General features: G+C 37.2%; 2 protein-coding genes and 1 long non-coding RNA gene across 4 annotated transcripts; 1 reads left to right on the plus strand and 2 right to left on the minus strand.

Moving 5' to 3' along the window:
- Window positions 1-9,322: 9,322 nt before the first annotated feature.
- Window positions 9,323-10,264, minus strand: LOC118810458. Its single transcript, XR_005007420.1, has 3 exons — window positions 10,185-10,264; window positions 9,572-9,633; window positions 9,323-9,435 (listed from the first exon to the last, which is right to left on the minus strand). It is a non-coding gene; the product is annotated as an uncharacterized LOC118810458 (long non-coding RNA).
- Window positions 10,265-19,384: 9,120 nt separating this feature from the next.
- zgc:113337 (uncharacterized protein LOC503741 homolog) lies at window positions 19,385-53,831 on the plus strand. 2 transcript variants are annotated; one of them, XM_036570801.1, is made up of 8 exons: window positions 19,385-19,494; window positions 20,993-21,056; window positions 22,660-22,738; window positions 23,360-23,680; window positions 27,596-27,925; window positions 34,791-35,075; window positions 39,348-39,449; window positions 48,730-53,831. In XM_036570801.1, exons 3-8 carry the CDS (start codon window positions 22,663-22,665, stop codon window positions 48,732-48,734), a joined length of 1,119 nt encoding a protein of 372 aa, XP_036426694.1. In that variant the 5' UTR covers window positions 19,385-19,494; window positions 20,993-21,056; window positions 22,660-22,662; the 3' UTR covers window positions 48,735-53,831. The 2 variants fall into 2 exon arrangements, with proteins under 2 accessions (XP_036426694.1, XP_036426703.1); XM_036570810.1 differs by having other exon boundaries at window positions 23,364-23,680.
- A 10,491-nt stretch (window positions 53,832-64,322) lies between these two features.
- si:ch211-214p13.8 (B- and T-lymphocyte attenuator) lies at window positions 64,323-70,087 on the minus strand. Its single transcript, XM_036570821.1, has 6 exons — window positions 69,777-70,087; window positions 66,302-66,640; window positions 66,169-66,195; window positions 65,453-65,590; window positions 65,278-65,309; window positions 64,323-64,651 (listed from the first exon to the last, which is right to left on the minus strand). Exons 1-6 carry the CDS (start codon window positions 69,862-69,864, stop codon window positions 64,361-64,363), a joined length of 915 nt encoding a protein of 304 aa, XP_036426714.1. The 5' UTR covers window positions 69,865-70,087; the 3' UTR covers window positions 64,323-64,360.
- Window positions 70,088-72,089: the final 2,002 nt, after the last annotated feature.

The following is a 72,089-nucleotide window of genomic DNA, read 5'->3' on the forward strand; positions in this document are numbered from 1 at the left end:
TAAAGAACCTCTTTTGGCACCTTTATTATTAAGAGTGACGTAAATAATTTACATATAAATTTAGATGTTGTAAGAAATTTGGGAAATTGCACAGTCATAATGTATCCTAATATGTAACTGATTTTGGTTACTTTGGCTCATGAATATTAATTAAAGTAAGAGTGTAGGATCTGTGATCTTAGAATTATTGACACTTTTAGTACAGATATGCAAAAATACTGAAAATTATTTTGCTATGAAAATGCAGTCAAATGCAAATGTTTGAACATCTCCAGTCATAGTCCATGTATTGTTGATTTGAAGTGAAAATAATTTCTACTTACAATTTGTATTCATAAGCAGCATTTAACATATTGAGACATAAATATTAAATGTGCCATAACTTTTGCACAGGCCACATTTTATGTTTGTTTTTTTCCTTTATTTCGTCTTGCTTGCTTGAGTCATCTTGACTCGTCTTTGTAAGAGGATCTGAGTCTGTATAGCTGTGATAGGTTGCAGCAGGGGGCGCTCCAACTGCATAAGGCTGAGAGAACAGTATAGAAGGTTTGGCTGATTTGGTCATGTCTGTGTCATCAGCCTGCCTGCTGACTACACCAAACATACGTTTGTAACCTTCTATGTTCATTTTCACTTGATGTTTTTAGTAATTATGATGGACACATATGTAAATCTTGTATCACATAAGTAGGGGGGAGTGCCCTGTTGTTGTTTATAACTTGTTTTATCCTGTTTTGATACAGGTAGGCTGGGTTAGTTGACTGTATTTTCTTCAGTGGTGTAACAACACACTCCCCTGGGCTCAAATGCATAGGTTTTGGGTCAGACCCCCCTTAATCTGAGACACAAATCAGCAGGCAAGTCCAACAAGACCTAATGTAATAGAGCAAAATCTTGACAGGCCAAGATTATGATGATATAATGGTAGAAAACCTAAAAGACGTATAAACCTGTCTTTGTATTTATATCAGTACTAGCGGAGAACTCTCACACCCAAAACAAACTCCTGGCACCTAACAAGCATTTATTTAAATGTATAAAGAAACAGATGTGATGAATTGGAAACTGGATGCAGCTACAAGCCATTTTGTAACATTTGGCATTTTGAGATATTTGGCGCTGAAATTAGCTATGACTACAGTGTAGATAGGAAGGTTTCGGTCTTAAAGAATTCCGGTTCAGTTTTTCGTGTTCAGTTGCTGTTCTCCTATTTGAAAACATTTTGCAGAAGGCTTGATTTTAACATTGTGATGCCACATTCGAAAGCAGGCGGCACCAAGGAGTCACAAACCACCAAGTTTGAGGTCAGCCTGGGTAGAGTTCAGCTCTGTACCAAATAGTGCACTTGTGGTCCTGCAGGCTATACACACATGAGGACTGCAAGGCTGCAGTATGTCACATTTCACATTTAGGCATTTAAAAGACTTTCACAAGTGCCCATCATGTGCCTCATTGAGGGCTTCGGCGACAACCTAATTGCTGCAGACTCAGCAGTGGCCTCTTAAACAAATGTCCTTAAGATATACAAAGACCAGTCAGAGTGGAGGGGCTTGTTTATAGTTCTCTGACCAACATGGAAGTGAAGAAATATTCACATGTGAGCTGAAATGCTTTAAAGTATTGATTTAACCTGCATTGTGGTTGTAATCTGAATTAAGCTGTTTTGGTTTTAAGCAGCCTTTGGTTTTAAGCAGGTTTTAAGCAGCAGGGTAAGCAGCTCAACTAAACACTGTGAAGTGTTACAGAAAAGTATTAAAACCCTAAACGTGTGGATTTACAGTGTAATTCAGTGAATAACTTCCCTGTTTTATCACAGCAATATAATAATTTCTAAATAGTTAAAAATCTTACAAGCATGTGTACCTTTAAAGCCTCTAACTGAATTTTAAACAGCCCCTTAGCCATTCATGCATCTGGCCAAGATTTTAGTTTTGACCACTAGAGGACAATGTTGCTCTTCAGTTTAAACCATAATTGACACCACAGTGATGATTCCAGAGATGCAACATCCAGATGGTCCCCAGAAATTCATTGGTGAGACAATAAAAGATCTTCTATGCTCACTGTATGAGATATTTTACCTGATACAGGGACATCGAAACCTCCAAAAAATGTTCTGAGGTGAAATGTAAACAGTTTTACATTAAAACTGGTCCTACAGATGCCTGGTGTCAAGTAAATGCATTTCAATTAGCTTTTATTATGATATCACATTTTACGTACAATGGCTTGTACAATATATATTATGCAATTTATTAGCATCACTGTAAATAAACAGGTGCCACAAAGAGTCATGCCGTAGAATAATCATTTCTGGTTCTGTCTGAAAATAAGATGCGTGTGCGTGAAAAGCTTCAGACTTCCTAGAACCTTTACATAATGGTATTTACAAAAACGGTTCTCCAAATAACATCCATTTTTTAACCATTTTATTTTTAAGGGAACCTGGTTTTTCTATGGCTTTATGTAAAGAACCTCTTTTGGCACCTTTATTATTAAGAGTGACGTAAATAATTTACATATAAATTTAGATGTTGTAAGAAATTTGGGAAATTGCACAGTCATAATGTATCCTAATATGTAACTGATTTTGGTTACTTTGGCTCATGAATATTAATTAAAGTAAGAGTGTAGGATCTGTGATCTTAGAATTATTGACACTTTTAGTACAGATATGCAAAAATACTGAAAATTATTTTGCTATGAAAATGCAGTCAAATGCAAATGTTTGAACACCTCCAGTCATAGTCCATGTATTGTTGATTTGAAGTGAAAATAATTTCTACTTACAATTTGTATTCATAAGCAGCATTTAACATATTGAGAAACATAAATATTAAATGTGCCATAACTTTTGCACAGGCCACATTTTATGTTTGTTTTTTTCCTTTATTTCGTCTTGCTTGCTTGAGTCATCTTGACTCGTCTTTGTAAGAGGATCTGAGTCTGTATAGCTGTGATAGGTTGCAGCAGGGGGCGCTCCAACTGCATAAGGCTGAGAGAACAGTATAGAAGGTTTGGCTGATTTGGTCATGTCTGTGTCATCAGCCTGCCTGCTGACTACACCAAACATACGTTTGTAACCTTCTATGTTCATTTTCACTTGATGTTTTTAGTAATTATGATGGACACATATGTAAATCTTGTATCACATAAGTAGGGGGAGTGCCCTGCTGTTGTTTATAACTTGTTTTATCCTGTTTTGATACAGGTAGGCTGGGTTAGTTGACTGTATTTTCTTCAGTGGTGTAACAACACACTCCCCTGGGCTCAAATGCATAGGTTTTGGGTCAGACCCCCCTTAATCTGAGACACAAATCAGCAGGCAAGTCCAACAAGACCTAATGTAATAGAGCAAAATCTTGACAGGCCAAGATTATGATGATATAATGGTAGAAAACCTAAAAGACGTATAAACCTGTCTTTGTATTTATATCAGTACTAGCGGAGAACTCTCACACCCAAAACAAACTCCTGACACCCAACAAGCATTTTTTAAACTGACTTCAACAACTACACATCAGATGAAAAGAGCAAAGCTGATGTCACTATTAAAAGCTCTCCAGGATAGCTGTGGCACCTATAAGAGGACTAAACAAAAAGGGTTCTTCTATTGTTATGATATCAAGCTTGTGATAATAGAACAACCCTTTCTGGTGCTATACAGAACCCTTTTCAAAAAGGTTCTATACAGAACCATCTACAGCTCCATCAATCTGAAGAACGCTTTCACATTACAAAGAGCCCTTTAATCATGCAAAGGGTTCTTTAAGTGTTCATGGTTCTATATAGAACCATTTTATTTACTGAAGAACCATCATATTTAAATGTGGTGTTGCCAGCCTATCAAAACTTCACCAAGAGTGTATTAACAATTCATCCAGGGGGTCACAAAGGAACCCAAACATCTAAAGAACTGTAGGCCTCACTTGCCTCGGTTAAGGTCAATGAACTCAATTCCACAATAAGTAAAACACTGGGCAAAAAAGGTAGCCATGGGAGAGTTACAAACTGCTGACCAAAAAGAACACAAAGGCTTGTCTTGTATTTGCCAAAAAATCTAGATGACCATCAAGACTTTTGGATTAATATTCTGTGGACTGATGAGTCAAAGGTGGAACTTTTTGACATGGGTCCCGTTACATCTGGTGTAAAGCTAACACTGCGTTCCACCATAAGAAGATCATACTAAGAGTTAAACATGGTAGTGTGATGGTCTAGGGCTGCTTTGCTCCATTACTGATGGAACCATGAATCCTGCTCTCTATCAGAAAATCCTCAAGGAGAATGTCGACCTGTCAGTTTGTGATCTAAAGCTGAAGTGCAATTGGGTTATGCAGCAGGACGATGAACTAAAGCACACAAGCAAGTCCACCCCTGAATGGCTCAAAGGAAACAGAATTAAGGTTCTGAAGCGGCTGAGACTCAACTTGTCCTGATTTGAATCCCATTGAGATGCTGTGGCAACACCTGAAACACTCAGTTCATGCTTGAAAACTCTTCAACTTACTCAAGGAGTGAGGACTGAAACCAAATAGCAGCAGTGTTTCATACAAGAACTGTAAATAATCTTGACCAGTGCAGTGACAATATACCTATAGACACTGTACGCTTTACAACATACTGTACAAATTTAATGTAGCACTTCTGTAATTAGACAGGGAGAAACAGGTGGGAACCGTACTGGAGAGGAAGAGTCAGGTGCTACCACTTCAGAGATGTATGTTGATGTCACATATCACATATAGGTACTTACATATATAAATATATAATACAAATGATATAAACTGTTGTTACACACAGACACTTCCATGTATCGTTTACCCAAAAAGCACCACTATTACAGTAAACACAATATTAATAATACAATAAACTGTACACATTTCCAAATCTGTCCTTGTGGCAGCCCCATATTATTTGTACATACGATCCAACACCTGTTGGGCTAATCAATCCTTCATTATATTAAATCAAATATGTTGCTGGTGGGATCTAATACATTTGTGTGATGGCTGGGGGCATCCAGGAGAAATCTGGGACTAACCTTTTTATTCAGATTAGCTGACAGAATGTAAACTAATTTTTTTAGGAAAAAAGATGTAATTGTTTCTTTATACTGTGTTTATATTTATTTGTATTTATTATAATGACATATAGTGTCTTTGCAAGCAGAAACACACAAGCATATTGCCAAGACAAAAGGTTAAATAATGTGTCTAGGTGCCTTTAGCACAGTACTGTATTAAAATTTTTCTCCTGTGTAATGCCTCTGTTTGTCCAGTTGGAGGCAGAATGAGAGCAATATCTTTTTAATATTTTCTGCATATTATCACACCAACAGTGTTGAGACACATAAAGAACCAGCAGAAAACAACTGCCCCACATTTTCACAGCAGTAGGAGGTTTTCCTTTTTTATGCCTCCACACTGACCATTTAAAGATTTTAGGTGGTGGAGGAGACGTGTGAGAAGAGGATGTGGTATCTAGAAGACGTATAGTCTAGAAACTGTGTCAGTGTCTGTGAAGAGACTGAGTGGTGTGGACGTTTGAATGGTGCATCCACTCAGAGATGAAGATTCATGAACACATAACCGTCTTCCTCACCCTTTTACTCACGATCAGAGGTAATCATAGGATAATTTTCTATTACATATATATTCGAAAGAATTAACAAAGGAGGTTGTTTGATTGAAAATATATCAGTGATAATTTTGACCGCATTTTGTGTTGAGGTAATGTCTGTACGGCTAGTGTGTATATATATATATATATATATATATATATATATATATATATATATATATATCACTGCAAAACCTTGTATCTCCAAAATGATAACTTTACAGGAGAAGGAAAAAACATACTTTTCTCTGAATGTAAGTCAATAGAACCATAATTTATTTCCAAAAAAAAAAACAACAAAAATGGAGATAAGGGGTTTTGTTCTGACAGCAGCGATATATATGTACATACATGTACATATATATATATATATATATATATATATATATATATATATATATATATATATATATATATATATATATACACACACACACACACACACACACACACATATAGTCAGTGATCAGAATAGTTCTTCCAACCTTTTTTATGATTGTGATTTTATGATTGCATTCCAGCACATTTCTATATGTGACAGTGAAATTCATTATAGATCTTTTTAATTTTTCCTTAACTGCCTCATGTGCTCAAAATTTGGGAGTACTTTTGTTTAACACATTGGCATATCATCCTCACTGTACAAATACAAAAGCTTTACTCTACTACTCTGACTGTTCCAACAATACAGTCAGCTTCAGAATTATTGCCACCCTTGGTAAAGACAGGAAAAGGCTTATAAACATATCTTAATTAGCTCAAACTGAAAAAAAATGACTTCATGTAGTAACAAGCAATTGAACTAGTTTTATTCAACATAAAAAAACTACATTGATTGAAAGAATCAATCATTCAAAGTAGTTGTTTAGGTCAAATAAAACTAGTTAATTTACTTGTTACCACATAATGTTTTTAGGTAGATCTGCCACTTTTTACAGAGTAGAATAGAGGGGTTAGAGATGTTTTAACAGGATGTGGTTAAGCTAACTTTAACACTGTTTTTGAATATGTGGGAGAGAGATTACATATTAATGACTTCTGCAAATATGGCATATGACGAATACAAGAAGTATAGTCATCACAGTGTTTTCTCCAGTGAGAGAAATAAAATCTCCACTAAACTGTGTACTGGTGAATTAGATGTACTGCAACTGAAAGGTGCACCCATCACTGTTCACAGGTGTTCAGCTGTGCCCACAAAGCTTGTATAATCTCCATACAAAAGTGTTTAGTAGTATGGAGACACTCTGGAGTATGGAATAGCCATGAGCCTAAAGTCAACATGCAAAGTGTCAGCTAGAGGGGTATAAAGCCCCCCAGCATTTGGCTGAGAAGCAAAAAGGGTTCTTCTATTGTTATGATGTCAAACTTGTAACAATAGAAAAACCCTTTTGGGTGCTATAAGAACCCTTTTCAAAAAGGTTCTTTATAGAACCGTCTACAGTACATTCATACACATTTTCCATCAATCTGAAGAACTCTTTTATGATGAAAAAAACCCTTTGGTCAGTTACTTAACCTTAACAAGCTTCAGTTAGTCCAGAACGCTGCAGCCAGAGTTCTCACCAAAACCAGGAAATTCGACCACATTAGCCCAATTTTGTGTACCTTACATTGGTTGCCAGTTAAATTCCGCATTGAGTACAAGATTCTTCTACTGACGTATAAAGCTTTGAATGGCCTTGCTCCTCAGTACCTCAGTGACCTTATTTCCTATTATCAACCGACACGCCCACTTAGATCACAAGGTGTGGGCTCATTATTAGTACCCAGAATAAATAAAGTTATGTCAGGGGGAAGAGCCTTTTCATACAACGCCCCCCAGCTTTGGAATAACCTACCAGTCTGTGTTCAGGACTCAGACACAGCCTCAATCTTTAAGTCTAGGCTAAAAACATACCTGTTTAGTCGAGCTTTTGGTTAATTTGTTTTTCTAACTATGTCCCTCTCATCCCCCCTCCCCCTCTCCCTCTCTCTCTCTTTCCCTGAGCTGAGCGGCTGCCTGTCCTAAGAGGGTCTGACCTGAGATGCGGCCGGTGCACTGCACAGTGGTGTTAAACTGTATCCACTTATACTGTTTTGTGTCTGTCCTCTTATCCGGTGTCGACCAGAGGAGGATGGGTTCCCCTTTTGAGTCTGGTTCCTCTCAAGGTTTCTTCCTCCTTTTGAGGGAGTTTTTCCTTGCCACTGTCGCCAAGGCTTGCTCACTGGGGGCGTGGACCCGGATTCTTTGTAAAGCTGCTTTGTGACAACATCTGTTGTAAAAGGCGCTATATAAATAAATTTGACTTGACTTGACTTGACTTTAATCATGCAAAGGGTTCTTTGAGTGTTCATGGTTCTATATAGAACTATTTTCTTTACCCTTTGTAACACTGAACAAGCACAGAAAGACGCTCACGGATCTTAAAAACAAAAGTTGGTTTAATGAGAGAACCAAGTCAGGGCAAATCCAAAAACAGTATCCAAAAACAGGCAAAAGTCAAAAACCAGAAAATACAAAAACACAGGCAACCAGAGCAATAAGGGCAAATCCAAAAGAGAAACAATCGAGAAACAGGCAATGGGTTCAGTACACAGGTCATGAAAATAGAAGATAAACACTCAGTAACCAGTAGTGTGGCAATACCTCACAAAGAGGAGAACAAACCAGGAACCTTTTAAGGTCTAAGGCAAACGGATACAGGTGTGTTGAATTAGTATTCATGTGACTGAGAACGAGGCAGAGGTCTGTGATTAGTGGAAGGGATGATGCCATGAGGATTGGGATTCTGGGAAATGGAGTCTTAGAGCATGTTAGGCAGGGGAGGAGGACCCGGAAGCGTGACAGCCTTGAAGAACCATCTGGTTTAAGAGTGGAGACACACCTTCAGAGATGGGAATTCAAAGCATTTTTCCTTACAAACTGCAGTTAGTATATCTACCTAAACATTTGCTCTGTAATATAGTGTTACTGCGCCACCTCTCGTATCTCTGTCTATCCTATAGAGCATGAAGTCATTTAAAGCCACATTGGCATCAGTTATGGAGTGTCTAAGCCAGGTTTCTGTATGTAAAATAATGTCTGGATCAGACTGTGTGATCAGGGCTTTCAGTTGATCCATTTTGTGCTTTTGGGTAAGCTTCTGATGTTTAGATGGATTATACCTAGGCCTTTTTTTTTTACTTACAGGATCTTTTATAGAGTTTATGCCATTGTTGAGTTATAAAGCCTGGTAGTGGGGAGGTGGCAGAAAAGGCTAAGATAAGATAAGATTATTTTTATTTATAAAACCACTGAAATTGCCTTTTTGCATAGCATTTCTCCTGTGTTTGGATGAACTAATTCATTTTGTTGACAACTATGAACTATGATTGTTCCTTTCAGTTCTGGTGTCTTCTCACTCAGCTCTTGCATCCAGCTGGAGAGCTGAGTGGTGGCATAGTAGTAAAAGGCTCAGAGGCTTTTAAAGCAAAACCAAAGGAATAAAAAGTTTATATGGATTAGACTGATCAGAGAAGTAGCTCGGTTCAATAAAATGACACTCAATACCAGGTATAATAAAGATAAGACAAGGCTGGAACAGCCCAAACAAGCTATGAGCTAGGCTAAAAACACCCATGCTGTCACTGCTTTGCTGATGCTGTTGAAGAGACACAGTCTGTGATTGTATAGCTGTACAATTACAGAGTGTGGCCCATTTACTTACATGCACTGTATATCAGCCCTCCTTTTCCACTCATCATTGGTCAAGACCACTGCTGGCCAGATATTGTTTGGGTGGTGGACCATCTTCAACAAAACAGTGACACTGAACCAGTAGTGCAGAAGCTCTTGATGTAGTACAGTAGAGAAACAACATTTAATATTTCAGTACATAGCATTCACTCACCAGTCCACACTAAATTCATAGGTTTTGTGATGTCATCAAAATTAATACATTTACATATACATATTACACATACTTACTTAGCCTACAGCAGTTTAGCCCCGCCCATTCTCTTTGAAGTTATGAGGAGCGTTTTCAACTGCTTTTTGGATGAGGAACAGTACAGGGCAGCCAATTAGAAGAGAATCCATTTACATATATCAGTCTTAAAGGCACAGTAACAAAAACAGCCTGTTTAATTCTAGGAGAGACTAGAAAATGGTTTTGGAAAAATGAATTCCTTTTTTGTTTTTTAACATAAAACCACAGAAGCATCATAAGTACAATTTTAACATATGGACCTATTAAAAATTAAGAATACTGACAATGTGGTACAGGTGTATTAAAAATTGGATTAGAGGACAAATAAGATCTGGGGCCTCCCAAGGACTGCACACTGGTGTTGCTGAAGTTTTTACAAATGTCAGTGTCACTGCTAGATTAAGAGTGGTGCAACACCCAAAAAATACAGCCACAAAGGACTCTGTGGTTAGTAACTGACCACTGAAGAAGGGCTAGAAGATAGATAACAGACAAGCTGTACACCAACAAGGAAAGGATTTCTAATAAATTAGCATTGTGTATGACTACATGAAAAATACTTGATACTCATTAATCCACCCTTGACTCTCTCCTTAAAGGTATGGCAGTTACCCATATTTCCTTGCCGGAGGGAGAGACGTTTAACTTTGATCTGCCGGATGGAGCACATGGATCCAAAATCACCTCAGACGAATGGAGACACAAAAGAGATTTGGCTATTATTAACCCACACAATAGTAATATTGAGAAATTTGCTCAGAGGAGTAGACTTGAATTCATGAAGAACGGATCAATCTACATCAGAGATGTCCAGCAAGAAGATGCTGGGAACTACACACGCAAGATATTTTTTGAAAGTCAAAGAGTTGAAAAGCACATGGTGTCTTTGACCCTGTGCTCAGGTAAATTTTACTGCCCTACCGTTTGCTTACTTTTAAATAAAATCCAAACAGATCTGCTCTGAAGTTTAAAGAAGGCACGCTGAGGTCCACGGCACAAATGATACATGTCTATGTGACTTCCTTAAACTATTTAAGCTAGCATTGATTTGAAAGAACACTTTTGGATATTCTAGATAAAACATGTAACCCAAACGAAAACTTTTGAAAGTTATATGATACTGTATTCAGCATTGTGAATGGCAAGGCAGTGTAACTGGAATGCAATTGGCTTTCAATTATTTTAGTTGTTGATCACATACATGTACTTTATATGGTTCACCATGTACATTTTCACCTCTTAAAACAAACTGTAGTACTTGAATGGCGATTAAAAAAATAATAATAGAACAAACTCAGCTGCAGCACAACCCAATGTAATGTGCAAAAATGTAGTGCACTGGGTTTAAGAAATAAATAAATAATTCAATAAATAAATGTTCTATTTTCCTTTAAAGAATAAACTTACTGTTGCAGAGCGTCCACTTCTGGGGAAGCCTGAGGTTGAACAGCGTCGCTGCCTTTGTCTGATTCTCTTCTCTTATAGCGCCATGGTGATGTTGAGCGCCACAGCAGAGCAGCACAACTACAGCCTAGTCTCATGTAAAAGTTACAGATTTCAGACATATTCCATCCAAAATACAGCTGGTGAAATGAATAAACATTCATGAGCAATTACTTTTAATCTTTCATTCAAAATATTAGCAAAAATCTAACCTTTATTTCTGGTATAATTGGATGATTGAAAGAAAAAACTAAATCTTGTCATGAAATAAATATTTTTTCTTAATGTATGTTTGCCACAATTGTTCACACCCCTAGAAATTCTTATGTGAAATGTAACTGACATATATTTCCATTTATAATTTATGTTTTTAAGTTATTAAGAACACTTAAATGGTTGGTCACAACTTCCTGTTTCACTGGGGAATATATATGAGATGAAACACAGACCAAATTCCCTCAGTCATCCACCACTATGAGAAAAATAGCAATGATGTGCAACAAAAGGTTTTTGAGCTGTACAAGTCAGGAAATGTCTACAAGAAAACAGCTAAACAGTTGAAAATGTCCATTTCCACTATCAGGGCATTAATTAAGAAGTTTAAAACAACTGTAGATGTTAAGATCTGCTGGAAAGAGGACGTATGTTTATACTGTACCCAGGCACAGCGAGGAGGCTGGTTTGAGTGGACAAAGCATCTATAAGGATCACAGACAGGGAACTGCAGAAATTAGTCAGGTCTTGGGGTCAGAAAGTCTCCCAAATCTCAAACACCACCTACATAACCACAAGTTGTTTGGGTGGGTTGCCAAAAAAAGCCTCTGTTGTCTTTGCGAAGGAAGGCTGCACAAAGTATTAAATGAAGTGGTGGCAACAATAAATAATGGTTACATTTTTGTTAACATTTTGAATTAAATATCAAAAGGATCAGCAATAAAGAATGTTTTTTACAGCCAGTTTGTTCATGACACTGGGACACTGCACCAGACAATGTGCTGTGAACCTGAGCTGGTAGTGAAACAAAGCCATAGAACACCATTTTATTCATTTAAGATCCATGTCTGAAAATGAGATGTGTGAGTGTGAAAAGCTTTTTCATATTCTCATGCCATGTACAAAAATAGTTCTCCAAATAACATCCATTTTAAATTTTTAGAGAAACTTAACTGGTTCTTCTATGGCTTTGCGTAAACAACCCTTTTTGGCATCTTTTTTAAAGCAAAACAAATAATTACATGAATTTAGATGTGTAAATTTGGTATACTGCACAGTCATGATGTATCCTAATGTGTTATGTAATTTTACCTCATGAATATTAATTAGGGTATGATTGTAGAATATGTGATCTCAGAATGATTGGCACCCCAGTCTTATTACTTTTTGATGACTTTTTAAGTGATAGTAACTTCAATTTACAATTTCTATTTATATGTAAAGTTAAACATATTGGAAAAAATATATTGTAATCAGGGATATTAAAATGAGCTGAAGTCTGTCCTCTGTAGAGGTTATGTTCACATATTTTCTCTTAGAAAATCAACAAAACATATAATTTGACCAGGGGTGCCAAAACTTTCTCATACAACTGTATGAGAAAAATCTAACTCCTCTGTGAAGTTAAATTACTCAGCCTCTTAAACTTTTTATATCCAAACGTTAAGTGATTACATGGAAAACAATGCTAACTGGTTGAGTTATGTTACCACCTTCAGGTTGTGTAGGTGTGGTTGTGTTTTCTTTCTTGTTGCTGTTTTGACTCATCTGTCTTTGTAAGAGGATCTGAGTCTGGAGAGCTGTGACTGGATGCAGCAGGGGGCGCTCCAACTACATAAAGGCTGAGAGAACAGCATTTTGTTTAAGAAAGTTTGGCTGATTTGGTCATATCTGTGTCACCAGCCTGCCTGCCAGACCAAACATACTTACACACTCTGTGTGTAACCTAATTTGCCCTTGATGTTACTTAGTTTAAGGACACATCTGTAAATCCCGTGTCACATAAGTAGGGGGTGAGTGTCCTGTTTTGGTTTATAACTTATTTTATCCTGTTCTGATGCAGGTAGACTGGGATAGTTAATTGTATTTTCTTCAGTGGTGTAACAACACTACACATCAGATGAAAAGAGCAAAGCTGGCATGTTGACCTAATAACATCCAAATTAGTTATGTTTATAATAAATTAAATTCATTTTAGTGTTACAAATAAAATGTCTGATTCAACAATGCAAGAACTGCGCCATGGATTGACTTGGCTGTTGTGCGTATGACCTTAAGAAAATATGATGCTTAATCTTCTAAGAAGAAAAAACAATTATGTATTGATAACCCAAATCATAGAGATGAGAGGCCTGTGTTTTTGATATGCCAGCACATACCCTGCCTACTCAGATGCTATGCCATTTCTTTTGATGTTAATTTAGTTTGTTTTATTTATAGCTTGTCTGGGTGTTAGTGCTTCCCTGAAGCCATAATCTTCTTTTATTATATTTCAATATACTGCATTTAAACAGATGGCTAACATAGAAGCCTTTTCTGCTATATCATGCTATATTCCATGTAAAAGATGTCTAACACAAGTAGCGTAAACTGAAAGAAATAAATAACATTTTACCATCTTATATGGGTGTTTTGATGTATTTGTCTAGCGGTTGGAGTTGGAGTCATGCATTAAAACAAGGATGACCTCTCCATACACCTAGAGGTTGTAACAGTTAATCTTAAATTTAGGAGTGAGGAATGCTAGTGTGGAATCACCAGCAGGTCCATGGAATCTGAGCTGATGAAGTCATATTTTAAAACTAACCCAATAAAAAAAAAACAAAATTTTTTTGTTTATATTTAGCAAGGGTGGCAAAAACTTTGTGAGGAATATAGACTAACTGCATCTGATTCTGGACCAGGCCTCCATATCTGAGATGTTTTGGGAATTACAACTCTGTCATTCAAACACTCAGTTCATAAAATGACCCATACTCAAAAGTATTGTTAAGTCAATGAAATAATGTGTCAAGCTAAAGTAAAAGTTAATTTTCTGAAAAAAAACAACTTGAGTATAATAATAATAATAATAATAATAATAATAATAATAATAATAATAAAAATAATAATAATAATAATAATAATAATAATAATAATAATTGCATCTCAATTAATAAAAAAACATTGAGAGCACAACAAAAATTAGTTACTAAATAGGGGTAAAACGTAAAAGTAGATTCCTTATTTATACAGTGGCCTAAAAGGTTTTGGTCATTTGTACCACACTTACAGATGTTTTAAAGGAGTAATATGTAAGATGACTCAACCTGTTGAATTCATACTCCACATAGTCACTCTTCTCCCTGTTTACTTGCTAGTCTAAAAGAAACGTTGCAATTTCAGCATCAAACTTCATCTCTTTACTCACCAAGAGCTCCAGCAGTGGACAGCCATGCCAATGTTAACACTTGTTTTGCTTCTATTTATGTCACTATTTTCCTTTGCTGAAGAATTTGGTTTCTTGCCAGGAGGGGGCAGTGCTACTTCTTCATCCTCTCATGCTGGACTGATGGCAGACTCGATAATACAGTGACTCACTTCTGCCTCTTGAGGGACAAAGTGGTATTACGAGACAGGATGAGCCTGGGCTAAATGGTTAGCATGCTAGATATCTCTGCAATATGATACATAGACATCTTTGATAGAATGTCAAAACTGTTATTTCTTCACATTCTATTGATTGTATTAATTAATTTTGTAATGTGTTAAACTAAATATCTTACAAATTACTTCTATAAAGTCATTGTGTTAGTAAATAAAATGTCAAACCAAGTTGCAGTTACTTTAAACACACCATTCCAAGACCTCCCAAAAGGCTGGTGAGAAGAACCAGGGTGCATTTGTATCAAGCATCTCTAATCTGAACCAAGATCAGTCCTCGTGCTGTTTGCTATGTAAGAGGCATAAAATGATCCCAGATCAATGATCTTACTCTCAGAAACGTGGTAAATGTTGTCCTAAACCTAAAAAATGTAGAAAGTAGATTACAACCACATGATTGCATTAAAACTAGATTAAATCACCTGGATAAATTTACTCACACTGACTGACTGATGTTTAAGAGCCTAGATAAGAATCTAGTCACACCAACACAGATCTGAAACAAGAGATAAAGCATGAATGTAGACAGAAACAGGAAGATAAGACTGAGATGATCACATAATGAACGATCACAGAAGTAATTTAAAACCTCTTAAATGTTCATGAGTGTCTGCTAATCTGACAGTGGCTCATTTTCTGTTTTTGAGCAGTTTCTTTGCAAATGTCTACAGGTTTCCATCCAAAAAGCCTTTGTAAGCTCATGATCCCATAAACAAACACCAACATCACTGTAAGAAACAAAAAACCCTGACTTTGACGTTTCTACCTCTGTGCTTTACAGTATACTTAGCACTGGGGTGGGAGGGGTTTTCTTACACTCAAGCCCCTCCCCTTTTTGTCTCAAAATTAATATTGTCCTTTTTGATAGGCTCTAAATGCTTAACATGTTCAAAGTCTGTGTAAAACCACTGGAGGACAGGCACGGTTTCACTGTGTCTGACAGAAGAGGTTTCAATGTAAAACACCAGCTTGATCTCACAGTGCTGCTGTTTCTCATGCCCAAACTTTTTTGCCTGATCCTCTTAGTTTATGTCATATGACAGCACCAGCAGATCTGTCTGACTTCAAAATATGAAGTAACTTAGCTTTTCACAATGCGCAAGACTGTAAAGTAGAGGCATGCAGGGAACAACCTAACACGGGGCACAATTTAACACAGACTTGTATGTTGTTAAAGAAGGTCAAGCAGCAGAGCTTCTGGCCACATTACCACATTTCCTAGCCACAGTGTTTAAAGAGATCTGTGCCAAAGAGTGTTTTCAGGGCATGTAAGTAATTTTTTTCAACATAAGTTTTTTCGGTTACTGAGCTGTTTGTGTAAGTCTGAAAGTCTAACCTTATATTACTTCAATCACCATCTTGTTTCCTACAATGTAGCACCATTTTTAAGCTTGTCAAAACAAGTGCTAGCTGGACTTAAGTGCAGCCTCCGTACTGCGGGGTTAGCTGTTACACAGCGTTACAACTAAGCCACCCTTAGTAAACAAAAACAAATAAAGTAAATTTTGTCTTTTTGTTTCATATGTTTACACAAATGTTATAAAATAAAAGATAGAAAACAAATGAAAATAGAATTTTTTTTCTACTCTGTTAAGATCTTTCAGATCTGTTAGTGTTTTGTCTTACAGTATCAATACAGTAACGGTTAGTAAAGCTGTAGTTATTCAGAACTGCCCACCACTCCGGGCAAGTGTGCTCACTGCCCCCTAGTGTGTGTGTGTGTGCTCACTAGTGTGTATGTGGTGTTTCACTGCACAGATGGATCAAAGGCGGAGGTGAAATTTCCCCGTTGTGGGACTAAAAGGATCACTTCAATAATGAATAATTAATATAATTTAATGTGTGTGTATCTGTCAAGTCAGGCTTTATTGTCATTTCAGCTACATACAAGTACACAGCAAAGGAGGATGTAACATACTATGACATATTAGCAGCTTAGCAGATAGACTAGCATGAAGGAGCATAGCAGTCACTGAGGTAGCAACAGAACAGCAATGGTATACAGTATTTGGTTGATACAGTAATTCTCGCAGCTAACAATGTTAAAGTGAAGTAATGTGCAAAAATGCAAGTATTCAGATCTACAGTCATATCAAATGAAGCATTTCAGTGAAATGCAGTAATTATATTTGAATGCAGTGTTCCAGACATAATTTGGAACTACAAGAAGTGGGGAGTGAGTTAGTCTCATATTGTTATGCATATATGCATGTGTGTGGGTCCGTGTGGGTGTCTGTCAATTCAGTCTGTGGGAGTTGAGGAATCTGATGATTTGTGGAAAGAATCAGTTAATCTGTGTGTTTTTCTCATAGATAGATAAAGTATCATGTAGTATGGTTGGAAAATATATTTGTCTTACAACATAATTATATTGAAATAACTTTTTCATTCAATTTATTCAGACTTTTCTAGAAGTGTTACAACTCACCTGTCTGTTACAATTAACTCCACCCATGGGAAAAATGGTCACATTGCACTCTGTCATTTTTGGTGGAATTGTATTTGAATGGAAGGTGCTAGAAACAAAGTTCAAGTGTTCTTTTGTACATTTATGTTGCTTGTATAAAAATCTGATTATTCCAACTTAAATATTTTTTTTAATTATTCAGCAAAAAATAAAATGTCTTAGGTTGTGCCCTGCTCTCCCCTACTGTTTCCTGAGTCCTTACAGAATGCAAGTGGCCATCGCAGCACAAAGGAGAAAGCTGGATTATTGCTCACACACCGCTGTTTTCTCACACTCTCACTGGCTCTTACTCATTACTGCTGCTACTACTTGTTGTAGAGGTTCTCACACCATAAGATTCATCAAAGAGAATTTCAGGCATCCTGACAGTATTAGGGTGTCTGCTGCAGCTCACAGACTGAGAAAACTGCACCATTGAGCTGTTCACACTTCATGAGCACAAAGTGGGTGCACAAAGAGATTTGTTGCAGAGTTAGCGGGGGTTTAGTGCACATTTCACTTCAACTAGAAAATCAGGGCGAAAATCAGATATTCCACACTCGAATTAACCGCTAACATCACACAGTGTTTATGCACAGGTCTGCTTTTGGAGTCGCACAAAGGATAAAACAGTAAAATAGTAGCTGAATAATGAGTTTGAACAATATTACATTATCACTAATTATTTTGTAGGACATTTATTAGAATTAGGTTCCTGCAACAAGAAGAAATCACCTATATATACATTACTGTTTTTCATAATTAAAATCAGATCTATAATTAAAATGAAGCTTTGCCTGCAGAACAACACAATATTGCAGTAACTTTGTCTATGATTGTGTTTTAAAAAAACTGAAGAAAATCTAAAATGTACTCTTCCAGAAGTGTCCATTAGAAACATCTCAGCTCCTGCACTCGCCAAAGCCTGTGCACGCCACTGACCCTTAATGTAGTATGGTTGAATTCTAAGAGTCTGCTACCAGTTTGATGCTGAGCTGAAAGTGTTTTTCTCTTTAATCGACGTAATTTTTGCATGATTAAATAGTTAAAGTGTCCAAATCAATTTTAGGGCTTAACCAAGGGTTAAATGGTTAGTGTCCAGATACTTATGGGCTCTACCAATGGTTAAATGGCTAAAGTGTCCAAATAATTTAAGGGGTTTACCAAAGGTTGCAGTCTCCTGATGTTTTGGGGGTCCTTACCAATGGTTAAATGGTAAAAGTGTCCAGATACCTATGGGCCTTTCCCAATGGTTAAATGGTTAAAGTGTCCAAATATGTTTTAGGGCTTCACTAAAGGTTGCAGTATCCGGATGTTTTTAGGGGCCTTACCAATGGTTAAAGTGCCCATATACTTATGGGGCTTTACCAGTGGTTAAATGGTTAGTGTCCAAATAATTTTAGGGCTTTACCAAAGGTTGCAGCATCCAGATGGTTTTGGGGGACTTGGTTAAATGGTTAAATTGTCCTGATACAGCTGGTGACATTCAATCATTTTCCTGCTGAACAGTGCAAAACCCGGGCCCATATCTATCAAGCTTCTCTGATCTGATCTAAGATCAGTTTTCCACAAATAAAACAATTTCTTACAACCTTTAACCTTTCAAATCTCAGAAGTCTGGACCTGGGCATGTCCTGGTCATTAGGGTCAAACTTCAGTGAGTATAGAGACTTCAGTGTTGAAGCAGCTGTCAATTTTCTGCTCTGTGTTGTGTAAATAAACTTATGAAAACACAAAACCGTTGTTTATTTGGATCTACTGATTCATATCTGATTACCTTTTGATATGCTGACAACACTGCTCGTCTCTTCACAGATGACAGAGTGTAATGAAGTTATTCTGAAGTTCTCATCAGAGGTCATCAAAGGTTGCAGTACCCAGATGTTTTTGGGGGCCTTACCAATGGTTAAGGTGTTCATATACTTATGGGGCTCTACCAAAGGTTAAATTGTCAAAGTGTCCAACAAAATTTTAGGGCTTTACCAAAAGTTGCAGCATCCAGATGTTTTTGGGGGCCTTACCAATGGTTAAATGGTTAAAGTGTCCAAATACTTTTTGGAGCTACTGTATAATTCAGTAGAAGCAAGACTATTATTTGAAAATATGCAGTAAAGAGCAAATTTATTTATTTATGTTACTTGAGTAAATGTTAACTGGGCTATTTACTAGAATCCACAACTGCTCTCTTCTTTGGCTGCCAGACTGACCAGCAGTGTGCGAGAGAGAGAGAGAGAGAGAGAGAGAGAGAGAGAGAGAGAGAGAGAGGGAGAAAGAGAGTCAGAGTGGGGCGGAGTAGAGTAGAACAGTGCAGTGTGGAACAGAACAGTGCAGTGTAGTGGAGGATCAGGGAGAGCAGAGAGAGCAGATTTTCCCCACAGCTCTACAGAAACAGTGAAGGTAGGAACAGGATATTTAACTGAAGAACATCTGAGAGGTTTTCTATCACTGTGATCTATCATTATGTGCTCATTTTCAGCTTCCTGCTTCTGTCTCCGCTCATGTTTTACCTTCAGATTTGTTTTGGTGGTTCAATATTCGTGAACTCAGATTGAATTCCAAACAAGGCCGTTAACAATCAGCCAGTTTGAGTGGGTTTAATTTAGCTATAATCTGGTCGTTTAGTTGTAATCTACTGTCTACACTGTTTTCAGGACCATATTTATTCAATTTCTCAGAATAAGAATGGTGATCTGGGATCAGCTTATGTTTTTTACACAACACAGATCAGTGTTCTTGTTCTGAGATGCTTAAAAAATAAGAGCCCAGCTTCTGTTCTGGTGGTAATAAATTCTGTTTGCTGCTAATTCTTAATAACAAGTAAACAAACAAACAAAACATACAGATATACAGGAAGGAAGGTTGAAATAGTAACATTTTCTGATTTAGCCATTTAATTTGAGCAAAACAACAAATGTATGCATCTCCGCTGCACTCAAACAAGTACTGCTTTGACTCGTCAGTGGGCGTAAATGAATAAAATATGTCTTTCAGTGTTCTTTTGATAAGAACTGTGTAGATGTAATATGTTTTATTCATGTGAAACATTCAACACTTTTTCACTGGTTGTGAGACCTGACACAGATTTATTATCGCTTTACAATTCTCGTAGTAAAACTTTCTTATTAAACTTTATGCAAGTAAAACCATTTCCCACCAACTTTATCCTTTAAAATCTCACAAGTCTGGATGTGAAAAACAGCTAGAATATATGTGCAATAGTAACGTCTACAATAAGTAACTTGTAGAACTGCAGTGGTACGTCTTAGTACGTCCAGCATCTCCCAGCATGGGAACTATAATCAGACTGTTCTTCTCTTTTTAGGATCCTTTTGGTCCAAATAAAATATAAAATCTCAAAAGAGAGAGGTGTGACCAATCACAGAGCAGCACAGATGCAGTCAACCAAACTTAATAATATTAAGACAAAAAGTAACTAAATAATAAAGATTACAAGATAACCAAGTAAAAGTAGATTCCTCATACATACAGTGTACCAAAAAGGATCTGGACATTGGATCTGGAAATGTCAAACCAGGTGGCATTTACTTTAAACACACTGTTCCAAGACTTTTGAAAAGGCAGCTGGTGAGATTAAATCATTTTCCTGCTGAATAGAACGGAAGCTGGGCCCATATCTACCAAGCTTCTATGTTCTAATCAAAGATCAGATTTCCTTAAGTAAAACAACTTCCTACGCCCTTTAACTTTTCAAATCCCAGAAGTCTGGACCTGGTCAGGTCTTGGTCATTAGGGTCAAACCCGAGTGAGCATAAAGGCTTGAGTGTTGAAGCAGATATCAATTTTCTGCACTGTGCCATGCAAGAAAACAGTTGTTTATTTGCATCTAGTCATTCATATCTGTTTATCTTTTGACCTTCTGCTTGTCTCTCCACAGATGACCGACTCTTAGCATAATGAAGTTACACTGAAGTTCTCATTGGAGGTCATCAGGCTGGAATGTAAGTGCTGACTTTGACTGAGTCCTTAGCTGGATGGGCTACTGTATATCATTTTAGATGATAAACAGCAGTTTTGTTCACTGTTGTAAGAAAGCCTACTACCTCAACTTTGTCATTTTTTATACATAATTTCAAAAAATAACAGCCGGTGTTTACACTGTCAAAATTTCATCATAATCTATACGGTTCAATATGACAAAGAATTAAAACATATCACATCAGCTTACATTCAAATTTAAGAATGTTTTTGTTTGCCTTCTTCTGTAAAGTTAATTATTGGGATACGAGGTTTTGTTTCCGATAGTGACAAGATGCAGGTCTATGTCATATTAAATTTTAAAGCATAATTTACAGTTCATAAATACTTTCTGTACTGCTTAATCTAGCACTTCAGCGAACACTCTTAATTAGAAATACTATTTTATATAGAAGTGTTAGGTCATCAAATAAGGGTTGGGCTGTCTAGGCCTACAAATGTCTGTTGGTAATGAAATAATTAATGAATGTAACATTTTTAACTGATTGTGTGAAATTTTATGAGGAATTTTGGATGCTACATTATTTAAAATACAGGAATTCATATGAACGTTAATTAAGAACTTCACTTGGCATCTCAGATTAGAGCAGGGGTGTCAAACTCAACCACTAAAAGGGCCACATTAAAACATCTCAGCAAATCTGTAGGTCAGCTGTGTTTTTATTTCATTTTTACTTAACATTTTGCCATGACTCAGTGACTCAAACAGGCTATCATTTATTTAAAATATGCCAAAACTGCAACAGCAAAATAGGTATTGAAGTCTTACTCATTCTTTTTTTAAACTGCCTATTTCCTTGAACTAGACAGCAGGCATCTTTTCTTTTTGTGTAACCACTGGCCCTTAGATTGTTGTTGGGGGAAGGAGGTCAGAATGCACACTATGTTGCAGTGCATGCTGGGGACTGTAGTGCATCTCAGGGTGAAATGGGCTAATAATATAGAAAATGAAAATAATTTTGCAGGCCGAATAGGACTGTGTCACGGGCCTGACTTGGCCCGTGGGCCTTGTGTTTGACACATGGGGGTTAGAGGTTAGATTTTCCTCTTAGTGTAAAACGCCAAGGGATTTTCCCCAGTAATTCCAACAATTTCTGATAGTTGCCAATACTTTTAAATGACTGTGTTATAAAAAGAATAGCGCAGAACATTGAGCGACTGAATCTGATCATCCTAATTTAAGATGTGTTAGTAAAAACCAAGTCTGGTTCTTAATCTTCCTGAAGGTTATTTGGCAAATGCTTGAGCTGTGACAAAATATATTGCTAAAGTTATCTTCATACAGTCTAAATGCACTATCAGTGTCTGTTTGTTTTCATTTTTTTTTTTTTTTTATTAGGATTTGATAATTCAAACCACATTTTTGTTTTATGTTTTTGTAGCTATTTTTAGATGTGACAGTGACAACTGAAATATGCTTGCAAAGTAATTTACTACTCAGCCAGGGAGAGAACGCTAAATTTATCAGCATACAGATTGGGTAATGTGAAAGCTTCTGCAAATATGTGCTAAAACATTCTTGCTATGTTTCCCGCACTGTTAAGTATGTTAATCTGTGTTTGCCAGGCTATGATGTTGGATGCAAGTCTGCCAAAATGCTTGCAGCTGTTTGTCTCCCTGGTCATTGTGTCCAGAATGGTATATGGTATGTTTTTGAATAATGTTGGAGAAATAATAGTCTTAAAGGTTTCCTCCAAAAATAAAAACATTCCCTTACCCCAAATGAACCCAACATGTTTGGTGTCTGAAGTGTGTTTATTAGGTTTTGCACTGGCACTAATGTAGCTAAGTAACAGAAGCTTATGTACAATAATTAGCATCATGCACTAAACTACATGCCTAAATCATCACACACTTTATTCAAACCATGTCAAGTTGTAAAATAATCTCAAATAGACTTGTTTATGTGGTTTCTGACACTGAATGACATACTGAAAAATGAACAAAAGTACAGTATGATTACAAAAGCCATGAATCAAACATGGGTACTACTACTCCTTTTGCCTATGCACCCACTGACAATACTTCAATATGATTTGAGGTAAGTGTGGCGATTTAGTCATGTAGTTTACACAGTGCTAATTGGTGGGTATAAGCTTCCATTACTAGTTAGCTACATTAGCCACCAATGCAAAACTAAAGAAGCAAACTTTGAACACAAACATGTCTGATCAAATACAATTGGAGTCTACTTTAGAGTTTCACCAGACTATCATTTTAATCCCCTGGTCGTTTGTATATGTTGGTCATTAATGGTGTGTGTCAGGCAGGGTTGTGGCCCCAGCGCGTCAGGAGGCTGTTGTGGAGCGCCCCTTCACCCTGACCTGCTCGCTGGTGAGGGCTAAAGGGGAATCCATCAAGCAGGTGCGCTGGCTGGACATGCAGAACCAAACACTTATCTCCTACGTGCCTGGACAGCCAGCCAGTGTGAGTGGACAGCAGCATGTAGAGCTAGGGAGTGAAGCACGTGACACCAGCAATGTGATCATCAAGCGCGTCAGCCACAGGGACGAGGGCTGCTACACCTGCATCTTTGATGTGTATCCGTCCGGCTCCAAAGATGGACACACGTGCCTCACAGTCACTGGTGAGTCCTGAATGAGCCAAAAGGATGAGACTTACTGAAGTAGTCCCCTTAATCTAGTGTGCCCCTACAATGCATGATCTGGGTCCCTCACTGATGCACTAAATTTAATGGATTCAAATGTATACATCATATCTATATCATGAATAAAATGTATAATCAAAAGAAAATAAAGTTAAAGTAGAGTAGAAAATATGCTAAATTCTATTCATAGGGTAATAATGTACATATATAAATCAGGTCAATTCAATGCATCACTTTTTATTTTTATATAAACACTTTTCTTACATTTTGTTAATTATTTCTCAATCATAGAAGAGTAGATATTTTATTATGATTTAAATTTAATAGAAAGATATTCTTGTATGTGGTGTTTTGTGACAAGAAAAAACATCCTTTAAATTTCTTTCTATTTCTTTATTTAATTCATTTTTTTACATATAAACAAATTAAGAAAAAGAAAAAAGTGCAGAATCTAACCTGTTGGTATAGAAAGTGAATGCAGTTATTACATATACATGTATATGAATAAGTAATTATCTATTAATATTCATGTTCTGAGAGTTAACTAAATATCTGCAGTTTGTTGAACTGAATTCACATTAGGAGTTCATCGTCAATCTCAATCTATGAGTAGATTGATCACCCTTTTAGCAGGGGTAGATGGAAAAAATGTGCACTGGCCTCTCAGTCCACCAAGCCAAGGAACATGTGAAAATAAAGAAATTAAGAATTTGGCCATTATAGACACATGCTTACTGCATATGCAGTGTATTTATAATAAGAAGGCATGTTTGGTACCAAAAAACAGTCAGGTGTTGCTTTGAGAAAGAGATATGCATTACAAACTTTACATTATTAAGTGCACATTTAGCAGTCTGAGGTTTATCCACATGGGGGAGATATTAGCACACAAGTCAGATTTGTGTGCATCATTCAAATAGAAGAAACAACCACAAACCCACATCAGCAAGATCTCATGAATGCATGTGTTTGCAATTATAACTTTCAAAATGAAAGGTAAAACGGTTACAGTGGACTGTATGTGTTTAACAAGACAATATTGTGCTTTACATATCACTCAAGCCTACGGAAAAGTAGTCTTACTATTAATGGTGGGTATTTATGAATGTGTGAAAACTGGTTTGCTGGTTTGTTAAAGGAAAAACAACAAAAATCTCCAAGAGACCACTTAAGCCACAGGCTCTGTGTTTTCAAAGGCCAAAACGTGAAATGTGAGAGCAGTACTTCTCAACCCTGGTCTTGAAGGCCCACTGCCCTGCACATTTTAATGCTTTTCCTGCCACTTTAACTCAATAATGGGCAGTGAATGAGCTGATTAATTGCATCAGGTGTGTCGGGAACAGGGAAAAACACTAAAAAGTGCAGGGCAGTGGGCCTTCAGGTTACAAGGTTGAGAAACACTGGACTAGAGAGCAGCTAATGGTACTGTGGACCCTTGCCTCTAAGCACTGTTTATTTGATTATTGTGGAAAACCAAAATGTTACCTGAATCAACCCTTGATTAAAATCCTTTAAAACCCTTAAAATCCCAGGCTTATTGCATACTAAGGTTTATTATCCAGTGACTACAGGGACTTCAATGCAAACAGGTTAATTTATTCTTAGGTCAAAGAAGTGTATAATAAAACTTTGGGCCTGCCGGTGGGCTCTGGCCATTTAATGAGTTAAGCATTTTAGTCCTACCAAAAGTGGACAAGTACAGTAGACCAGTCTAACTTCAGAACTGTGCTAGTTAACACATGTGCTGGCAGTAAAGCTTATCAGAGTAAACAAGTTAGAATACTTCAATAAATTCCCTGTGATTTTGTGCTTCAGAGCATTTTGGTGTGAATCTTTGGTCAGTCAGTGGACTCAGCTGAACTGTTTTCAATACTGATATATTGCCTTTGACTGCATGTGAATAGAAATGTATTTGTTTGCCTGGCTTTGGGGCACGAATGAGATTCGGTGTCCAAGTAAAAACTATGTTTTTTATGTCAGAGAGTTATCGTGGACAAAGCCTGGAACAATTTGCCCTTTGCCTTTTTTCTAGTCTCAGTCCATCATGGAAAAAAAAAAAACGCTTTTGGAAATATAAAAAAGCATCTCTGTGGAGTTTTATAAGAATTTCAGAAGCTTTTTGCCAATAATCTGGTTCTACTCTATTTTCCACCATTTTTCATAATCTTGTGGTGCAGTGGCCAGCATCACATCTGTGGAGAGCTCCAAACTTTAAACTGGATGTCAAGAAAACTTTTCTTCTGTGCAGAGACTAAAGAAGGTTTGACAAGAACTGAAGAAGAATGTCTCTCCTGAAATCCAGGGAGTTTGAGGCCTTTACTTTTTACTGGGAAGGCTTTACACTAGATCATGGAACATTGCTGTGAAGATTTGGTTGCTGTCAGAGCATTAGTGAGGTCAGGTACTGATATTGGATGATAAGTTCTGGACTCATCCCAAAGGTATTGGATGGAGCTCCATCACTCCAGAGAACACAATTCCACTGCTCCACAGCCCAATGCTGGGGGCTTTATACCCATCTAGCTGATGCTTGGCATTGGGCATGGTGACCTGCTGCTCTAAGGCATCTTATTCTATTGATGATACTTTTCTCTGGAGACGATTTTACAAGTTGTACATGCACATTAGAACACCTGTTTCAGCAATGAGTGCCCCTGAAATAACTGAAATCTCTAAATAAATGGTGTGTCAAGATTCTTTTGGACGTACAGCACAGCCTATATTTTGATTCCATCCAAATAGAAGTGAGAACTCTGAGACTATTTCAGGTCATATGTTGAATGAAAACAAAATTTTGGGGGGTTCTTGTATTTGTACACGTTTTCAGATGATTTTCTGGCTATTTTTCTGCAGACTTATGATTCAGCTTGTGATCAACAAGTTTCTGAGTTGATTGTGTCAGGGGTTGTAGTTTCGGCAAGTCCCAACGTCAAACTGATTTGTTACAGCTTCTACGGTGGAACTGAAGAGATTCAGAATGATTGGTTGAACCCACTATGTATAATGTAAGAAGACATTAAATACTGTCTCAGACCTCATCACATTTCTGTGGTTGTTAGATTCACTTCAGTAAAACTGAATTAAATTTAAAACACTTTTGTCTCCACCCAAAACTATACTGCTGTATGTGCTACTGCCACCAGAAGTCTAGTGACTGTCTAAAGCTGAAATATGTGTTTTGTCTGGCTGTCTGGATTTGCTCGGATTGCTGCTGCTCTTGAGAGAATAGAGATGTAGGCCTGTCCCACTCTTTAGTAATGGTTGGTCCCTTTGGTGGAGGCTGCAGGAAAAATATGAATTTTAGAGATTAGAAACAGCTGCTGGGTCAGATGGAGGTCTAACTACTTTTAAACACTGAAATGATACCTGATTGAATGAAGGGTTAATAAGTGTTTATGCACAACTAATACATTTTATAAAATTATGATTATACTGGATAAATAAAAATTTGGAATTGTTTGTTATAACAATTTGTATTGTTTATATGTAATAATAACTTCTACAGTGTTGAATTGAAGACGATAAACTAGACACCATAAGGTATTTTTAAGATTTTTTTTCCATAATTTGGAAACAAAACGTTACTAAATTAATAATTATAAACTGCAATTATCTATTTATAATGCATCAAGTTCACTTTTCAAATATAAGTCGCTCTGGATGTTGATGCTATAAAGCTTTCTTAATCATTTTAAAATCATCTGCATTATTTGAAACCTATGAAGCTGGACAGGACCAGCATATTAGATTCATTGTATAGATTAATCAGCACCCAGGTTTGTTTTGTGTTACTAAAAACATCAATTCCAACCTTTCAAAGATTAGTGTATAGATTTGTGTTATTTAATGCTCTCTCTCTCTCTCTCTCTCTCTCTCTCTCTCTCTCTCTCTCAGCATCAGTGGTTCAGGATGGTAATAAGACAGCGGTCAGTGGGAAACAGGCATCTCTGTCCTGTCGGTACGGTCTGCCTGAGAAGGTGGAGCAGGTTTTGTGGAAGAAGACGGTAGAGCGTGGTGAAACTCAGGAGGTGGCGTCCTATGCTAAGCGAGGTGACCCTACCATAAATGAGCAGTATGCGGACCGCACAAGCCTGAGCCGCTCTCTATCTGACTCACGGCTCTCCTTACGGCCTGTCAGGACGGAAGACGAGGGCTGCTACACCTGCGAGTTCCACACCTACCCTGAGGGTACCAAGAGCGCCTCCACCTGCCTCACTGTGTTTGGTATGTTCTGTAGATGATCAAAAGATGGTTCTGTGACTTAGACAGGAGCTTCCTGGCATTTTTAAAAGGGTTTCAAAGAGCTACATATATATTTATCATGACTGATCACGATTTTCATGGCTAAGAATTTTAGTGACATCTGAAAGACAAAAAGCCATTGTAATTGTTTAATATTGACATATTAATATTAATTATGAGTTGTCAATACAAAAGGTGTATTTTCAGTCATGCTTTGCCTCCTGACATTGCCCCAACCTAAGGTCAGACCAAATTTACACCCCTGCAGGCATCTATAGGTGATTGGTCTTCTATCACCGTCCTTTTATTTCTGCATTTTAAGGAAATTGTGTTCAGTTATTGTATTCAAATATCCCAACAGGAAAATGTTACACTGTTATGAATGCAAAAGCAAACACTTAAAGTTGAATGTTTGTGATTGTTGTTAGCATAAGAAAAAACTGTCAATGTGTAGAGAAGCTCAACATCTGTTTCATCTCTCAACACCAATGAAAGATGAACTGATCCCACACACTGATTATACAGTATGAAATACTGCTGGGATTTGTGATCTTTTCCACTGGGTTGTGTATGTGTGTTAAAGGAACGGTCTGGTGGAAAATCAAATTTACACAATTTTCCTTTTACCTCAGATGTTTGGTGTTCAAATTTTGTTTCTTTATTTTTGTGCTGGAACTACGAGGCTAATGTTGCTGACATGCACTTAAAGTCAATTGCCACCTAAATCTCTTCCATGAATACATACTGCATCCAGATCTTCATTAAAGGTACACAGACGTGTTGATGATGTTTAGGACACAGTGTGACTTATAGTGAACTATAAAAATGACTTTTAGTGTTTGTTAGCAACAGTAGCCTTAGGGCTCCAGCTCTAAACTGAATCAGCAAAATTTGGACATTAAACATATCTTGTGTTGATCAGCTACATCTGGACCAGAAAGTGGAAAACTGTAAATTAGATTTTTCTCAAACCATTTCTTTAGTTTTAACCCCTTAAAATGCCAGGCTCATTAGGCTTATTATTAGAGCTGTTGTTAGGTTACAGAAGTGTATAATAAAACTTTGGGCCTGCTGGTGGGCCCTGGCCATTTAAGGGGTTAATGTGCTACTGGAACACTGGTAAGTGATCTGTGGGTGTTTTGACAAACAAGGGTTTTCAAGTGAGCCAACTAACTTCAGATCAACAAAAGGTGGGAAGCGTAGGGTAGCAAATAGTTTGGAAATTTGGCAAGTGCTTTGTCTTGTTTTACCAGTGTATCCTAACACTGGTATAACTGGTGTAACACTCTGTAGGAGTGCAATACATGTCATTGAAAGAACAAATTGTCTCATATACCACGCATGCGTTTTTCAGTCTATTAGGCAGTCGTGGTGTTTTGATTAATCTCAAGCAGTGACCTCTTCTGCCCACTCTACTGTTTGACCATTCAGATTGAATGCTTATGTTATCGCAATGTGAATCGAGTAGAAACACAAATCCACTCAGAGAGAGCAGCTGATAGCAGAGAGAGAGAGAGAGAGAGAGAGAGAGAGAGAGAGAGAGAGAGAGAGAGAGAGAGAGAGAGAGAGAGAGAAAGAGGATGAGAGAAGAGAAAGAGTTGGAGAGCCTGACAGACTACAGGAGTGAGAGGGAGAGACAGTGACAGACAGAGAGGAGAGAGAGTGACAGACTGAGGGGAAAGAGAGTGACAGACTGAGGGGAGAGACAGTGACAGACTGAGGGGAGAGAGGGAGAGAAAGACAGTGACAGACTGAGGGGAGAGAGAGGGAGAGAGTGAGAGTGAGAGAGAGAGAGAGAGAGACTGGGAGCAGTGAGTTGTGAAAGGAGCTGATTGTAGGAGGCTGCTGCTGTGAGAGATGTGATTGAGGCTGTGGGTGAAATGTGTGATTGTGTCACACACTGACTCTCTGTGCTCTCCCACTGCCTCTTTTTGTCTTACCGTCTTTCTTCTGTTCTTTCTTTTCTATTTGTTTTATCTTTCTTCCAGTATGCAGGCTTCTATGTACCAAAGAATACCACCTAAATCACACTGCCATTCCATAGAATCTCTCTCCCCAAAGTGAATAAAAACAGAAAATTTATTGCACGCAGTTACCATAACAGTTGATTTGTACCAGACTTACTGCTTTGTGTTCATGGCATACAGTCTCATGCAAAAGTTTGAACACCTGAGTTAAACTGCTTGCCTTAGTGATTTTTTTAAACTGCAAATGAGACACATCATCTACAGAGAACACACTGAAATATTGCTAGTTGTAGTGCATAATTTCTTTTTATTTGTTGAGTTTAACATATTGGGGAAAAATCAAGGTCACACGTTTTATTTTTTCCCCAATATGATAAATTCAGCAAATAAAGAGTAATCATAAAAGATCAACACAACATTTAATGTGACCGGGTTGTCCAAACCTTTGCATATGACACACCCAGAGAATGATAACGATAACAGCTTAACAAGGCACATATTTCTTATCTTATCTTAAAAAAACAATGATATATATATATATATATATATATATATATCTGCTAAATTAGCCACTAATGTTTTGTCACATGCTCAGTCATTTAAAAACAACAAAATAATACACAATTTGTCTCTTTTTCTTATTTCAAATGTGCTTATTTGAATATCTGATTAGATGAAAGAATACTAGGCTGAGGTTGGATTTCCACATGTTTGCAATAATGTGCCTGCCCCTAATCCCGAGCAGTCTCAGATTGTCTCAGATGATACACTTGAGGGTGTGTTCATGAAATTCTGCTCAGTTAGTCTGAATAAAAAAGAAACTTGTGGTGTAGATTTACAAACCCAACCTTTACTGCTCTAACCAACACAAATGGTCATAATTTATGTAAAAAATCCTTTTCCCCAGACTCAGCTAATATAGACCAGGCCGTATGATGCCTTGAAAGACTGTATATTGCCAGAACAAAGCTTTGCTTGCTGATGCATACCAGGCATTCTTCCCAAGCATACACTTGCTCACAGTGTCAGATTTACTGTTACCCACACAGATCTCTGCCTAAAGTGATTGTTCAGCCAATAAATCAATTTCCCCATTACCCCAAATGCAGCTGATCAGCCAAGACATGATTAGTGTCTGGAGTTTGCTTCTTTAGTTTTTGATTGGGCCCAAAAAGTTAGAGTAGTTAACAAGCAATGGAAGATTAGCATTGTGCCAACTACATGATCATACATCAACATAAAATTATGTTGAATTATTTGAATAGGCTAACTTATGTGGTTTCTCAAATTGTATGACATACTGTTGTCTATAAAAGTGAACATAAATACGTTTCATAGTAAAAAAAAACACTAAAAACAGTAATTCCAGCCGAATCATAACCTGATTTTTTTTTACTTTTGTCCATTTTTATATCTTGCCTCTGTTGAGCAAAATGTATTTTTTGACATTGTTACTTTTTTGTATAACTAGAAAACTCCAGTTCCACTTTATACTGTATCAAAAATTCATGATGAATGGACCTATAGAATGATCCAGAATGGGGGGAAGGGCTCAGAAGCACAACAGACATTTTGTTCAACATATTCGTGCAATTACACATTTCCACCAGGGAGGTTGCCAAATCTGCAAATCTTGCAATACATAGCTTTAATATGTTATTTGTAATAATATATAATATACTGTATTGCTGCACTACTTTAGGACCCCCCCCCCAACTGTAATGATAAAATACTGACTGCTAACATAGCCACTGATGTAGTTGTAGATGTGGTTAACAAATACAGAAGTAATATTCAGATTCCTAGGGGTAACGTCAACTATATAGATTCTTTCTGAAAGCTAGTGGACATTTCAAACAGCTCACAAGTATCCACGGCTCTCAAGTCTTAGATCATTATCTAATTTCATATGAATTTGGCCTTAGTGGTAATGTACGTTCATCACCATGCTATCATGTTAAGCGGACTATAACTTCCTCCACAGCTGGTAACTTTATCAGAAACCTTCCACAATTATCAGCTTCTGTTAGCTGTCCATCTAATCCTACTGAAGTAGATATTATGACCAAGTGCTTAGAGGATACTTTTCAATCTACTCTAGATAATGTGGCTCTATTAAAAAGTAAAATAATAAGGCAGAAAAAGCGGCCCCATGGTATAATAACCATACTCGAGCTTTAAAAGACAACTAGAGCGAAAATAGTGCCTGACTAAACTAGAAGTGTTCCAGTCCACCTGGAGGGAGAGCCTTATAGACTACAGAAGAGCACACTCAACATATCTCTTCTCTCTCATAGAAGACAATAAGAATAATCCTAGATTATTATTTAGCACAATTTCTAAAATAACTAAGAACCAAACAGTTACTGATGCAATGGTTTTATGAATTTCTTTAGTGATAAAATTGAAAAAATTAGGCAGAAAATTCTGAATGCACAGTTAAAGTCTACAAACCTGCTGCCTTAGGCAGTCTAGATCTTGAGAATATTGTAACTTCTGCAGAGAGGCTGGAATCGTTTACTTCAAATGAACTAGTTAAAATCGTTTCCTCCGCAAAATCTTTTACTTGTATGTTAGATCCGATTCCTACAGGTTTACTCAAAGAAATTTTGCCAGAAATAACCAAGCCTATTCTGTCAATAATAAACTCCTCTTTGGCCTTGGCTACATCCCAAAAACTTTTAAACTAGCAGTAAAGCTAACCTTGATCCCTGTGGACTATCAACTTATAGACCTATATCGAATCTCCCCTTTATATCAAAGATCTTGGAAAAAGTTGTGGCAAAACAATTAAGTTCCTATTTGTATAAGAATCATATACATGAAAAATTTCAGTCTGGTTTTAGGCCACATCATAGTACAGAGACAGCACTAGTGAAATTGTAAACGATCCTTTATTATTCTCTGACCAAGGACATGTGTCTTTGCTAGTCCTCCTTGATCTTAGTGTGGCATTTGACACGATAGACCACTCTATATTACTAGATAGGCTAGAAAACCTTGTAGGGGTAACAGGAATAGCTCTTTCCTGATTCAGATCTTACCTCACTGATAGCTATGATAGTAAACGGCGTATCATCTATCCTCGCAAAAGTAAAGTATGGTGTTCCACAAGGCTATGTTTTAGGGCCTATATTATTGACATTATATATGCTACCACTGGGCACCATTTTCAGCAAACAAGGCATCAATTTCCACCGCTACGCCAATGACACATAGTTATATGTATCAAGCAAACCAGATAATAAAATTCAACTTGGCAAGATCGAGGGCTGTATAAAAGACATAAAAGACTGGATGTCGAGTAACTTTCTCCTACTTAACTCAGATAAAACAGAGGTTCTGCTTCTTGGTCCAAAACTGCTAGAAACAAACTGTCTAATTTAACACTTAATAGTTTCTCAGTTGCGTCAGGTTCATCTGTAAAAAATCTTGGTGTCATTATAGACCCTGATCTGTCCTTCGATGCACATATAACGAATATTACTAGAACAGCCTCCCTGCATCTCCACAATATTGCTAAATTCAGAAATGCATTCTCTCTACAGGATGCAGAAAAGCTAGTTCATGCATTTATTACCTCAAGGCTGGATTACTGTAATGTCCTGCTGTCTGGATGTTCCAGAAAAAGCTTCAACGAGCTTCAGCTAGTCCAGAATGCTGCAGTCAGAGTCCTCACAAGAACCAGAAAATGTGACCATATCAGCCCAGTTTTATCAACCCTGCACTGGTTACCAGTTAAATTTCGCATCTATTATAAAATTCTTTTATTGACCTATAAAGCTCTAAATGGACTCGCCCCACAGTACCTGAGCGAACTTCTCTCCTACTATGAACCATCACGCCTACTAAGATCACAAGGTGCTGGTTTACTTTTAGTACCTAGAATTAATAAAGCTACATCAGGGGGGAGAGCCTTCTCATACAAAGCCCCCCCAACTTTGGAATAGTCTCTGTCTTTAAGTCTAGGCTAAAAACTTACTTGTTTAGTCAAGCCTTTGGTAATTAGTTTTCCCTGTCAGATAAAAGGTGCAGATCTGGGGGTTCTTGGTCATAGAGTATTATGGTAAACTGGGAGTGTTGGTGCTGTCATCCTGCTGCTCTCACGCGTTCACTCAGGTTTGCTGAAGGTGGAGCAGAGGGGCGCCGACATCTCAGGGAGTCTCATGACTCTGTTACCTTTCTCGTTTCTCCCTTTTAGTTAGGCTGTAATAACTAGACCTGCTGCACTCTGTTAATACTGTAATCTGTGATCAGTCACTCTTTACATAACTAACTCTCTGTGTGTTTCCTTCTCTTTACCGAGTTGAACAGCTGCCCATCCTGGGTGGGTTCCCCTTTTCGAGTCTTGGTTCCTCTCAAGGTTTCTTCCTCTTGCTCTTAGGGAGTTTTTCCTTGCCACTGCACCTGTTGTAAAAAGTGCTATATAAATAAACTTTGACTTGACACCAAAGTGCTTGTAGTTTTTCAAAAGTTCTTCCAACCTTCAAGATACACAGAAGTGGGATTTCCCAGTTTTAACCAGAAAATCCTACTCTGGATACTATTGTGGTGCTGCTGTAGTAGCGAGCAGACAACAGATGTAGAGATAAAAACATTTCTCATTTTTAACTGGCCCGTCCCTTTAATAGCTTGATGCAGTCTGAAGCATGTGCGATGATTAAGACATGCAGTTTGCTCCGTGCTGATAATTGGCTATAAGCTTCCATTACTTGATAGCTGGAGCAGCTTATTAGCTCCAGTGCAAAACTAAACTTCTACAAAATTTTGTGGAAAGATGAACAGTGTGATTTTTGACAAAAACATACTTTTATACACTTCATAAAGTCACCCCCTGCTCTGCTCATGTGGTTTGTATTGTATTTTTCTCCCCTCACTAGTCCTTCCTAAACCTCAAGTGAGCTACAAAACCACGTCTCCGGGTGTGATAGAGGCTAACTGTACGGCTGTGGCCCGTCCGAAGGCTGAAATTGTCTGGAATGTGGAAGGAGACAACAGGACCCTGGGGCCTCCTGTGTCCACCATCACACCACAGGACGACGGCACCATACTGGTCATCAGCACCCTCACCGTACAGGCCAGACTCCTGAAGGACGTGTCCGTCAAATGCCTCGTCCACCACAAAGGGCTGGAGTCTGCCATAGCTGTATCCATGAACACCAAGAGTGAGTATGAAGATAAGGGTGCCATGACAGTGCTGGAAGGCCACAGCATGGTCCAGTATCATTCATGCTTGACAATGCAGCATTTTATTTGTTTTTTTTAACCCTATTGGAGCTGGATTAGTTTTACATGGGGAGGATGCAATTTGACTGATTACTTTCTATAATTCGCTTCCTCAGCGCTTCCTCAGGAGTAGCGGTCTTGTTGGAATCAGCATCATAATAATGGAATAACAAAATTGGGTAATAGAAAATGTTGGCTCCATATTCCTCTTTTTTGCAGTCTGAAGGCCTGGCTAACAGCTAAAAACATGATGTTCATGACAACAGGTATCATTCCACACTAAAGTCCCCTCCCTTGTCCAGTGTTACATATTGTTTTTTACTTGCCATCACATTTGCCATTTAGCCAAACAACATGTTATTGTTTGGAAGTGCGGTGTCTGTCGTGTTGCACTGACGTGAACATCTGCACAATGACATTTCAATCCAGTTTGGGGTAATTTGGGGACATTACACAGATCCTTTATCCTGTATGAATTAGCCAGTCAAATCACACACAGGTTACATTACTGGACCCTCTCTGCTAAAACTAATCCAGCTAAAATTGGGCCAAAAATGGGAGTTTTCACCTACAATCATTTAACATTCAGGTGATAATTTGGCAAAAAATAAAGTTTACACAATTTGTTCCCTACCTCAAATTTAACTCAGACAAGACATGTTTGGTGTCTGAAGTTTGCTCCTTTAGTGTTGCTCTGGAGTTACAAGGCTAATGTAGCCAACAAACAGTGCAGGATTTTAGCCTATTTAGCATTGTGCAAACTGCATGCGTAAATCATCACACACTTACCTCAAACTGCACCGAGTTGTTTAGTAATCTCAAATAGGCTCGCTTATGTGGTTTATGACACTTGTGACCATGAGCGTGCCTAGACTGTGCAAACACCCAGGGCTCAGCCAAAGACCTTGATATGTTATAGCAAATCAGATCTTACTGGGAGAAGTTTTGCTCTGTAAGCACCATTTTACAAAAACACTTGCAAAAACTACTGCTATACTGCATAAGTAATGTCTGCTTAATGCATTACTGTGTTTTATTTCTGTACCTAAGAAATAGGCCTCTTGATATAGCCAGCTACAAATTACTGATGCCAACAGAAATGCACAAGCACAACTGCATTCAGGAAATAAATAAACTAATTCATTCATTCATTAATTAACACTACAGTGTGTTTAGTGTTGCCCAACCACCTTAGAGAGCTTATATATCACAAAATTGAAATGCACGAATGCATATACTCAAGCCATGGCAATTACAATATGCCATGAAATGATGCTGTTGATTCTAAACAAAATTAACAAAGTTCTTCCTAATTTAATTTGCACAGTTAATATATGTACTCCTTAAAAAGCAAGAGAGGTACGCTATGACAAAGGTAATCATAGTCATTATAGGGTCACATATAGTTGCCTTGCTATCTTTGTTGAAAAAATGTGTCTGTTAAAAGGAAGAAGAGTAATGAAGTCCTTTAAGTTTTGCTAGATAATATTTTCTCAACTACCCAGAATTTATTCATTTTTTGAAGATATAAAAGCTACATTTTTTCCCTGCCAGACAGGCCTTGAACTGCTTACATTTCCTAAAGGACTCTGCTATAAAAGCTCTTTCCACCAGTACACACATCATCACTGTTATATGCGTGAATCATTGTCTCCACTAGCATAAGACTCATCTGGCTGTCTGGAACTGATGGCTTATTTTACTCCAGGTCAGAACTTGCCTTAAAGCCAGACTTGCTAATGATTAGAGGCCTATTGATAGGAGAATGTTTCATCAGTAAAAAAGACAAGTTGATGTTGAGGTTATGTCACCTGTGCTAGTTTTAGTCTCTTATACATTGATATTACCAAAATAATGATGTAGGAAACGGCTTATTAGAGTACAAATCTCTCTTTCACAAAGGAGCAATGATAACCAATATACAGTATCTTTAATGTGCTAAAGCAGTCTAAACCTTCAGAGTTAATGAGCCAGATGATGATTGTGCTGCATTCAGTGTTGAATAACTGTTCATAGTTAGTGTACATACTTCTCTAATGCTACATGGTTGTGCTTGACTTTTTTGTGCTATAAACAAGCCATGGTCATGTAATGTCCAATCCCTAAATCCATGCTATTGTCCTCCCTACATTTACGTCCAAAATGCTGCAGTAATACTCCTATTAAAGTACTCAATAAGCTCATAAACCTCTCATAAACGTGTAAGAGGTGCCTATTTCAGCGCCGGAAACTGTAGCTGGGTGGTTGAGGCTCAGGAAGTAACACTTAGCAAATGTTCCTTTGGCCCTGTTTACACTTAGTCATTTCACACTCCTTGAGTATCAGAATATATCTGGATAGAGATTATTTACCTAAAGATGCACCCAGGACACGTCATACATGTGTCAATGTTTCTTCAAGCTACATTTGAGAACCAAAACCCCTCCCAACACTCTGACTCCTCCCTTGTGATGTTTGAGGCATAAGTCATCTTTTTGAGTAGAACAGGAAAAGCCAGGAACACTGGTGATTGCTTGTTATATATGAGCTGATGTGCATCTTACGTGCCACATAGCAATCACATCAGACTAACAAGAGACGCATTTGACTACCAATTGTAAATGCCTTGGCCTGCTTGGTCCAATCCTAGCACTGCCACTGCCTGCAAGCAAACTCTGAGAGAAAAAGGAAAGAACAGAGAAGCAGATTTGATAGTTAAAAATCAAGTTTTGGGTGGAGCAGTCTGACACTGTGTTTCACAGCCTACTCTTGGTGGGAGAAATGGTGGTAATATTTTGCAATGATTTTCCTCAAAATTCTCCTCATAGTCCTAACTTTGCATTAAAAGCCCAGGGGCTAATGATTAAAGACCCAGAGCTGTAGCCCAAAATAATGTTCAGCTCGAGTGTCTTTGAGGTTCAGTGTTCACCTCTCTCTGTGCATGTTTTTCCTGGCTCAGAACCTCAGAACTCAGCAGCTCTTGGACAGAAATATCAGCCAGCCCTAAACCCAGAAAAAATAGAGGAATGAATGTCATCTGGTTCTGTAAAGCCAAGCCTTAGAGGTTCTCACACACAGGAGACGGGTGGAGAAAAATAGAGGCAGATATAATAAACCTCAACTGCTTTAATAGTAGGTACACCGAGAGTCTTCTCTACTGGGGCTATGTTAACAAAAAGTGGCTATTTCTGCCCTCTACATTTCAGCTTTATTAATGTGATATGCAAAGAACACAAAGGCAGAGAATGTGTAGATGTATTTTGTTTTTGACAAACTAACATTATGAGCAAGAAAACATAACGAACAGGAATGAGTGTTACCCAGTCTCCTTTATTGTTAAACAAATGAATAATATATATTTCCATAGCAATATGAACTGTGTTCTGAATGTGTGTGGACGCTTGCCCAGAAACTATAGCAGTGCATCCAAAAATAAAGGCTGCATGGAGCTTCTTTTAGACCATGGTAGAAAACAGAGTAGCACTCAGAAAGTTCCAGTTTCACATACTGATTAATTTTACTTTGGCAAACATGGACATAAATGCTCACCGACTACTCTGGGGTCAGATTTGAATGAGTTAATGGAGACAAAGGAAAGAATGTATTATATTTTATGTTAGGTAGGATAGGATTGATGTGCAGACTTAAAGGCGTAAATTCTATGAATGTTGCTGTCAAGAAAAGGCCACACAATCAGTCCAGCCTCAAACTCAAAGAGGACAAAGTAGGAGTCATGCCCTTAAATCAAGTCTTGACAAAGTTAATGTGATATGTTCCTAAGTGATTATAAATCTTTGACAAGAAGTGCTCTGTGTGTCTTGGTCTTTTGACCCACATTTTCAGTCGCCAATCTTAGTCTTTGCTTATTTCATATGCATGCCAGCTGTTTTTCTGATGCTGTGATGCTGTTAAAAGCATCCAGAAATAAGTTTTAAAGGGCCTATATCCCATTTTTCTTTATGTTGTTTCTCCCCTGAGGTCCACTTGTGACATTTGTGTGGTTCGATGTACCAAAAACAGTTGTTATTATAGAGGGTACCTCCCCAGTGACAAGAGGGGAACTGCCCCAGTGACAGTTTACTACCTTTATTTCTGAGAGTGCAGCATTAACTGGTGTAAACTAGTATATTGCAAGTGGTGATAATTAGTATCATATAAGCATTTTTGTTTTTAATTAAATATAGAAAAATAAGATGAACGACTGAATGTGCATCTCTCTCTCTCTCTCTCAGTTGGAACAGCACTGGCCATCTTGATCTCGGTAACTGCAGTGGCCTTTCTGCTGGTCATCTGTCTCTGTGTCTGCCTGTGGAAGTGTGTTCTGCGTAAAGACGGTGAGTCTGTGTGTGTATATCATTTCCCGCTGCAGCCAGCTGACCTGCATTTGTTCTCAGTTCCTATAAATCACTCTTATTTTCAGGCTGTGGTATGTGTTTAACAATGAAGAGGGGAAGTTATATTTGATGCACACCCTACAGAGGACATCCCATTCTGCTGTTATAGTAACAACTCCATTATTTCTCAGAACAATAGCTCTCCATACACAGCAAAACTCCTGAAGAGCAGTGGGGCCCTCAAAATAGGGGAATTTCGAAGATTTTCCAAGGTTTATGAATAATTAAATAGTTAAGATGTAGACAAGGTCATTCCAAGTGGTCTGACCTGTTCCAGAAAAATTTAGTCATAATTGTTCACACTGGTGATAAGAACCAGACATCTGAAGAGTTTAATGCCTCTAAAAAACTACCTTGCAGAAAGTTATAATGCTAAATGGTTACGATTGTGCTGCCTGATGCCTGAGACAGAACGTTTTGGTCTAAAACAGTTATATAAATCCATTCAAGGCAGAGAGGTACATAGAGGGCATTTAAGGCAAAATAGTCTGCAAAAAAAATTTATTTTCGTCTGATTTACCTCTTTTTTGTCCCTATGAGCGTTACATAGATAAACCTCAGAAGACGTTTCACTGGCGGTTTTGGATAGTAAATATAGACATTACAAACGCTGCGCTTATAGACTTGCTTATGTGGTTTCCGACACTATGACATACTGTTATAAATAAAAACAGACAAGAGCACGAATAAAATTCAAGATGACTATGTCTATTTTTAAATAACAGCATGTTATGAAAACATGTTTTATGTATGTCATTTTGCATGATGCTAACTGATGGCTATAAGACACCAAGCATGTTTTAGTTGAACAATTACATTTAGGGATAAGAAAGAAATTACATACATTTTTGACCAAAAAAAAAAACAAGCTATAGTCTTAAAATTAAGCTAAGTGATGATTAACAGTCAAACCATCTGCATTAAATCATCACCTGCTGAGTTGATGTAATGCTGCTCAAGTCCATTCAGAGACACTCAGTAGAGGTTTTACTAACTTGTCAACCTGAACCACATTATATTAAGTGACATTTGCATTTGGAGATGCTCTTTTTCAATGTTACTAACGTTTTAATAATGTTATAGAGGTGGATGGATGTAACTCTAGGAGTCATGCCCAAGGACTTTTAGTGGTAGGCTATAGCATGATGTGCTTACCCAAGTGGGGAATTAAACCCCTGTCTTCTTCATGGAGGGCAGTACTGTTATACAATATGCTATAGCAACTGAACTCTCAGTGGGCGAATCCTTCTGACTCAAGTCTGTTCTATGTTTGGAAAAGTGGCTCTGGGAGGCTTTTGAGAAACTATTCAACAGAGTGACTCCCTCAGTGCTGTATGAGAACTGCGGTGACCTGTTGTGCTCTGGGGGCAGATACTGTTATTTTACTGATTCTTCACAGCTGGTTTAATGTCTTTTTGCTGGTGTGAGTGCTTGGCAGCAGTTTTCTGTAATGTCTTTGTGAAATGTAATAATTTTCAGTGTGGAGTAGGGAGGGAAGATGAAAATGGGTCTCTGGGGACAAGTCTCGTTACTATGATTCCTTAAATAACTGCCAATGTGAGTGTGCTTGTACTGAAAAGAATGGGTTGTTTGTCCCCAAAGCACTATTACTGGAGATGCCACTGAACAAATACCCTATATAAATAAGCTTAAGAAAAAAAACAATGCTTTAAATTTGCATGATTCAAATGTGTCACTTGGTTGCACATGAACAGAAAAATGTGTTATATCAACACAGTTCTTGGCAAAACGAGTACAATGAAAGACAGCATTTGTGTTTTAACATTTTATTCATGCACAACCATCTGAATTGGGCCAATACCAGTAGAAAACGCTCTGGATGGAATATTAGAAGTAAAAAAAATATTTAATTTGATTCGATTCTGTAGCTAAATTAAGCTTATTATCACAAATTGATTATCACCGCTTATAATTATCATAGCTTATCACAGAATTGCCTGTAGCTTAAAATATGACGCAAGGTAAAGTAGGTCACATGATAATGGTAATGCTAACAATATACTAGAACTGCAATTCCTTTTTTTAGCCTACGTTTGATATTTAAGATATTTAAGTTTATTCCATGTAAAAGTCTTGGTTTTGACTAGGAAAGACTTGGAAAGTATTGTGTAAATAATGTTGCTATTGTTACAACCCCACGTTTTGTCTAGGGTGCTGTGGGATCAGTAACATGCCACATTAAAAGACTGAACTGGTGATGAGTTAAAAGCGTGACAAAGCGACCAATAGAGCTTTTGAAGCCATTTTATTAAAACCAACCGCCGACCACACTGAAAGAAATCAAACGGTGGCGGTGCACGCCCTCTGGCCTAGGGAACTACACAGAGTAGACTTCTGTATGGTGCAAATGTACAGGCACACCCATCTTACCTGTTTGAAACCCCAGGTGGTACAAATAATAAAACAATCTAGTTAAAAACATTCAGGCAAAATACCAAAACTAAAGCACTTCCTCAACACAAGAGACACTGAGAAAAGAATCACCAGCAAAATACCTAAACAAAAGCACACTCCCAACACAAGCGATTAAAAACACAGCACACATGCGATCAGTTCACTCTCTCTCTTCGGACATTTTGAAGACTTCTGTTTAAGTCTTAAACTCCTCCCCCAGATACACCAGCCAGGCCTCTGATTGTTCAGAGGTCTTCCTCACATGACTGATTCCAAAGCACCTGTGAAAGGAGAGGGACTGGGGGAGAGACACACAAAAACCCCAAAATATGTGCTTACACATAACACTCTGTATTTCTTCCTGTATTTTCTTTCAGTAGTTTGATGGCACTTTTACAAGGCCATCTCAAGTCAAAGTGGCATTGTGCCATATGACTTTCTTCAAATGGCCTGCTGTAGGTTATGTTTTGTTCTATCCAGTGGTGAACCATTGCTAGGCCTGTAGTTTGGGTCACAAATATCAAAATTGTCTCAGTTGGGGAACTATTTTACAATATGGCTAATGTTGCTAGCCCATCTGAAGAAGTTGGTTTTACATTGAATGTTGACATTTGAAGCTTGTAAGTGGCATTCCATGTGTTTTATTAAGACACTTGTAACAGACATTAACATATATTTTTCCTTGTATGTAGAAGTTTTACAGTTTCTCAGTACAGAGCCCTTGTGGCTGCTATTTTCCATTTCTACTGTCTAACTGGATCCTGGTTAAGCTATGCCTTGTATTCACAGTCAATGACATATCTACAACCTACTGAGGGCCGCATGAATTTCCTCTCCAGTTGGTCTCGCCAACTGGAAATCAAAATATGATTGGTTGATCCGACTATCACTTTTCTTGGAAGGTAATGTATCCTGTAGGCCCTTCAGTCCAGCTCCTGAACTCCTAGCCAATGAGAGAGCTTACCTTGCTCTATCTACATAGATACCATAGTGAAAAAAACCCTGACAATTTAGCATTTTCAGGATCCTTTTTTGTTTCCAACCAAAACTTAACAATGAAATATGAGTATTACTACAATAGTAACAGAGATTAGATACAACAAGCAGAATGATACTATTGAACAAAAATGAATACAGACATGTATTTTTTCATTACTGGAAATCGTTAGGCCTTCTCTGAAGGTCTAAAAGGCCTGTGGGTTTCCCGCTGGTTCTGTCTAGGCAGCAGGCGAAGGGACAGGCCCAGGTTCTCTTACAGTACAGTTTGAACCTCTGTGTCACTGTTGGGTAGCAGCACGTCTCGCTTCTGTGTTTCTGGCTTCAGCGCGAGGGAGGTGTTTTTCCCCCAGCTGGAAACGGCTGCTTTTTTCCTGTGGGTGAGTGGCAGCGGTTCAGACACCGGCTCAAACTTTCCCAAAACACACGAGCCATAGTAGGAGTTTTCCCATCACTTTTACCGATTAGCTGAGTTTCAGATGTTCATTTCAGTAGTTTTGACTGATATGCAGTTTCACATACTTTTACAGTTGGACAGTTATTCAAAGGCGTCCGTCTCAGTTGGGGAACTACACTGGGCTTCACAGATGCTTTCTGAGTTTTGCCACTATGTGGGGTAAAACCCAGCATTGGGCTTATTCAAATGATTGTATAACTAAAACTATGTAAAAAAAATGAATATGAGAGAAATACAGATCTGAAGATATGCAGCCATGATTTCTTCACACTGAAATTCTGAACATTTTTCTGAACACCTTTTTTCACTTATGGGTTTACCCAAGTGGTTTATGGAAAGCATTTGCACTGGCTCACTTGAGATGCCTTATTTGAATTAGCTGTGTAACATACCGTCACTGTCATAACAAAGCTTCATAACTCTGAGAAGAAAATCCAAAAAAAAAAAAAAAGATTTTTGACTTTAAAGTACATTAATTAGATTTTCCTTAGATTTTCCAGTGCGACCAATTACTGCATACGTATTAGAATTATAGACTCTACAGACCTGCATGTAAGCTTTTTTCCTTTTTTTATTCTTGGAGCCTCTGTGCTAGCAAACAGGTCTGGCAGAATGTACAGATGCTTCAGATAGTTTCTGCAAAAACCCAAACCACTGCTACAGATCAATACCAGAATAACCGGCAACCACTCTGGTTTGTGGTTCCCTCTTTAATGAAATGATGCAAGTGGCGCCAACCACAGATAGTTTTGAGGTTTATATGACAGGGAGAGCAGTCAAGCCAAACACGTTTCTCTGTAATACAGGAAAAACGTGGAATGCATCAGAAAATTTAAGAAAATTTTGAATAATTTGCCATTTTATATCTGTATCTACCAAAGGTTAGAACAGCAAACTCATTTTGAACATTTTGTAACTTGGCGTTCACATTCCTTGGAAAAAATATCAGGATCTGTCAGATGTACATGTGCAAAAAACACTGAAATCATCTCATATCGTCAGAATGTCCAGTGTTTCTAATTTTAAGTTTGTTATAAGAATATTATAGGATTATTTGGCTTATTTGCAAACATTCTTTACTACTAAGACATTTTATCTACTACAATGGTCCAATTCTGTTGGCAGATTATTTAACATTATTTTTTGAAACAAGCACAATTGTCTGCCAGTGAAATTTTTCTCAATAAAATTACTTCAAACAACTAAACACACCTAGAAATAATAATTAGAATTATTTCTTTCTAGAATTATTTTTTGCAATATGTTATGTGTTTGAAGTTGTGAAATGTGGCTTGTAGAACTAGAAATAAACTGTAGTGTATGATGCTTTGAGGCAGGATACATGCGCTGAGCAGCTTTATTAGGGGCAAACTAACACTCACAGTCATCAAAGCAGGCACGAGTCAAAACACAGGCGGGGAGGAACAAATTAAGTCCACAATCTAGAAAACAGAGCATGACTCCAAAATACTGGAAAATACAGGAAATGACAATAAAAACCTCACAGAGATGCAAACCAAACAATGCAGTATATATGTTTGAGTATAGCCCCCAAAAGACAGCTGAAAAGACCACACTCCCGTCAACAGTGTGGCATAAGCAGTGTGAGAACCCATGGGCCAAGAAACCATGAGAGTGCTTGATACGAGCATTTGGAACAAACTTAAGTGGCGTGCAGGCACTGCTTGTGTTCTGCATGTGCTGCACCCAGTGAATCAGCTCATTTTCCTGTCTACAGTGGCTCCATTCAGATTACAAGCGTAATGCAACTTAATGACAAGTTAAAAAAGTCTGGTTACATTGACTACCATTAAAAGTAAAGTATGTTTTTTCTTTATACTGTAAAGTTATCATTTTGGAGATACGAGGTTTTGTTCTGACAACAGCAATATATATATATATATATATATATATATATATATATATATATATACATACACACACATAAATATGCTTTCTGTGAAGGTGTGTGTGTGTGTATATATATATATATATATATATATATATATATAATCCTTAGTTTATAGAAGTGTCTAATAAAACTCCACAGAACAAGAAAACGTTTTTCTCCATAATAAGCTTTTGGTGGAAACAAAATTTATGGCCACTGAAAAAAGAAGACACTTCAGCAAGACTTCCAGATAACCAGAGGTATCTCTTAAGCCAATGATCCCATACTGGAGTCATTAAAATGGGCAAATCTTACTTTATTTCACAAGAGACCCCATAAGATATTGCTTTATTTAATCCCATTAACTGGCCTGTTTTGTTAGTGCTCACAGTCTGCTTTAGGAAATGGTTATTAAGGAAAGGCCATTTCCACAAACATCTCTTAAGGGCAGGGAGTAAACTCTCTTCCTGAAAGCATTTCCTGTTTCTTGTTCTCAGTGTAGTCATTTTTTGCCACCCACATCCCCTGCCCAGCCCTCATTTATGTCACTGTGTATGTCAAAGCTGGTCTTTTAGTAGCTGAGGTTAAGATGAGGGTTAGGGTAAGTGGAGCACAGCAGAAGTTGTACAGTAGCACATGAAAACACCCCACAAAGACAAGAATACAAACTTGTGCGTGTGTGTGTTCAGTGCACATGCTGCAGAGAGAATGCTGAGGTGACCCTCAGGGGCTGCTGGGAAATTTGTGTAATATAGAACAGGGGAACTTGCACAGAGACCACACGGCCCTTCAGTAAAGACATTACCGCAGGCTGCTGCGTCTGGAAAGACCCACTTCAAAACGCAACATTTTTGTGAAATCAAACTAAATTTCTTGAAAAATCATAAACTACTTTATGAACTATTTACACTGATTTTATAATCACTAATTCAGCATCATATTGACAGAGGGTTCTGTCTGCTTCCAGCACTAAATGCAGGGGCTGGCTTCACGTCACAGTAGGCTTTGCTGATAAAGATTTTAATATAGATTTTAATATAGATTTTAATATAGATGAAAAAGTTTTAATATAGATAATTTTGCATTGAGGTATTTTCAGCAAAATTATACCATTCATTGAAGTATTTGCTTAAACAACTTTAAACAGTTGCTACTTCAGTATTTGGCAATGTGTGCCTTATACATGCTAGACAAGGAGCGAGAAAAAGTCTAACCATTCACTCACAACAGCACAAAACTGTGGACAATTTGCGTTACGTTGCTTTCAATTAGAAATTCATCGCATTCTCGTTCACCTGACTTGTCACTCTTGTATGGTTTGTGTCATAATAAATGAAAAGAATTGAGGTTATGTAATAACTGTATAAACATATCCATAATCTTAACATTCACTCACAACAGTGAGAGAATTAAAAAATGTTACCCTGCTTTTAAGTAGAAATTAGCAGTAGTTTTCACCATGGAGAACCTTGTTCACCTGATATATCGCATTGATGTGGTTCATGTCCAAAAGAAAAGAAAGGTTGTGAAATGATTGTTGAAGTTTATTAGCTAGTAATCAACTTGCATCTGTCTGTTTTGGCTGAATTTACAGGTGTATTTAAACACAAATATGGCAGAAAAAATGTAGGTTATTAACTCACTTTCCACTGATTGGCTGGTCAGCCATGGTGAAAGTTTGAGTCGCACCGAAAATGTCTATATACCTATTGTCTGCATTGATAAGAACAACAAGGCCTGTCCACTGCAGTGTGGAATTGTTTTACTTTTAAAGCAACTAAAGCATTGTTCACCAAAGTATTGTTCAGCATTCAAATACTCAAGAAGTATTCAAGTTTTTTGTATAGTTTGGAATTTTTTTTAGCAAATTTCAGATTGACTATACCAGAGGAAACCTTTTTTTAATCTTTCTCTGTTTTTCCTGTGTACGTATGCACCAGTCACCCCTGCGTAATTGAATATTGTTGTAGCTGGTGGTCCCTGCCTGCAGCATGTTTTTTCTGTCTGTATGTGCAGTGTTATGGGCCTTACTCACCCTCTGACTAATTACACAAACAGAACAGCTCTATCACGCATATTTTCCTTTCCTTGCCAGTTCCTGTCCAAATAAAGCTGGCAGTATTATTTCTGTGTGATACTGTGTCTTGTATGGGGATGTACTAGATCCAGTGCTTGGTGTGCTCAGGTGGGTGCACAATGGGGGCTGAAGAAACAGGAAATCAAACAGAAGTGAGACAGGCGGTGGTTTTGTACAGTAAGGCCATTTACTATAGTCCAGCTACTAGAGTCCTTATCATGTGTGGGTTGTGAAAGTGTGAGACGAGAAATGATGTCATCACTGTATGACTTAATTTACATGCTTTTCTTCACTTTTATCAACACCTTCACCCTTTTGTCCAACAATTACAACACTATGCAATTTTAACCCTACTTGTTTTCCAATGGTGTATATGGACCTTTCTACCAAATTTGTTAAAACTGTGGTCACAAAAAAAAGACTACTTTTACAATTAAATATTCAGACTTTAGATATTTACAAAGATTATGTTATGATCTATATAAACTTAAGGCATTAATATAGAAATAAGTTAAATACACACAAAGTCACTATAGGGTGCTTTCTATCAGGAGGTGACTATTACTTACTTAAAAACAAAAAAAAAAAAACAACAAAAAAACAATGCTGTCCCACGTTTTCATGTCACTACCGAAACATGAAGAGTTTTAGTCCATAGGCGGAGCCTTATTTTAGCCACACCGCTGCATTTTAGAGCAGGAAATGAGCAGGCTGCATCCCTGTCCCTCATGGCCACATTGTAAGCAGTAAGATCCCATTGTTTTGAAGTAAATGTGTCCCAAATTCTGTCAATCAGTGTGGAATGTGAAGAATTGTCACTACTGAAACACATATTCTGCATTTAAATAAACTTTTTTTTTGTTTTATGTGTGTACAGCTGTTCAAAGTGTTTGCTAGTCATGTACTGGTGAGCGTTTTCAAGTTCTGCTCAAAATGAGCTAAAATTGTCACTACTGAAACTGTCACTACCACAACAGTTGGTTTCAGTAGTTTCAGTAGTGTTATGATGGTTTTAGTAGTGACAAAATGGAATGTTCAGTATAAAATAAGCATAAATAAGGCCAGTTAAAACCTTGAAATGTATTTTCAACTCTGACCTTAAACCTATTTGGTTGAATGTTCCACCATGAATTGTCTATTATTACGTTTTGTTTAATTATATCTCACTTGTAGCTCAGAGAAATAAGCAGAGTAACATCACATTTGTGTTCATAATTAGAAAAGGAGATCATTTATTATTATTTAGGATTTGATTAAAGCTCATTATGTTTACAATTATCATGAAATGTAAATTGGTATAACAAAACAATAATAACTCTAATGTTTAAAACTCTAAGGTTTAAAACCTGATGATTGTCCTCTGTCTGTGTCTATGTGTTTACAGACTGATGTGTGTTGACCACCAGAAGAGGAAGACGATGAGCTTCAGCTCTAAATCCAACAGAACACTGAGAACACAGAGACTCACCCTGCTTCACTTATGGACACATGGATTCAGCAGCATAAGTCCTCAGTATGACCAGCCATGTTTATTAGGCCTGACTCCCAACTACACACTGTCCAGAGACGGAAAAACTACAGGAAGCAGCCTGCACTACATGAGTATATTGTGAATTTTCATTGTAGTTTCAAAAAAACTAGTAATATATCTGTTGTTGATCTTACTTATTTTTGCATTTTATACCCAGGGCTGTGTGTAAACTTACATTTGACAAATTTAACAAATCCCCCCTGGGGTTTTAAGGACACATGTACATATAGCCCCTTTGACACATGCAGTTGTATCTGCAAATACATCCCAGGCTGTTATGTGTGAACGCGAACTGAGGTTGAAATGCCAAGAAAAATTAATCCAGCAGTTTGCTTAGATGAGATGTTATAAAATTACTGGCAAAGTTTCAGGTATGACCAAAGGCCTGAATGAAAGAGGGAGAGGTTTTGAAGGTGTTTTTGTCCTGTAGCCATATATTCTGCTTGTTACATGGTATAATATTATAAATATGCCTTTGTGAACCAAATATTATAAGCAAGAACATCAGCTGCTTATAATGGCATGTTATAAATGAATAACTTTGCCTCTGTAACATGCAAGGTGAGGCAGGATACGTGCACAAAAAAATAATAAACACTAGAGTAACAAGAATAAGCTCATAAGCACACAGACCTAGAATGACAGACAAAAGTACATGTAAGACGTTGTGATGAACAAGGACAACATCAGGACTGAATATATTAAGATAAACCAACACTAGTGATGCACCAAAATGAATAACTGAACCCAATGATCAGGACACACTAGGCCTAAAAACCAAAAACCAAAGTTAACAATAAAAAAAAACAGTTTATTTAAAACAAACATACTAAAATTACTACAGTATGCAGGTTGTAATATGTGCCAAAAAAAATCCAACATCCTCAACAACAGTAAACAGTTGGTCATCCAAGGCAACGAATTCCCTAATTTTAGAAATACTTTACCGGCGCTGTTGTTTGTGACTTTAAGAAACTGTAGCTCCAGATGGCATCTGAGTGCTCGCAGGGGCTTTATTTTCTGTTTCTGTTATTTTACTGTATTCTGTGTTTTCAAGCAGGATGTCATGATTTCAAGTGGAATCAAAACTGTAGTGAAGAGCTGAGAGGGTAGAAACCGTGAAAAGGTTCCACACAACTGACATCTTCAACCTTGATCTGCTGCTGCTTCTCAAACTGTTTGAAAACATCTGTGCTGGTGAGCACAGGAAGGAGGAGGAAACCAACTGTGTTTTTAATAACCAATTCTCAGTTTCATTGCCATTAAAATTACTGTTCAAGACGATTCTGACTCCACATTGTAGGCTTTGTTTTTTCCTGTTGCTGTCAGTTCAGTGCATCCCTTAGGCTGACTTTACACAGTGAAACTTCCACGCGACATGAGTTGCTTGAAACCTACATGAAAGTAAACTGCACATGTGTATTTTGTCAGTTATCTGAGCCAGAACAACAAATGTGAGTTTCTCTAAGGGAGCGTTTCTTTAAACAGCCAACAGCTGTTTAAACGACTGCTTGGGTCACCCTTTATTCTATGTTAGCCTGTTGTTATTGTGATTTATCTAGCTACATTTTCTCCTGTTGTGATGCAACCAATTTTACACAGAGCTCAGTTTCATTTGGATTTCAAAGGATGAATTGATTGGAGATAAGGAGACAGAAGCGCATTCCTTGATGAATCTACATGGACAGGCATCACATTGGCTATTACCATAGTTACACATTAATTTTCATAGGCTTAACACACACAAAGCACATTAGAAAAGTCAAATATACTGTAAAGACCCATAGTCAGATAGATAAAACACAAATATATAGATACAGAAAAAAAGAACACCAATAAAATCTAGACAATTTATAAGATGATAAAATGCTGCAAATATGTAAATAACATCTCGAAGATTGCGATACAGCATATTAAAAATATAAGCTGCTGTTTAACTAGTGAGGTAATCCAAATGTGTTGTGTGCAACTTTAGTTTTGAATTGCTTTGTGTAACTGTCAACGTATTATAAAGGTGAAATTATGTTGCAGGCAACTCATAACATGCAACTAGTTGTATAAAAGTTTTACTATGTAAAGCCAGCCTGACAAACACAACAAGGCAACAGTGATGGAAGTGATATGGGGGCGGAGCCAGATTGTTCCAAAAGAATCCATAATAAGATCCATGCATGATCCATTTACCCACCCTTGTTCATAGATTAGATATCACAGTATCAGACTTTATATTTTCCAATTTTTTTCTGATATGTATGAACTCACTGAACTTGGCAATGTTCCAGCAATAGACTGCAAATATGAAAGGGAGATTCTTCAGCACTGCTACAAAAGCTAATCAGATGATGTTCTTGGTTTTATATCTAAAAAGGCCTCATGTTTGCACCCTGAAGAACTCCAATCTGGTACTTAGATCCCTATTATGGGTTTATGTTGCGATCTCCAAGTTTAAGTAGACGTCGAGGGCCTTTATGGTGCTTTGGCACTCTCAAACAGGCTTTGCTGCTTCTGTCATATACAGAATCAAATACAGTTTCCTGTAATTCCATGCTGCTCAGAAATGTATCTAGTCTGAGGCTGAAAGGTGCAGCGTGGTTATGAATCTGTTGACACCGTAGCTGTTGAAACACCGATTCTGTGTTTGCGTCACTTTCCTGGAAATTTGTATGTTTGTGTCTGTGTATGTGTGTGTGCTGAAGTCTTTGCAGACAGGTTGAGTCTTTGTGCTCTCACAGTGTGTGCAGCATGCAGTCGATGGCATCAGCTGATGCAGCAATGGGCGTCAGGAGAGGATGGTAAAGGCGCCGAGTGTTCCAGTACAGAATGCATTAGCCACAGTGTGTGGGTTTGGGCATGTGTGTGTGTTCAGTATATAAGTCTGTGTGTGCGTGCGCGTGTGTATGTGTGCTTATGTAATACGTAAAATGGTGTTATTTTAGCTCATAATGCATTACATTGTTTATATGACTGGTGGATACCACTGTATTGTACAGATGCATCGGGCCAATGGTTGCACTTAACCACACATTATTTCTGCTTGTGTTTATTCATACAATTCACAATATTTGTGCCTTTAACATGCAGTAATGCTTTCTTTTACAGTTCTTTTAAGTTCTAAGTATTAATCAGGTATTAAACTCTGAAGTACTAGGTAATTATTTTGGGTAGCATGATGGAAAGTTCCAAGACAGATTCACTGTAATGTCAGAAAATTGGTAGGGGTAACTTTACTTTAACCCTGCTGCATAACACTGACGTAACTATGCCATTAACATGTCATGGCAGATGTCATATTCAGAGTTGTCATAACAGATTTTGGTCAGTAAAATAACAGTGCCATGTTACCATTACCGATATCTGTCATGACATATGTCATTATGTTTGATGTCATGACAACTTACGTCACATGGTACGTTTTGTTATGTACTCTGTCATGACATCAAACAGCATATGACATCTGCTATGACATGTCAGTGTTATGTAGTAGGGTTCAAGTGTCCTGCATAAACACATGACATTACAAATGGTGGGTTCATTTGTACTCACCATGTTACTTACTCCAAATAATTATCCAGTGATGAAATAATTTATGCCCTTTTTTATCTTAAAAGCTAGAACCTGTTTGCATTTAGGTTTAATTTAGTCAGACCATCTGGGTACTTTGTCACATTTAACCCAAAATAATCACCTAGTACTTTGAAGATTTTGCCAAACACTTACCCAGTCAACCCCTTTAAAAGGCCAGGGCCCACCGGTGGGCCCAAAGTTTTATTACACACTTCTATAACCTAAGAATAGCTCAGCCAGTTTTCACTGAAGTCCCTGTAGTTACTGAGTAATAAGCCTTAATTTGTAATTTGTAAGCCTGTAATTTCAAGGGGTTAATAGCTAAAACCTGCTGGTCATTTTAGTGTAATTCAGTCAGACTGTCTTGGCACACACCATCATTGGTACACATTTTCAAAATAATTACCTAGTACTTCATAATTTGTACCTCAAAATTACCTGGTTAATACATAGAAGGGACAGTAAAAAGAAAGTGTTATTCGATGCACTACCATTTAAGTTTTGAATCATTGTTCAAAAGTTTGGAATTACTTTATATCCTCTATATATCTTTTATAGTTTTATACTTATATACATATAGTTATGTACTATAAAAGAGTTTAGTTGTACGTACATATATAAAATGATTGTAATATGCGTGTCCTGTACTTCCCAGGTTTCAAATAGTCAGTAGGACTCTAGGAAACTGTAAATAAAAATGACAAAATGCTGTCCAGATTGACAAACAGAGCTATAGACTGTAAAATGACTGAGAAAGCTGTGGAACATTGAGGAATAAGGTACATTAATAAAATAATTAAATCCCTTAAACGGCCAAGGTTTTATTAAACTCTCCTATAACGTACCACACTTTTAGAACCAGTTTGCATTGAAGTCCTTGTATTTACTAAATAATAATAAGCCTTAGTATGTAATAAGCCTGGGATTTTAAGGGGTTAATATTAGAAGTATTAAATGAATACATCATTCAAAAGTGGTGATCAACTCTCAAAGCAGACAACATGACTTAAAAATGAATATAAACACATAATTAGATTACATGAGTCATCATTTTATTCACTTCTTATTGACAGAATTCTCAAAATATTGAACAAAATAAGTAAAACATACCTGTTGCAATATTTACGTCCTCATTATGTTTAATTGTACATAAAATAGTAAAACAAATGTTTACATGGTAAGTGAATCCAAACTTTTAAATTCTAGTTTAGATTTATATGATTTTATGCACTCCACTTTTTACATTTCATATATAAGCTTAGTTTATCTGGAGTTCAGTGTCGACTATGTCCTGTGTTTCCCTGCTTTAAATTTATGAGTTATAGAACATTATCAACAGAACTGCAAAATGTTAGAGTTTATTTACTGCAATCAGTAGTCTGTTTATACAACCCCATTTCCAAAAAAGTTGGGACGCTGTACAAAAAAAAGAAAAAATAAAATTCAGTGATGTGCAAATCATTTAAATTCTAGATTTCATTGAAAATAGTAAAAAGACAACATATCAAATGTTGAAACTGAGAAATTTAATTGTTTTTTGAAAAATATATGCCCATTTTGAATTTAATGCCAACAACACATTCCAAAAAAGTAAGGAGGGGGGCATGTTTACCACTGTGTTTCATCACCTCTTCTTTTAACTTTTAAGTGTTTGGGAACTGAGGAGACACTGCTGTAGTTTTGAAAGTGAAATGTTTTTCCATTTTTGCTTAACATAGGACTTCAGCTGCTCAACAGTTCAGGCTTTTCTTCGTCATATTTTTCATTTTATAATGTGCCAAATGTTTTCAGTGGTGACAGTTCTGGACTGCAGTCAGGCCAGTTGAGCACCTGGACTCTTTTAGTACAGAGCTATGCTGTTGTAATACATGCAGAATGTGGTTTGACATTCTCTTGCTGACATAAGCAAGGCTTTCCCTGACAAAGACGTCATCTAGATGGCAGCATGTGTTGCCAAAACATGTATATATCGTTCAGCATTAATGGTGCCTTCACAGATGTGCACATCACCCGTACCATGTGCACTAATGCACCCCTATACCATCATGAATACTGGCTTTTGAACTGTGCACTGATAACAAGCTGAGTGGTCTTTAGCCCAGAGGACACAGTGTCCATGATTTCCAAAAACAAATTCAAATGTTGATTTGTCGGACCACAGAACACTTTTCCACCTCCACTCAGTCCATTTTAAATGAGCATGGGCCCAGAGAAGGTGGCAGCATTCCTGGATCCAGTTCATGTACAGTTTCTTCTTTGTGTTTAAGAGTTTTAATTAGCATTTGTGGATGCAGTGCCGAATTGTTTTCATAGACAGTGTTTTTCAGAGGTTTTTCTGAGCCCATGCAGTGATTTCCACTACAGAATCATGTCTGTTTTTAATGCAGTGCTGCCTGAGGGCCCAAAGATCATGGCCAGCAAATAATGTTTTTTGGCCTTGTCCCTTGCATACAGAGATTTCTCTGGATTGCCTGAATCCTTTAATGTTAATATGTACCATAGATGATGAAAAGCACTATTTCATCGTGCAGTTAATTACAGTGTGCGGTGAACCCCTCCCCGTCTTTACGTCCCAACTTTTTTGGAAATGGGTTTGTAGTTTATTTACTGTGACTGAAATCTGAGAGGAATAGTTTCAAAACACATTCCTTTACTCATTTATGTATGTAATGTTTTATACACATGTACTTTACATGCAGTGAGAGCAACTTTATTGATCACTCCAGTGTTCTAGAAAAGTGTCAGAGGGCAAAACAACACATTATGCATCATTATTGTAAGAAACTAGAACAGAGACTGTATAACAGAAACTATAGAATGTGCAGAATTACTGCTACTATCCAGCCTTACAGGGCATCTATACTTTAATACAAAAATAGAAACCAATATACCAATGCAAAGAGAAACTATGACAAGTATTGTGGTAGAGAAACAAAGAAAAAGAAATAGTTCCTTGTTTGTTTTTTTTTTGTCAAAAAATGTCATTGTAAACACTTTCTAAGGTTTTTGAACACTTTTTGTGTGGATAAATAGTAATAAACACCATAATAAAGTTTAACCTGGGAAAGACGCAAATAGTCTAATTGGTGATTTAAATTCACATTTTCAGTAACAGATTCTGAGCTGTGCAAACACTGTTCATTCCTCTGATATGGAGTGAAACCGATGATGTTTTTGAAGAGGTGATTTTGGACAGTGTGGATTTCTGCATTCTTGGCCCACCTGGTCTGGTTTAGAGCAGAGAGACAGAGATCTGATTTGTTTTTCTTCTTGGCTTTCATGTCTCCAGGTCTGCAGGGCACATGCCTACAGCGCCAGAAAAATTCACAAGCAGAACAAACCCCGGAGCTCTGGACTGTAATGACCTTTTTTAAATCGCTGGCCAACATGTGAGTGTGTGTACGTGTTTTCTGTTTTCAGCGTCTGTCTGTCATGCATGAGGTGTTATCTTTGTAAATCTGAGTGTGACGGATTTCCAGGAATGAAAAAAAAGCTGACGAGCTGTTCTTGTGACTTGTGTCACACTAAACAAATTTCAGGCTGCAGTGCTTGAGCTAAATGTGGATCTGCTGAGGTCACCCTTATTTTCCATCATTGTCTGGTTATTCCCAAGGCAAAAAGTCAAACTGTTAGACAGATATACAGCACTTTGTCATTTATAACCACCCCTCCTTTCCACTGTCTATACAGCTGAGATGCACACTCTTTCTCTCTCTCTCTCTCTCTCTCTCTCTCTCTCTCTCTCTCTCTCTCTCTCTCTCTCTCTTTCTCACAAACGCACACAAAGACCCACTTGGTCATACATATCTTCCATATGTAGTAAATATAACCTGTATGTTATAGGCATAATATATATATATATATATATATAATTATATATATATATATATATATATATATATATATATATATATATATATATATATAATTATATATATATATATATATATATATATATATATATATATATAATTACATGTTTTGTTGATTTTTTTAAAAGAAAAATAAGTTAAGAACAAACATAAATATAGCATTTATCTGCAAATTTTTGATGAATTTCTATTTATTAGCGGAAAATGAAAAATACACAATAGAAAACGTGCCATAACTTTTGCACAGGCCAATTTATGTATTTTTTTCCCAAGTTATTACATTCAGCGAATAACTGGTACTTGTGCGTTAAAATGAGTTAAAATGTACATGAGTTTGTTCTCTGTAGACGTTAACATCTTTAACATAATAGATATTTATATAAGCCACAAGAGCATTTGTGAGGTCAGGTATATATTAAAAACATCACTCCAACTCATCCCAGTGGTACTGGATGTAGGCTACACTCCATATCGAAACTTGGCACTGGGCATGGTGACCTGTGCAGCTGCTCCAGAGTGTTCTATTGATCAACACCTTTCTATGGAGATTATACAAGCTGTATGTGCTCAATTGAACACGTGTGTCATCAATGGGTTCTCTTCAAAATAACTGAGTTCAAAAGGAAGGTGTGTCTGGATACTTTTGGACACAGTATGCATGGTTAGAGTTGTCGGTTCTGTAGATTAACAATGTCTGAACATTTTTTGCCCATAAAATGTATGAAAACACAGATATACATGCATCTTTTTCAGATCAGTATCGTTTTGTGCTGGGTAAGACACCCTCCCCCCCTCTCCCTCCCTGATCCCCCACCCCCCATTAGTCAGAAGAGCTTTGTTCTCTGAGTGAACAGAAGAACAGACAGTGGGTTGTTTGCAGCTGCATGTACTGACTGAAAAGCGCCCTGGTGTGGAAGTTGGAGGTTAAAGTTTTCACTGTAAGGACACTTCTTTGTACCCGCTGCTCCAGTCTCCCTCTGCTCTCATTATTACTGTCACTGTGTTATTTACTATAGGACCACACACACTAGTCACACTTTTTCCACTGCGAATTTTTTCTTCAACACCAAGTTGACATTTGCTATGAAACCAGAAACCTCAAAGTTCCGTTTTTATAACAAAAAACCCTGAACGTCTGGCAAGACCAACAGCTATGCTTCACATTCAAATATCAAGACTAATTTGGGTGATATCATTTACATGGCCCTTAATGATCAGCTCCAGCTCTAGACCACAGGAGGCCCTAGGCAAGATATTACCCTGAGACCCCCTGTCCCACAAGGTGAACTTGACCTACCTTAATATTTATTTACTGAATCGGTTATTCGAATAGGATGATGAAAAAATGTATGATATTGTAACATTTTAATATGATAATATGATATTGTAAAAGTATGTGACGCAGAACATCTCAACACAATCAGCAGATGTGTCTCAAATTAAGCAATGGCTACATAAGCAGAGCTATACATGAAAACATGTTGTACAAAAATATGAAATATCATTACAATTGTGTGTAAATCACGTACACATAAAACACAAATGAAGTATGAAGTACTGATGATCTCATATCTTTACTGCATGCAATGAGCAAATATTTCTGTAGGGCACTAACATTGAGTCAAGCCACTGTTAGCATTACGTCCATGAAAATTCAGCTGGTTACACTAAAGTGCTCAGTGGTTTTATTCCTTTTTTACAGTGAGAAGTGAAAGGCTGCACCGTTATCAGTTTCAAGCAATACCTCCTCAAAATATACGTGCATGTCTGTGGGTGAAATTAAATAATTATATTGGCAAATACTTTTGCTTGCTTTAAGAAATAAGACTTGAAACAACATTATCTGCCAATATAGTGAGATACTTTGTAATAGGTAGTGAGATGACTTTTTCAAGGATGTAATGGCATTGTTAGAAGTAAACATAGACCTATTTCATTTCAACTGAAATTTTATTTAAAGAACATATCACACTCTGATCTTCACAACACATGTTTGTGGAAGTGTATCATGGCATGAGCAAAGGAGATTTCTGAGGACCTCAGAAGAAGAGTTGTTGATGCTCATCAGGCTGGAAAAGGTTACAAAACCATCTCATCAAGGTCACAAAGAAGCCCAGGGTAACTTCTAAGCAACTAAAGGCCTGTCTCACAGTGGCTAATGTTAATGTTCATGAGTCCATCATCAAGAGAGCACTGAACAACAATGGTGTGCATGGCAGCATTGCAAGGAGAAAGCTGCTACTCTCCAAAAAGAACTTTACTGCACATCTGCAGTTGCTAAAGATCACAAAATGTTTTGTGGATGGATGAGACCAAAATAGGGCTCTTGAGTTTAAATGAGAAGATTTATGTTTGGAGAAAGGAAAACTGCATTCCAGCATAAATAGCTTATCCCATCTGTGAAACATGGTGGTGGTAGTATCATGGTTTGGGCCTGTTTTGCTGCATCTGGGCCAGGATGGCTTGCCATCATTAATAGAACAATGAACTCTGAATTATTCCAACAAATTCTAAAGGAAAATGTCAGGACATCTGTCCATAAGCTAAAACTCAAGAGAACGTGGCTCATGCAGCAAGACAACAACCCTGAGAAAAGTTGTTCTACCCAAGAACGGTTAAAGAAGAATAAAGTTAATGTTTTGGATTGGCCAAGTCAAAGTCCTGACCTTAAACCTATGGAAATGTTGTGAAAGGACCTAAAGCAAGAAGTTTGTGAGAGGAAACCCACCAACATTGAGTTGAAGCATATTTTTGCAGGAAGATAGAAAATTCTAAAGTTATTTGCAATTGTCAAAGACACTGAAAGAAGAGACTTTCAGAGTTTTTGACTTTTTTAAACTGAAAGAACAAAAACACTAAAATGCTGCCAACAGCAGTACTTTTGTCTAAGAGTGGTAAATAAATCTAGGTCTCTATTCAGCCTAGGCCTTTTCATTACAGACCTCATAATCATAAATGCTTTGATTAAACAGCAGTAATTCACCCACACAAAACACCAGGACAATTACTATGGAAGCAGAAAAAGAAAAAAAACATCACTGTTATAAATTAAGAACATTGAACAGCACTACATGAAAAAACAGCTCCAAAAAGTTAATATAATTGAATCGTTACCATCGAAATAGGACTGTTTCTGTAACAGATTAATGTGTGAGAAGACGCAGTGCCAAAATGTGCTTTGATGCGAGTGTAATGTTTGCTCACAGGACGTGTTGTATTTCATTTTTTTAAAAATCTACACCCTTGTGTAATGTTTTGGTGTGAAAACTTCATTTATCAACACCTCAGTCTCCTTTTTCATGAAACTTTCAGTTTCTCTGTTGCCTCAGCTCGTTGACAGCCGCAATGTTTTGCTGCGCCTTTCAAACCTTGCACCTCAAACCCCTGCAGTTAGTTGTTGCGCAGTTTGCGGTCCTCCATGCAGCCCTAGAAAATCAAACATTAATTTCAAATGCTTTGTGAGCATATATTGAGGTCACATCAAGATGCTTGTACGTGCATCTTGCCCTCTGTTTATATCTATGGGTAACTGGTCTTTCATCCTGTATCTGTAAATAATAAACTGTTCCTGTAAATAAAAGCATTTAAAGAGAGTAGTTGATTCAAGTATGAAAAAGTATGATAAAGGATGTCAAAAATGAAGAGAAATTGACAGTTGATGTGTAAATGTTGACACACAGCTATCTAATGTGTTAAAACTACGTGCTCCAATTTGACTGCCTACAGTTTAATGGTCTGTGTGATCTGTGGTGTCGGGTAAAAACATAAGAAAACTTTAAACAAACACAGACAATCTTAAATTTATAACATCATTAGGTGACATTTACTTAAACCCTGCTACATAAAACTGACATTGACACCGTGCCATAAACATGTGATGGCAGTATTACATTACCTTTACCTGTAACTGTCATGACAGATGCCTTAACTTGATGTTGTGACAGCTAACTGGAGTACACAGCAAAAATTAGCAGGTGACATTAGCTGTAATGACATCAAACATTCTGACATGTCATAACAATAAATGGTAACATGTAGAGTCGGGTCTGATCAAGGCTGAGAGCAGATTTTTTTCAGAATATAAAAATAAAAAGAAGAAAGTGGGAAAAACTGAAATTAATTTGTAATTCATTATACGTTCATTATCATGCAATATACATGTTATATATCAAAACTAATGTTACATTTTAGAATATATTTTGTTAAATATAACATTAAATAACACATGTCCTAAATATATTATTAATTATTATTATTATGTTATAGTCTTGTGTCGTAACCTGTGGAAGTAAATGATGGTTGAGGTCATTCTCTGTCCTTCTTCTCTAAAATTACTTCAGAATCACCACCTAAAGTCAACTATATATAAACAACATACATACATTTTTTTTTATTAAATGAAAACATAATAATGACATCCTGATCTGCCTTCAGAGGATGTTTGGATTTTAGAACCAGTGAACACTGTAAAAACTAGCTAGGATGCATTGTCTCCTCTTGGGCTTCCAGATGTGGACAGCTGTGGCTTTGCAGTGCTTCAAACTCACAATCTCCTGATGTTGGGGAGACTTTAGATTATCAGGCAGGTGCACCACATTTGATTGTGCTACTTTTCAAAGGTAAAACAGCAAACATTTTCTACAGTGTATTAAAAATGTATGGACATGAAATCTGAGCCTTCACCCAAACAGAAGATTGTGAGTTTAAACCCCAGTGATGCCATAGCCTACCCTAAGAGGGTAGAGGAGAAAATCTGATCTGATGGGATTGTGGGCTGGAAAGAGTACCAGCTAGTGGGCAAAAGCACTATATCACTTACTAAACTGAGAAACAGAACTATAAAATTGACTAAGTGAACTCTAGTATCATTAAGTGGACATAAGAAAAGCAGTGTAATCAGTTACCTTATAATTTTAAGTTGAGTTGACTTCCATTACTAACAGTGAATAAATAAATAATACCCAGTTAAACCATCACTGACAGGACCATTTGGATCCTCAGCCAGTAGCAACAAATTTTACTTAAACATGTAAAGAAAGGACAAATTTATTCTGCTGAAAGATATTGTGGGCGGCACGGTGGCGCAGTGGGTAGCGCTGTCGCCTCACAGCAAGAAGGGCCTGGGTTCGATTCCCGGCCGGGTGACCAGGGTCGTTTCTGTGTGGAGTTTGCATGTTCTCCCCGTGTCTGCGTGGGTTTCCTCCAGGTACTCCGGTTTCCTCCCACAGTCCAAAAACATGCAGTCAGGCCAATTGGACATGCTAAATTGCCCCTAGGTGTGAGTGTGAGTGTGGGTGTGGATGTATATGTCTGTTTGTCTGCCCTGCGATGGGTTGGCGACCTGTCCAGGGTGTATCCTGCCTTCCGCCCGATGACAGCTGGGATGGGCTCCAGCACCCCACCGCGACCCGGAAGGATAAGCGGTTTAGATGATGGATGTTGTTGATATGATATTGTTGATATTCAATAATGATATTCAATAATGATAGAAAAAAAGTTCAGTTTCCAGTGTCCTCAGATGGAGGCATTGCCCTCATCTCCTCTTGGGAAGAATGTCAGAGTCCACCTTACCCCGAGACCAAGAGAAGACTCGGAGTTTCAAGACTGGTCTCAAGGCCGAGACTGGACTCTAAAACAGTAGTAATATGACTCTGTTATATTACTGAACAAAATCAGTTATGACAGCTTATGATACCTCAATGACATGTTTATGGCATTGCTATGTCAATGTTATGTAGCAGAATTCAGATGTTCACATTCTCCTGGACTGTGTCATAATCTATTTAGATTGCATCAGTAATATTTTACTTAAATCCTGTTAAGTAACATTGACATAACCATCCCATAAATGTCACTGCAGATGTTGTATGCTGTCATAAGATGTCATGACAGTTTGTTCAGTAATATAACAGTGTCCTGTTGTAATTACCCGTATTTGTCATGTCAGATACCACAATGTCTGACGTCATGGCAGTTAACTGGAGTACGCTTAGCACAAATTAGCATGTGCAATGTGACATAAGCTGTCGTAACATCAAAAATGATCACATCTGTCATGAAAGTTAACAGTAATAGTGACATGACACTGTTATATTATTGAACAAACTCTGTCATGACAACTCAGAACAGTACATGACATCTGTCATGACATGTTTATGGCGTGGTTATGTCAATGTTATCTAGTTCAAATAAAGTGTTGCCATCATATTTTTAATATGGATTCTGTAATGAACGGACGACTGTTGAGATGTGTTTCGTGAGAAGAAGTAATCTGCCATGAAAACATCGCACCCAAAGTGTGAACTTTCTGTACTCTGCATAGGTGGAAACACTTATGTGATCGTCATTCCATCATGTTAGCTACACAGACAGCATGTTTGAAAACCACAAAGTGTGAAGCATAAGACCCCAACACACACCCCCAATCTGCATCTCCGCTTATGTGTCACAACCTAAATGACTAAAAGCAGAACAGCGGTTTGACACTCTTTCCATTAAGGCTGTATGAGTAACACGGGCTGGTAATTATATAAGCAGGGGCGAGTAATATTAACAATCACATTAAAATAGAACTAAATAATATCTGTTAAAAGATTCCATCAGATATTTGGAAACATTTCATTATAAAAGTCAGATATCAAACACATACTATACCTCAAGTCACACCTTATTTGTGGGCAGTGGAAACTGATACATGTTGACACGTTAGTTTTCCACTCAGTAAATCAAACCCCTGTTTGATTTACATTCATTATTATTAGACACAGGAACACTGTCTGTTGGAGACTTTAACCTTTATAAGAGTTATTATGGTTTTTCTATACTATTGAATGTGTAGTTACACAATTACTAGTTATGTAAATAATTACAAAATTGCTTATCATTCTGTGATAACACGTTTAAGATTTCTGATTTTTTTGCAGTTTGTTTTAATATCAACAAATGACAAACACGGCATAACGTAAAGGACATTTTTTCTTATCAAATTCAAATAATAATAAAATATATCCTCTTCTACTCACCAACACAAATGTGGTGGATATTTAAATGGCCCATATTATGGACGACCTAATTTTCCTTGCTTTTTTAAAGCAAAATAATTAAATGAAGTACATAAGTATTGTTTCAAATGTACCATTCACTCTCCAGTCTATACAGTCCATCAGTGGAAACTAAGCTGCAGCCCATTTTGAATTCACTGTTTTTGTGATAACACAAAAACCAATGCATTTACATTCATTCGCCTATTCAGCTTACAGCAGTTTAGCCCCGCCCATTCATGCCAAAGTTATATGGAGTATTTTGGCTTTTTGAATGGGGTACAAGACAGTACAGCCAATTGGAACACAGTCTTAAAGATACAGTAGTAAAACAGCTTGTGTAATTTTAAGGAATAAAAAGAGTTTTGAAAATGGTCATGTTAAAAATATTTATGATTTATGATGTTTTGGGACGAAAACTTCACAAACATCAAACAGTTGACCACAGGGGGAAAAAGGAAAGAAAAATCATACAGCTTTTTGACAAAATAACTGCCATTTTGTCATATTTTGAGAAAAAAAAAATGTATTTAAAAGATATATGGCTTGAAGAAGGCTGAGTTCGGTTCCCCGGCCGGGCGTCCAGGGTCCTTTCTGTGGGGAGTTTGCATGTTCTCCCCTTGTCTGTGTGGGTTTCCTCCCACAGTCTAAAGACATGCAGTCAGACCAATTTGACATTCTAAACTGCCCCTAGGTGTAAGTGTGTGTGTGAAAATGTGTGTCTGTCTGTCTGCCCTGCGATGGACTGGTGACCTGTCCAGGGTGTTTCTTTTCTTCCGCCCAGTGACTGCTAGGATAGGCTCCAGCATCCCCTGCGATGCAGGATTAACGGCTTAGAAAATGCATGTGTGTGTGAGACTTGACAAGTCTTGAAGGAAAAGGATGCTGTAGAATTGATAGTAGAGACATTAAGCTTTGCTGGTACACTGTAACTTCTACTGTTCAGGCTGCTGGAGTTCTGTTTGAATCTGTTCAGTCTGTTCATATTGTTTCTAAAACTCTCCAACTTCAGCAAATTCGTATGGAAGCGTACTCTGACAGCTGTTCTCGTGAAGGCAGGCTGATTATAGAAGTTTCTCGGGGTGTGAGATGTTCCAGAGTGGCGTAAATGATCTGCTGCGGCCCTTGCTCACCGCTGCTCCTGCTCAGTGTGCTCTTCTGATCCATCGCTGGATGCAGTGAGGGCATGTCAGGCTCTAGTGTTTCTTTGGATGTGTCAAAGACCTTCTTTCGCTGCTCTGGCTTTTCCTGGCTGTGGAGGTGTCCATTATATTTTGAAATGTTGGGGCTGGGTGGTACCTGGAAAGATGTCACGTAGCAGAAAAAGAAAAGGTGTTTTTAACCCCTTAAACTACTTATTATTTATTTTTAAATCTTCTTACTCAGTAACTGCTATGAATTATTCAGAATCTACTATGAAGCATGAAAGTAATTATAATATGAGAGTGAGAAACATATAGGGAATAAGGCTCGCTTTACGTGGTGAAATGTTTAACCCTAACCCTATATATATATATATATATATATATATATATATATATATATATATATATATATATATATATATATATATATATATATTTATAGAGCAAACAATGACAGCTAGAAAAAATGATAGCAGAGATGATAAAGAATGCTGCAGCTCCACAGACGACTTTGCTTTGAGAACAATACATTGTTCAAAATACGAGCTGCTAGTTTGTCTAACTAGTGTAAAACTGAATGTATTGCATGCGACTTTGTTTTTGCTTTGTGTAACTATTGAGTTATACAGAAATTATTTTGCAGACAACTCACAACATGCAACTAGTTGCATGAAAATCTCACTGTGTAAAGCCAGCCACAGGGATTTGAAGCCTAATATAACACATACAATAAGTTAAAAAGATAAAGAGAAAATACATTGATAAGCTTGCATTGCTTACTTGTGTTCTCTGTTTTTTAGCTTTTCTTGAACCTAAAATGAAAAAAAGCAAACATGATTGACTTATACACTGTATGATAATATGTGAAATGAACATACAGGCCTGTCCTCAACTTATCATTCCACATGTAATAAATAAACAGTTGAAAATGGCAGACAAGCAGTTTGTTACTCACATATACCTCCATGTAGGCTCAGGAAAGTGATTAACATCACAACAGTGACCAGACCGAGGATACCCGAGCAGATTATAATGTAGGGCATCCACCCTGTGACCCTAACAACTTCGTTTTGAGGAGCTGGAGTGGGGCTGGCTGTCAAAGGGAGTAAAAGAAAGGGGAAATTTAAAAAAATGGAGAAAAAGGAGTATAAAGTGGAGACAGCAAGAGTATTTATGGAAAGACAATCAAATCTATGGAATAGACTGGTTTCAATTTAGAACTCTAAAGTGGTAACACTGGGAAGGTGCTTTAAGACTCTTTGATATACAGCTCCCTTAAGAACCTTTCAATGGACAATTCTTTATAACTGCACTATGTAAAAATTTTTGTTAAAATTAAAAGAAGTAGCATTGCTGAGTCAGGAGAACTAATAACTTAACAATCAGAAGCATCAGGATAACCAAACGTTACAAAAGTTCTTCCGCACATTGCATGCAATTACATATTTTCACCAGAAATGTCTCCAAATCTCCAAAACTTACATTGAGTAGTTTTTTTTCAAGAACCATTTTTTTTTTGGAAATGAAATGAGCTAGAATAAAGTTTTTACACCATTTTTTGTTTGTTTGTTTGACTTTTTATCATACAAACCAAGACCAGTTAAGGAACATTTATTTTTAAGAGTGAACTTGTAATAAAAATGTACAATAAAACAAAATCTTTGCTCTTACTTCCATTTACAGTGTCCAGGATTGTATCTGTGGAAGATAAATGTTCAGATTAGCATTTCACATTTTTATCACTGTAACTAATCTCACTCGCTACTAGATTAAACACTATCATAACAAGAATCAGTTTTCTTACCTGAAACAGACACATTAATGCTGTGGCTTTCTGATGTGGAATTTGATCCGGCAGCTGCACATCTATAAATGCCATCATCCTGAACTGATAAACTCTTGAAGCTCAAATATGAGATGATCTCTTTCTCGTCTGCAGTAGACCACTCCTGTGTAACTGTTACTTGGTCTGTTTCACTGACTGGTATCGACTTGTCTGTATCTTTAATTCTGAACCATCTAACAGTTGGAATCTCCTCACAGTATGTCACAGGACAGGGGACTCTTAACAGGCTTTTACTGGAGCCTCTATAAACAGTGTTCTTGCGAACTCTGACTGCAGGAACACACAGACCAGCAGGACCTACAAGGAACAGAAAACTGCAATGAGTTTCTACAAACCTAAAAAATTACATCTAATGGGGTTCAGCTAGTGCATGTATGGCACACTGTAAGTGAAGTGATCTTAATTGACCTTTTCTGAAATGCTATTGGCATTTATGTATGGCAGCTGCACAAGTGCGTAAAATTCCTGCAAAAATTGAATCAGCTGATCAATAACAGATCAACAGATCTTAAGTCAGATATTGAATTTTGGCTACAACAGTGAGCTTGTATTTTTTTCCCAAAAAGAACTAATAATGCCTTGTGGGTCTCATAGTGCACTGCATGGTGAAGTCAAGAAAAATTTAACCCAAAAAAATCAAATGTTACCAATATGTAAAAGGAATAAGGTATATTTACACAGATTTCCCAAAATATGTGTCAGTATAATTATCAAATACTGTAAATACATGTTTAACATATGTAAACATGACTATATATAAATAAATAACATCTACATATATGTGCATACATTTCAATAGTCTTGTTACATATATGAATATATTAGCATATATTTTAATACTGAAAAATGTGCATATTTGAATGTATCTAATAAGAGATATATATTTTATATATATTTATGGCAGTTGCAGATGCTCCCATTCAGAGTGAATTATACTTCAATGATGTTACAGATCAGGCAAATGGAGAAATGAACCGTTGTTCCAATGTGTGGGGCAGCAATGCTATTCACAACTGTACCAACTACCAGTGTGAAAGGTTTTTGGATTAAGATTTGTTTTACATATTAAAACACTCGAAATTCAACTGCACTTGTTTAAAATTCAGAGCAAACTAATACAGTAATTCAACAGATATTTGACTGACTGATATTTACTTCATGTCTTAAAAAATATAAGATTCAAACAACCTTGATTATCTAGTTGGCTTCCTAAGGAAGGAAATAAATAATGTATAAAAAGCTTCAACCTTCCATGGTGTGTATGATACCGTAAGGTGAATTGCCATTTCATTGTCATTCAAATGGAAAAACTTGACCAAATATGTTTTTAGATGAATAGATAGCTCTTAAATATCAAATTGATATATACTGCATATTTTATTTATTAGGTAATATACACTTTTCTTCTATATGGGGTTATCTGTCAGTTGATTATGACACAGACAAACGCTGTTTTCTGTGGTTTCAACTGCACAACAATTCCATACATGCACTGCTAGATTATGAGAGCGTTACTGCTTGTAAATATTCAATGCAAAGCAGTTTCTATACAAACCAAAGCTGATCCTGTAAATTCTGGTGCAAATCTTATAACTGTACATGCTCTAAGATGCACACGCTCTTGATGCTGTTATTATTATTTTGTGCACATCTAAGGATGTAGACATATGCAGCCACAGTAGCTCTGAATGTTCATCAGGAGAACTTGATGGAAACTGTCTTATGAATTTGCAAGTTAGATGATCGGTCTGCAAGACTGTTTCCGTTATACTGTACACCTGTTTTACATGAAATGTCCTTTGAAGCTGTAGTGAAAGTAGAAGCAAGTTTATGTAGCAGATTTCAAATACAAAGGCAATTCAGTGTGTTTTACGTAAATAAAAGCAAGAACAGCAGAAGGAAAAACAAAGACAAAGTGCTTAAGAGTGAAAAGCGACAATAGTAAATTGAAAACAACACTCTTAAAACAGATAGTTCTTCAAACATCCTTTAGTGAAGAAAATATGTCTATATAGAACCATGAACACTCACAGAACCCTTTGCATGATTAAAGGGCTCTTTGCATCGTGAAAGCGTTCTTCAGGTTGATGGAGAATGTACTGGTTTTATGTAGAAAGGGTTCTATACACCACCAAAAAGGGTTCTTCTATTGTTACGATGTCAAGCTTGTAACAATAGAAGAACTCTTTTTGATGCTATATAGGAACCGTTTCAAAAAGGTTCTATATAGAACCATCTGCACAACAATTGGAGCACATTCTCCATCCAGTCTGAATAACACTTTCACAATGCAAAGAACCCTTTAATCATGCAAAGGGTTCTTTAAGTGTTTATGGTTTTATATAGAACCATTTTCTTTACTAAAGAATCCTTGAAAAAACATCATTTTGAAGTGTGGGTAACCAGTGGTCTGGTGTCTTATATGTATGCCTTCTCCATCACCCTGAGCTAGGAAGATCAAGATCAAGATATTCTTCAAAGTGCTATAACACCTCTAGGACATTAATAAATCCTTGGATAACAGTGCTAACCGTCAGCCTCCAAGACAGTTCATTAAACTCAGGATAAACACTTTACTCACCAATGTATCACTGTTGGATCAACATTGAAAAATATGAAAGAATGAAAGAAGATATAGAGTAGAGCAAATGGAACAGAATTAAAGAATGCTATAAATGATACAAAGTGCAATAGCTTAAAAAAATAATTATTAAAAGAAAGTAAAAAACACATAAAAGCAATATATATATATATATATATATATATATATATATATATATATATATATATATCACTGCTGTCGTAAGAAAACCTTGTACTACTTTACTTTTAATGTAAATCAATGGAACCAGAGTTTTATCCAAGTAATTTTGAGGTGTTTCTTTTAGTTTATTCATCATGAAATTTACACACAACGTAAAAGGCAAAAGGTATTTTCCAAATATGTCAAAAACTCAAAAATGGAGATACAAGGTTTCGTTCCGACAGCAGCGCTATATATATATATATATATATATATATATATATATATATATATATATATATATCTCAGTTAATACATATTATTGCTGTCCAAAGAAAAACATCTCCAAGATAGTAACTTTACAGGAGAAGGCAAAAACCTTACCTTTCACTGCAAGTTAATGTAAATAGATTTTATTCCAAGTGATTTTAGAGCATTTCTATTGGTCCACTCATCATGAAATTTTCACACAATGTAAGGGACAGCTAATGTGTTGAAATGATGTAGAAAAATAAAAATCGACAGAAATGAAGATACATGGTTTTCTTTGGACAGCGACGATATGCATATAACAATTTACACACACTGTGGGATCTAACATAAGTAATCAGTCTAAATCTACAGACTGACTGAACTGATGCTGCTGTGTCTGAAACACAGCAGCTCCTGAATAAAGAAAAGCTGACTTACCTTGAGCATCTACATTTCCAAGGAGAATTAGAGCCAGGAGTAAGCCATTTAACACCAAGGTCATATCCAGAAATGGTTTATCCATCATGAATGAAGCAAAAACTGTGTAGTTATGTGTCTTTTCATAACCAAAACAGGCTCATCTTCAGGCTTTCTGAAGTCAAAGTCACTGTGCACTTATCTCTGACACTTACCTACTCTGTCTCTCTCTGTCTCTGGTTCTCACACACACATACACACGCACACAAAAACACACGTTTTTACATGTGTGGTTTCCATTTCCTTCGTCTGGTTCCATTCATCTTGACTTCCGCCTGCCATCTTACTTCCCCTGTGAAAATTAAATGTTGTTTTATGTTGTCAGCATATTCTAAAATACAGATACAATATACTGTAACATATTTTTAATACAGTGCTTTTTTGTATGGGCTGTAGTTTTGTATCATAGGTCTTTATTACTAAATGTATTTTCTTTCAATTTGTGCCTTTTTCATATTTACTGTTTAAATAACACTGTTTTATTATATTGTGAATTACTATGAGCTGTATATTGTGTATGAATGGTGCTACATAAATAAAGCTAATGGTAGTAGACAGTAGATAGTATCTATGCCAGGCAAAACTATTAACACTAGCGTGCTGTTCTTCATAAGACACTCGACTCGTGTTTACAGCTGTTCTTTCATTTAAAATGATTCAATATGATGAAAGTACAAAACTATCAGTACTGAGTTCAGTTACAGAGGCTGCAGCAGTGTGCACACAGTTTGTATAGTGTCCAAAGAACAGCACTGTCGATAGAATGAGATGCTGTGGTGCAGCCACACATGAGCCTAAGGTCAGCATGCCCCAATGCCAAGTGTTGACTAAAGGGGTATAGAGCCCCCCAGCACTGGGCTGTGGAGCAGTGCGACTGTGTTCTCTGGAGTGATGGAACTCCATTCAGTACCTTTGGGATGAGTTGGAGTTCCAGAACTGATCATTCAACATCAGTACCTGACCTCACTAATGCTCTTGCGGCTGAATGCAATCAAGTCCTCACAGCAATGTTCTAATTTAATCTTCACAGAAGAGTAGAGGCTGTTCTGCAGCAAACAGGGCACAAACTCCCTATTAAGAGCCCTGATTTCAGAAGAAACGTTGGATGAGCAAGAATCTGCAAACATTTTTACATACAGTGTATGTAAAACCCCAAATCAGAAAAGTTGGGATGGTATGTTAAATCATAATAAAACTGAAAACAGAGATGTGTAAAATAACAGAGTGATTTTTGACCTTTATTACACTGAAGACATTATTTAAAGTTTTATCTCATTAATTTTATTGTTTTTTCAACATAAACGCTTATTTCAAACTTTTTTCTTGCAACATATTTTAAAAAAGGTGGGACAGTAAAGTATTTATAACTCTGTATTGTTGAAATTCCTTTCATAACACTTAAGACATTTAAGCAGTGAAGACACCAAGTGAAATGTTTCAGGTGTAATTTTGTCCCATTCTTCCTGCATTTTGCATTTTAAAACACACTACACATTCTCTATTTGGGACAGGTTGGGACTGCAAGCAGGCCAGTCCAGCACCTGCACCCTCTTCTTCCACAGCCATGCCTTCGTAATGTGTGCAAAATGTGGTTTTTCATAGTCAGAAAAGATGTCGTCTTAAAGGCAGCATATGTTGCTCCAAAATCTCTATGTACTTTTTGGCACTAATGGTGCCAACACAGAAGCATTAGTTACCTTTGCCAAAGGCACCTACACAACCCCATACCATGATAGACCCTGGCTTTTGGGCTTGTTGCTGGTAACATTCTGGATGGTCCTTTTCATCTTTGGTCCAGAGCACAGAGCATCCATTTCTTCCAAAAAAGATACCGATTCGTCTGACCACAATACACATTTCCACTGTGATGGTCCATCCCAGATGCCTCCAAGACCAGAGAAATGAATTGCGCTTCTGGACACTGTCAACAGAAGGCTTACTTTTGGCAGTGTAAAGTTTTAACTGGCATTTGTGGATATAACTATGTATTGTAGTGCTTGCCAAAGACTTGTTGAAGTAATCCTGAACCCATATCCAAAAAAGTTGGAACACTGTACAAAACACACACACACACACACACACACACACACGCATACGCACACACATACACTCTGCTTATCCATCTGGGATGGGGGGGGAGGGTGCGGGAGCCTATCCTATCACAGGGCAGAAGGCAGGAAACACCCTGAACAGGTCAAAATATAAATACATAATGTTAAAAAATATAAAAAAAACAGAATGCAATGGTGTGCAAATCATTTAAACCCTATATTC

Source organism: Colossoma macropomum, unplaced genomic scaffold (genome assembly GCF_904425465.1).
Source record: "Colossoma macropomum unplaced genomic scaffold, Colossoma_macropomum, whole genome shotgun sequence".
Taxonomy (NCBI): domain Eukaryota; kingdom Metazoa; phylum Chordata; class Actinopteri; order Characiformes; family Serrasalmidae; genus Colossoma; species Colossoma macropomum.

Bases quoted from the DNA above. Each gene is read 5' to 3' on its own strand.
- si:ch211-214p13.8 (XM_036570821.1), bottom strand. From the start codon at position 69,864: ATGATGGATAAACCATTTCTGGATATGACCTTGGTGTTAAATGGCTTA. The intron at 66,641-69,776 runs GTAAGTCAGCTT...TGTTCCTTGTAG, and splicing joins TGGAAATGTAGATGCTCAAG to GTCCTGCTGGTCTGTGTGTT. The intron at 64,652-65,277 runs GTAAGCAATGCA...ACATCTTTCCAG, and splicing joins CTAAAAAACAGAGAACACAA to GTACCACCCAGCCCCAACAT.
- zgc:113337 (XM_036570801.1), top strand. From the start codon at position 22,663: ATGATGTTGGATGCAAGTCTGCCAAAATGCTTGCAGCTGTTTGTCTCC. The intron at 22,739-23,359 runs GTATGTTTTTGA...GGTGTGTGTCAG, and splicing joins TGTGTCCAGAATGGTATATG to GCAGGGTTGTGGCCCCAGCG. The intron at 27,926-34,790 runs GTATGTTCTGTA...TCCCCTCACTAG, and splicing joins CACCTGCCTCACTGTGTTTG to TCCTTCCTAAACCTCAAGTG.